The following is a 62,763-nucleotide window of genomic DNA, read 5'->3' as shown; positions in this document are numbered from 1 at the left end:
ATTCGTTCGAATAGGATTCCGAGAGTTGATTTTAGCGAACGGCCCATATTCCCTGGCGGTTATCTATTCATCCGGGCGCAGTGAAAGATGTATCACGACTTGTGCGACAATGGCAACATATGAAAGGTGGCGTTAGGAATCTGAATAAAGATATCATGTCTCCCGCATATGTTTTGCATCGATTGTTTGTGATTGAACTGTCCAGCAGGCGGGTTAAGTATAATGAGCATCAGAGGCCTGGAGGTTTGTCAGACGGAATTTGAGCTTTAAGTCCCCGAGTTGGAAGTGGAAGAGGAATTACCATATTGGATTTCTCACTTTTGGGACTTCCGTTGACCCGGAAGAAGTGATTTGCATTTGGGTGGAGTCCATTGTTGTTGCATCTAGCTGACCAAGTCAGCGGCATTTTTTATTCCTGTTGCAGCCACTAATTCATCGGAAGAGGTTAGCGTAGTGATCTACATTCGAGAGATGTTCGCTGTTACGCGCTTCATGGGGTATTCCTATGCCGACATTCTATTATTTCGGATCGGGTACGCAGTTTTTACCTCGCATGTCTGCATGAGAGCAGTAAGCAGGGCGTAGGAGTGGGCACCCGGTCAGTTGAGCCACCGTGTTCCATCCTAGACGGACGGCCAGTCCGAGGACGGACATATTCAGATATTTGGAGGAATGCTCCCGAGCCCAAGTCGCTTCATTGATTATGGAGGAGAAGGTCGTGACCAGTTCTTGCCTTCCATTAGCGGAGTTTGCCTACAACAACAAGCTACCAGTCCAGCAATTCAGGATGGCTCCTTTATAAGGCGTTGTATGGTAGGCGAATGATCAGGTCTCCGGTTGGGTGGTTTGAGCCGCGGAGAGGCTCGGTTATTGGTACAGGATTTTAGTATCAGGAGGCCTTAGATAACGGTCAAGATCATTCAGGAGGAGGCGTCGTCAGCTCAGTCTAGGCAGGAAGAGCTATTGCAGACAGTAAGGTTCCAGATGTAGTTTCCAGGATTGTGTGACGCGGTGGTTATGCTCCGAAGTGTCGCCTATAAAGGGATTCGATGAGATTTGGGAAGAAGGGCAAGCTTAGCCCCTAGTGTACAATCGGCCGTTTCAGATTTCTTGACTTCGAGTGGGTGAGGTTTCGGCTTATAGACTTGCGTTTGCCACCTTGCTTATAACAGCGTGACACCCAGTTTCCATGTATCTATGCTTCGTAGGTATCACTGGCGATCCTACCCAATGTGTTAGACTTCAGTACTGTCGCAGGACAAGGAACTATTCATACGAGGAGGACCGTGTAGCATTTAGACCGGCAGTGTTCTCAGTTGAGGTTCTAAGGAATTTTCTCTGTTCTCCTCGTGTGCGCGTGTTGCATGTGGAGAGGTCAGCCTCCTGAGCATGACCTGCGGAGTCGAGGTCTGATATGCGGAGCCGTTATCCCCAACATGTTTTCCCGACTCAGGCTACTTCTGCTTCTCTTTTCCGTTCGATGGACGAATCTTGTCTTAGGGTGCAGAGAATGTGACGATCCCAAAAGGGTCGAATCACCTGTATTCCTACTCACTCTGTATTTCTGAGGGCAGTGAAAACTCACTTGGGGGTTTGCCTCGAGTTTGTTGCACAGTCCGGGCGCGTAGCCGGAACGTTTAAATATGAATTTGTGAGAAAAAATAATAAAATTTTGATGTTTTAATTGATTAAGTTTGACTCTTCGGTCCAACGTTTTGGGCAAACGGACCCGGACTCGTGATTCAACGACAGTCCTAGGTCCAGTCCTAGGAAAATATGAGACTTGGGGGTGTGCCCGGAATCAAATTTCGAGGGTCGGTCCCGAGTCCGAGGAATGAATTTTACGTGAAATTGGTTTCTGAAAATAATAAAGAATTGAAAGTGTTATTTGTTAGAAGACTGTGCTGTGGGCTCGTATTTTGGTTCCGACACCCGGCACAAGTCTTTAAATATGAGATAAACAATTGTTGCTGTGAATTTTTGGTTAGATTTGGACGTCATTTGACGCTGTTTTTGAGCTAGAAGCAGTAAATTTGATGATGTGTCATGGAAATTTGAAGGGAAATCATTGGGGTCTTTGAGGCCTAATTCGATGTTGTTTTTGAGATTTGATCGCACGGGATGAGTGCGTAGGATGTTTTTTTGAGTTTATATTATGTATTCGTTTTGGGAGCCCCGGGGCTCGGGTGAGTTTTGAGTAGGTTCCGGGAGATCTTAGGCTTAGAAGTATCAGAAAGTTACAGGTTCAGGGGTTGCAGGCCCCCAGCGCGCCCAGCGGTCAAATCCGCGGCGGTCAGCGCTGGGAAGCCGCGCGGCCCGCGTGCATTTCTCGTGGTCCGCGTGGTAGATTCTGAGGCCAGTAGTCCTAGGTCGCCCAGTGCGGCCGCGTGCCATATCAGCGCGATCCGCGCTGGGGAGATTCAGAGAGTGGGTCTTGGTCCATCCACAACCAGCGCGGCCGCGCAACAAATCAGTGTGGTCCGCGCTGGGTAGGTTCAAAGAGTCATTTTTTCTTCCCTTACTCGGCGCGGCCGCGGGGCATTTTTGTGCGGTCCGCGCCGGGTCTCCAGTATAGTATATAAAGTCGGGATTTTCAGCCATTCTTCACTTTTCCAAAACCCAAAACATAAGAGGCGATTTTCCAAACGATTCTACTTCTTCAAAACGATTGGTAAGTGACTTCTAACTTATTTTCTTTACTCCTTAACATCTTTAAACATAATTTCAACTTCTAAACAAAAATTTTAATGGGGGAATTTAGGAATTTAGGGTAGGACTAGGGTTCCTAAATTTGGGGGTGGGTTTTGGACCTCAATTTGAGGTCCGATTCCAAATTAACTTATATATTTGAGTTCATGGGGGAATGGGTAGTCGGGTTTTAGTTCGAACCTCGGGTTTGACAACGTGGGCCCGGGGGCATTTTGGGGATTTTTGAACAAACTTTGGGAAATTTCATTTTCATGCATTCAAATTGATTCAAGTGGCATGTGTTAATACACTCAAGTAATTTGTGACTAGATTCGAGCGGTTTGGTGGTGAATTCGAAGGGTAAAGATATACTAGAGGCTTGAGTTGTGTTTGGAGCATTGGAGGTAAGTGTTTGATCTAACTTTGGCTTGAAGGAATAGGATTTGAGTGTTATTATTTGCTAATTGCTAATTGCTAAATGATCGAGTACGGTGTATAGGCATGGTGACGAGTATCTATACACCGGTGTCTAGCATGGCCGTGGGTCCTTGTATGCATTTATCCTGATATTGTTATGACTCTTCCATGTTAATTGATGTATTCTATGCAAATGTGAAGAGTATGAGGACTAATTACGAATTGTAAATTCTTTGGAGCGTTGGCTCGAATGATAATAAGACTATTGAGTAAGAAATAGAAAGAGATGTGATTAATCCCTTGCCGGGATGGTTTGAGTATATTGATTATATCCCTTACCGGGAGGTGAAAGTATTGTTGTTTCTCTCTTGCCGGGATTTAGTTGTTAATTGTGTAATTCCGTTGTCGGGACATTTATATTTAATTGTTTATCCCCTTGCCTCGTTTGGTTGTGAGTACTATTTGGGTGAGGAAGAGTGATAAGGCACGAAGGATCATTCCGTGCCATATTTGATTATATTTGCACGAAGGGTCATTCCGTGCCAGGTTTTGATTATTTATGCACGAAGGGACATTCCGTGCTCTGATTTGATTATAATTGCATGAAGGATCATTCCGTGCAATGATATGAGAGTTATGTGAGGGAAAGCACGAAGGGTGATGCCGTGCACTTTATTTGATTGCTTTTGGTGAGAATGAGCGTAAAAGCACGAAGGTTGATGCCGTGCAACTATTGGTTATTTTTCTGATCTCATTAGTTATTGTTATTGCCCTGTTTCTTACTTAAATTGTTGACTTTATATCCGGACTGTACTCCCCCATAGTATGCGTCCCTCCCTCTTATCTGTTAAATTTCTTTGTTCTTTCCTTTTATTGCATATATATATATTGAACTGCACAGGTTGGTTTGGTAGTCCTGTCTATCCTCGTCACTACTTCGCCGGGGTTAGGCCAGGCACTTACCAGCACATGGGGTCGGTTGTGCTGATGCTACACTTTTGTGCTCTTTTGCACAGATCGCGATACCGGAGCAGCTTTTGGACCACAGCAGTAGGATATTGATCGGGAGCTGACTTCAGTCCAGGGACTTACGAGGTAGCCTAGCTGGCGTTCGCAGGCCGGAGTCCCTTTCTATGTTTTCAGTTTTGTCTTCATTGTACCGAGACAGACATTTAGGCAATTTCTATTCAGACTTGTTTGTAGCACTCTTTAGTAGTTCGCGAGATAGTGACTCCAGTCTTGGGTAGAGGAATATTAAACTTCCGCATTTTGGATTTTCAGTTATTATGTTCTTTTTTTTAAAGACTTCCGCATTTATTTAAAGACTCGTTGCTTATTATTGTAGTGTTGTCATCCGAAAATGTTTAAAATGTTTGGCTTGCCTAGCTCGTTAGTAGGCGCCATCACGATTCCCGATGGTGGGAAATCCGGGTCGTGACATCTATATAGCCTATTGATGCACTTTTCGTGATTTCTTATCACTCGGTCTTTATTTATGATTATTACTCACTGAGTTGGAGTACTCACTTTACTCCCTGCACCCTGTGTGCAGATTCGGGCGTATCTGGTTCTGCTCCCGAGTGTTGATCCTTCCAGCTTCCGGCGGACATTCGGAGTCCACGAGGTAGCTGCCTGGCATCCGCAGTCCCGTGTTTCTCCTCCTTTATCACTTCTATTTATATTCAGACATTTGTACTAGCGTATAGACTTAGCAGACTTGTATTATCGCTTATAGATGCTCATGACTAGTGACATCCCGGTTAGGGCTGTGTTTGGGTTGTACTTCCGCATTATTATGATATTATCTGCTAGTTAGTACTATTAAATCATGTTTTAGCCTGTTTTCTTAATGTTTAGCTTTTTAACTTCGAATTGGGAATAGTTGGCTGGCCTTTTCTTCACAAGAGGCGCCATCACGACCGGGTCCGGGAATAGGGTCGTGATAGTTGGTATCAGAGCCTAGGTTACATAGGTCTCACGATTCATGAGCAGGTTTAGTAGAGTCTCGCGGATCGGTATGTAGACGTTTGTATTTATCCTCGAGAGGCTGCAGAACCTTTAGGAAAAACTTCACATTCTTGAATTCTTATCGTACGTCCTTGAATCAGCTTGAAAAGTAACTCTTGAAATTCCTTCCACGCGTTCGTATGCGCACATAAGCGCTCAGTATCAGATGTGCATTGGTGGCTTGTGATTCCCTGATCGAGGGGCGAGATGTGATCTCTGTGTGTTGATGTTGGGCTAGTCTGGAAGACTTGAGGCCGGATTGTTACCTATAGCTTGAGCCCTGAGCTGTTGATTGCGTGAGCACGTGTTTCTGGATCTATATGTGTTGTTGTGTCCCTATTAAGGGAAGTAATGACGGAATAGTGCGTGATAAGGGTGATGTGAATGCGAGATGTATTCGTACGATTTGGAAGCGACGAGAAGGGTCTACTGAAGGATAGAAGAACTATTAGGTGCTTGATTTCCGTCTTGATTCGAGTTATAGCCTCGAGTTATGGACGTGTGAAGAATCTTTTGATGTTTCCTAGTTAGGAGTGAAGTAAATTTCATGTTGCAGTATGAGTTCAGACTCAAGAAGACTAAGTGACTGCGCAATGTTTATGTCGATGGAAGGTATACAAAAATGTTAGTTGGAGGCAAAGCAGATGGGTTATCTCCTGCGGAGCGTTCTGAGGTTGTGTGATCCTTATGTTGTCGGTTAGAAGATCTCATTTACAAGTGAAATATATGTGTTGCAATTTGAATTTGAGTTGCTCAAGAGAGTAGGCTTGACTACTACGAGAGTGAATGCGAGATTTGCAGAAGATGTGAAGTACTAGATGGTCGGTGTTCCACGAGCTTATGAAGGATTGGGTTAATCTCAGTGTGGTATTATGGAAGCAATTAAGTATATGCGTTATGAGTTATTGTGTGTGTTTTGATCTATGGCTTCGAGCCAAGTGGGGGAGTTTGCTATTGATTAGCTGATTGCATGGTTATGTGCTATGTTGGTTCCAGTTTGAGGCGTGCTGGTGAATCAATTATGGTTTGCGGGGATTGAGCCCGAGGATGGCTCGAGTAAAGGGAAAAAAAATATTTCGACTAAGGCAAGGTTATATTATGCTTCATAGGTGTATGAGAATCACAAGATGTCTTGAGTGGTTATTGGTAAGGGTGTGCGGTGCATAGAATAGGAAGTGGTTTGGTTGCACTAAGGCAAGGTTACATTCTGTGGTGTCTGAAGTGCTAATGAGGCGCAGGTTAATCGGTTCTTTTGATCGGACTAATTGCAGTTTGGGTAGAATGGATGACTCTAATGAATGGCTCTAATGTGTTCTAAAATTTCCATGCAATAATTGGAGACTTCCAAGTTGTTCTTGTGGCTAGAAACTGAGGTTTTGCATTTGGAGGGTGACAAGACTTGTGTCATTTCTATATCGATTATGGGATTCTATACATCAGTATTAGGAAGGTAATGTCTACAGATTCGCAGTAAGTCTTTTCAGGGTATGTATTTTGAACGTGGTGCTTTTGGGAACATTTAAAAGAGTATTCAGCGGGTTGTGAGCCTTAGACTGTTTGGTATTATGCTTGGGTCCCTTGTGGTGAGTCTGGGTTGAGGAATTGTGATGCTTTAGCAAGAAGCAGTATCAGGTTAAAGGTAAATCAGAAGGAAACTCGGATAGATGAGATAGTTTTGTAGTATGCCGAACCAGTATGGCAAGGATATGATTAGTTCTTTGGATGTTTACGAGGTAATGAGCTTCTACAGGTGTTCCACGGCAATGCTCTTAGATTTTGGTGGCCTGCGTAGCTTGGTTGAGCTAGAAGGATTCAGTCATGTCAGCTTTGGTTTTGTCAAAAAGAGAGACGGAGAGTTCTTGATGATTCCTACTGCGGTTAGAGATACGTATTTTCTGCGAGTGTAAGAAGCAAGGAATGTGTAGTGATTTTCTTCTGAATGGGATCAGTGGGAAGTTCTTGGTTGGTTGACTACGTAGTTGCTTGTGGCTCGGAAGGGATATGAAATTCTCATGTTATTTTAGGATGGTTTGGTATATGCGGTATGTGTGGAGGATTGAGATTTGCGTGTGTTAGGTTACGGTTCAGTTCTGAAAGAAAGGTCATAAAATTCTTAGACAGCACGGGCAGTTTTAGATAATTAGAAAAATGGGCTTCAGATGATTAAGGAAATGGTATTGCTAATTAGGGTGATTTGACGAGGGTATATGTTTCAGAAAAAGGTAATGTGATTAAATTGATGGTACTTCATTAGTATGGCGGCACTTTCTTGTTGGATCGACTGCTGATATTCGGATTTGCTTTGTGGCACAGAAGGATCATAAGAGTATCTCTCGTGGGAATGATTGGGTATTAGAGGTGTGTTGTATACTCGGACGGTGGAATTGGAATCGGATATGGTGATTCGTGTTCCATATGGAGTTGGGGACTGGGAGTTCTCATATTAAGGTTATGTTGTGGTTGTGGGTTGGGTGTATCGGCACTGCTGAGTAACTATCGGGGTTTGGAGACCCGAGGTGATCTTTTGCTGCTTGGTATGTTAGATTTTGGATGTGATATTGGGTATGGACTGGTTGTCTCAGTGTTGTGTCATTCTGAGCTATTGCGCTAAGGCGGCGATGTCGGCTATGCCGGGAATGCCACGGATTGAGTGGCGAGGTTCGACGGATTATGTTCTTAGTAGGGTAGTTTTATATTTCGAAGACCCATCGGATGGCTGGGAGGGATTGTTTTTCTTATTTGGGCTTTCGTGATGGATGTCAGTGTAGAGACTCCTACCATCGATTCAGTTCCGGTGGTGAGGGACTTTTCGGATGTGTTCTGGTGGCCAGGCATGTTGCCGGGCAAGGTTGTTGATTTCGGTATTGATTTGATGCCGGGCACCGTATCGTATGGCATCGGTAGAGTAAAAGGAGTTGAGGGAGCAACTTCAGGGTTTCCTTGATAAGGGGGTCTGTCGGCAGGCCAATGTGGATGTGTGTTCTAACTTGAGTCGACTTGGTTGGCTCCGAGTTGTATTGCTGAGGGATATGTGATTTGATTGTTAGTGAGCCTATTAGTGTTCTGAGGAGATATATGAGTTACCTTTCCGTGTGGCGGGGCATTTGGATTTGTTGGTTATAGGCACATGTAGTGGAGTGTTATTGGGGTCTCTTAGTGGAGCTCGAGCGAGAGGAGTATTGGATATTGCTCGGCAGATGGCGCATCGGTTATGTCCTTTTGTGATGTGTGCTATTATGATTTGCTTTGGTTCTAGACATCAATTGCGCGTGGTCGTTAATTTCGAGCAGAATGACTCGAGGTGTTTTATGTGGACCAGTGTTTGGATAGGGTCGCGCATTGCAGCGAAGTTATGTGGAGGTATGCCTTGCGGGTTAGATTCGTTCTCGACCTTGTGTTGTAGTGGTACTGGTGAGCTCGCGTACAGCTCGTTCATTTGAGTCACTTTCATGATTTGAGTATGTTCGGATTGCTTCTTATGGGTGCACGGATAGCGCAAGTCGCGGCTTTAGTCTGCATTGAGGTGTCATGTCACCAGAGTGGTTGTGTTGGATTAGATGAGGTCGTTGGGATCATTAATGCATGTGAACAGACTCGATTTCAGCATGTTGGGAGGATACATATCAAGGTTCGGCTCAGAAATTTGCTATGGTCCTTGCCAAAGGAGAAGTGGCTTCATGAATGGTTGATCTGAGAAATGGTTATGGTTTATTGCGTGTTTCATTTATCATTGGCAGTGCATGAAAGTGTTGGAATGAGACCTTAGTTGATAAGAGGGTTTCTATCGGTATTCGGTTGTTGTGTGCAGCTGCGGTGATTAGAAGTTATCGCTGCAAGCGTTTGAGTTATGTGGTATTTTATATAATTGCACCTGAGGTTGCAGGTATGGATTATTACAGCTTGTTCGGGCTTATTCACAGTATAAATGTGAGATTCTGATCGCATTGAAGATTTCAGAAGTGGAAATGTGGTTTTATGGTTTATGGGGTAGATTGGATTATGAAATTTCAGTTTCTATGTGTTATCGGACCTATATGAGATAGGGTGACGTGGGATCACCCCCCGGGTATAAGCATGGTAAGGCTATTCAGCGAGTGGTTGGCTTTTGGAACCACTCTAGGCACGTTCGAGGACGAACGTATGTTTAAGTGGGGGAGGATGTAACGACCCGAACGGTCGTTTTGAGCTTTTGCACTTTGTTTGTCAGTTCCCGGGCATGACTTGCCCCGTGTGATGTATTACGACTCATGTAAATCGTCGGTTTTGGTTTTCGGGGTAATCGAAATGAATTTGGAAGAACAGTTCCCAGTTTGAAGCTTGAAATTTGAAAGGTTTGACCAATATTTTACTTGCTTGTATATGATCTCGGATCGGAATTTTTATGATTTGGTTAGCTCCGTTAGGTGATTTGGGACTTAGGTGCGTGATCGGAATGCATTTTGGATGTCCGTGAAAGGTTAAGGCTTGAATTGGCAAAATTGAGATTTGGGCGATTTCCGGTTGGTAGGCGAGATTTTGATATTGGGGTCGGAATGGAATTTCGAGAGTGGCAGTAGCTTCGTTGTGTCATTTGGGATGTGTTTGCAAAATTTCAGATTATTCGGACGTGCTTTGGTTGGGTTTTTTTATCAAAAGCGGAATTCGGAAGATTTTAGAAAGTTTGGCTTGAATCCGATGCGTTTTGGGTGATTTGATGTTGTCTGAGGTGTATTGATGATTGGAACAAGTTTGAATAAGGTATTAGAATGTGTTTGTGCTTTTGGTTGAGGTCCCGGGGGCCTCGGGGTGATTTCAGATGGTTAACGGAGAAGTTTAAATTTTGTTGCAGCTGCTAAATTTGCTGCTTTTGGTATTTTTGCACCTGCGGATTGGGGACCGTAGGTGAAAAGCGCTGCATAAGCGGAGTTTTAGTCGCAGAAGCGGTCAAGGAAGAGAAGTGCAGGAACCGCAGATGCGGTTGGCTGACCGCACCTACGATGGTGCAGGTGCGGCTACGTAGTCGCAGATGCGATTTTTGGATTTTAAGTGAAAGCCGTAGAAGCGGCAATTTGACCGCAAATACGGTACCAGGGGTGCAATGGATTGACCGCAGATGCGGGGCATAGTGTCATAAGTGAAATCCACAGAAGCGGATGTTTTTCCGCAGAAGCGGAAGCGCAGATGCGCTTATGGGATCGCAGGCGCGGAAGTGCTGGGCAGAATGTATAAAAATGCCCCTTCGCGATTTTCAGTCTTTTGGTCACCATTTTTGTGCGATTTTGGAGCTCCAAGCTGTGATTTCAAGAAGGGATCAAGTGTATCCACTGAGGTAAGCTACTTGGGCTTTATTCCATGTGTTTATGGTGATTATATCATTGTCTGAACATGAAAATTTGTGGGAAATTAGAGGAAGAGTTGGGAATTTAGGGCTTGAAATTGGAGAGTGAATTTTTAGAATTTGAGTGACCATATGAGGTCGGATTTTGGTAAATTTGATATGTATGAACTCGTGAGAGGATGAGGATTCCACTGATGTTAATTTTATCGAATTTCGAGACGTGGGCCCGGGGGTTGGGTTTGAGAAATTTCGGGATTTTTTATGTAAATTGGATATTTTCGAGTGGGCCTTGTCCCCTTAGCATATTTTAATGGTCATGTTCTGATTGTGGCTAGATTTGGAGCATTCGGAGGTCGATTCGTGCGGGCAAAGGCATCGTGGGCTAGAGTTTTGACCGGATCGAGGTGAGTAATGATTGTAAATGATGTTCTGAGGGTTTGAAACCCCGGATTGCACATCGTAGTGCTCTATTGAGGTGGGGCACACGCTCGATGACGAGCGTGGGTTCGTGCACTATTGGGGATTGTGACTTGGTCTGTCCCGATTGATGATTTTACTACGTATTTGGCTGAAATCTATTTGCTATCATCATTATTTGGGCTGAATGTCATATTTGGGCTTCGTGCCAACTATTTGAACCCTTCGGAGATTTTTATTGATACTTCCTCACTGTTTTGACTTTATACTTGAACTCAGTCATGTTATTTTCCACTGTTTTTATACTCAGCCTAGTTTACTCAGTTTTAATACTTGAATGATATTTTTAAATGATGTTTGGGCTGAGAAACACTGTTTTACTATTGCCCGAGTGGCTTGTGAGGATTTTTGACTGAGTAAGGCCGATGGCCTATGTTGTGAGGAAACACTGATATTGATTTGAGGCCGAGGTCCTGAGACATGTACGCCACGAGGTTGCTTGATTGATATGAGGCCGAGAGCCTAGTGATGACGCCACGAGATGGCTTGATATTGCGCTTGGACCGTAAGGGGCCCCTCCAGGAGTCTGCACACCCCCAGTGAGCGCGGGTACCCATTGTGATGTGAGATATAGCCCAAGGGGCTGGTATTGTTCTATGTGATTGCCCGAGGGGCTGGTATTGATCTGAGATATTGCCCGAGGGGCAGAGTTGTTAACATTGTGCCCGAGGAGCGAACCTTTATGTGTTTATCTGTCTTATTTACCTGTCATTTACCTGTTTAGTTGTGTAATTGTGTCCGAGGGGCGGATTCTCTATGCTTATCTGTTTTTTGCTTTGCATTCAATTGCTTAACTGTTGAAAAGCCATTCTTTTGAAGAAGTTTAAACTGGGCTAAGATGTTTCAGGAGATTTCACAGCTTCATTGCTTTCTTACTGGTTTTGTACTACTTCTATATAGCCCGTTGATGCACTTTTCGTGATTTCTTATCACTCAGTCTTTATTTATGATTATTACTCACTGAGTTGGAGTACTCACTTTACTCCCTGCACCCTATGTGCAGATTCAGGCGTATCTGGTTCCACTCCCGAGTGCTGATCCTTCCAGCTTCCGGCGGACATTCGGAGTCCACGAGGTAGCTGCCTGGCATCCGCAGTCCCGTGTTTCTCCTCCTTTATCACTTCTATTTATATTCAGACATTTGTACTAGCGTATAGACTTAGCAGACTTGTATTATGGCTTATAGATGCTCATGACTAGTGACACCCCGAGAAGGTTAACGCACCCGCGAGACTGCAAGTGCGTAAAGCGTGCCGCAGAAGCGGAAAATTTATTTAAGTGAGAAGTCGCAGGTGCGACCTTGGCTCCGCAGAAGCGGGACCGCAGGTGCGATCCCAGGACCGCAGATCGCGGTTTTACTGGGCAGAAAAGGGGCAGAATCGAGGGTTTTGTTCAAACTTGGAAAAATCAAATTTGGAGCTTGGGGTAGGGCGATTTTGTGAGGTTTTTTAAGAGAAGATCATTGGGTAACGATTCCTTGTTCCTTTCTAGTTATATTCCATTAATCTTATCTTAGTTTTGTCATTTAAATTCGGATTTGGAGATGAAAATTGAGAAAAATGGGAAGAAAGTTCTTAGACCTAGAATTCGAATTTTGATGGGGAATTTGACCTTGGATTTGGATAACTTTGGTATGCATGAACTCGTGAGAGTATGAGGATTCTGAAAATATAAATTTTACCCAATTCCGAGACGTGGGCCCGAGGGGCGTTTTTGGTCATTTCACCTAATTTCGCGCATTAGCTTAGAATTTATTTGTAGAATTAGTTACTTGAAGTATTATTTACATTATGCAATTGAATTGAATAGATTTGGGCCATTTGGAGTCGAATACTCATGGAAAGAACGTGGCTTCGGGTTGATTTTGAGCTGGTTCGAGGTAAGTGGCTTGCCTAACCTTGTGTGGGGGACCTTCCCCTTAGAAATTGGTATATTTGTTATTTGAAATGCCTTGTACGTAAGGTGACGAGTGCGTACTTGTGCTAATTGTTGAAAAATCTGGTTTCCATTAAGTACTTAGAATTGTGTTTTCCTTTCCTGTTTACACTACTTGCAAGTTAAGCCTGTTGTTAGCTTAGGGAAGCATGCCTAATTGATTTAACTGCTTATTTGTTGTACTGCCCTATTTGAATTATGTGCATCATGCTAGGTTAGAGATACCTGCTTTACCTTGGTGCGAAATTTGATGGAATTGAGTATTCTTCTTGTTGCTGTTGTGTATTTACTTTGGGACTACGGGACGGTATCCCGGGAGATCCCCTGTATGTTTACTTTAGGACTGCGGAATTGTATTCCAGGAGATCCCCCTGCACTTTTACATTGGAACTATGCGATTGCACCCAGTAGATTCCCCAGTATTGAGTATTTATATTTGGGACTACGGATGTGGTATTCCGGTAGATCCCCGCGCATTTATGAGTTGGACTACGGGACTGCACCCGGGAGATCCACTGGATATTTATATTTGGGAACTACAGGACGGTATCCTGGGAGATCCCCCGGCTGTTACCTCTGTGTTGAGCTGTATTTGTTTATCGTGATTACTTGTTTCTGTTTCTGTTTCAGTTATCGTCATCCTTTATATCCTGTGTTACTCTTACTGCTGTATTCATTTATACTGCTCTGTTCTACACTATCGGACTTTATATTTTATTCAATCTCAGTAGGGCCCTGACCTTCCTCGTTACTACCCGACCGAGGTTAGGTTTGGCACTTACTGAGTACCGTTGTGGTGTACTCATGCCCTTCCTGCGCATGTTTTTCATGTGCAGATCCAGGTACCTCTACTCAGACTTACCATCCTTGAGGCGAGACGATATTTCAGAGACTTCGAGGTACATCTGTCGTGTCCGCAGACCGAGGAGTCTCTCTCCATTCTCTCTTGTAGTTACAGCCCTTCTGTATTTACTTTGTTTTAGACATTCTGGAGTTAGAGCACTATGTAGTATCCTTAGCTTGTGATCATGAGATTCCGGGTTTTGGGAAGAGTATTTGTTTTCGAGAGTTGAGATTGTGTATGCCGAGCGGCACTATTAAATACTGTTTTATTCACTATTTCGGGTTTTATCTGTTTTTCTTCCCCAATTTGGTTTATTTTTTCGCATTATTAGGCTTATCTAGTCGTAGGGACTAGGTGCCATCACGATGGTTCACGGAGGGCGAACCGGGGTCGTGACATACCTGAAAATAATAAGAATGAAGAGATATCAATAAGTTATGTCTTTACGGGAAAAAGGTGGAACCGAAATAATATTATTGTCAACTACATTTTTGCTTATAATATTGCTGTTGAGGTAATGCAGCAAGATGAGGATCTTCAACCAAGATCTGTCCATGAATGTAGACAAATAAATGATTGGCCAAAATGGAAAGACGCTATCCAGGCAGAATTAGCGTCATATGAAAAACGTGAAGTATTCGGACGTATAGTCCGAACACCTGAAGGAATAAAGCCAGTGGGATAAAAATGAGTTTTTGTGTGAAAACAAAATGTTAAAAATAAAGTCGTTAGATATAAAGCACGACTTGTGGCACGAGGATTTTCGCAAAGACCTGGCATTGATTATATGGAGACATATTCTCCTGTGGTACATGCAATCACTTTCAGGTATCTTATAAATTTGGCAGTCCATGAAAAACTTGATATGCGTATGATGGATGTTGTCACAGCATACTTGTATGGCATATTAGACAATAAAATTTATATGACAATCCCTAAAGGACTTAAAGTTCCTGAAACTAAAAAACGTTTTTGGGAAACTTGTTCAATAAGGCTTCAAAAATCCTTATATGGATTGAAACAATCAGGGCGAATGTGGTATAATCACCTGAGCGAGTATTTGCTGAAAGAAGGGTATAAGAATGATCCAATTTATCCTTGTGTATTTAAAAGATTGTTTGGATCTAAATTGTTATAACAACTGTGTATGTTGATGATCTAAATATCATTGGAACTCTTGGGGAACTTCCAAAAGTAGTAGACTGTTTGAAGAAAGAGTTTGAAATGAAAGATCTTGGAAAGACACAATTTTCTCTTGGTCTACAAATTGAGCATATGAAAGATGGAATTTTTGTCCAGCAATCAACTTATATCTAAAAGATCCTAAAGCGTTTTTATATGGATAAAGCACGTCCATTCCGATGATTGTGAGATCACTTGATATAAATAAAGATATATTTCGACCTCATGAAAATGATGGAGAGCTTCTTGGTGATGAAACTCCATATCTTAGTGCAATTGGGGCACTATTAATGTATCTTGCATATAATACTCGACCAGATATAATTTTTGCAGTAAGTTTATTAGCAAGATTTAGTTCCTTTTCAACAACAAGACACTGGAATGGTGTTAAGCATATTTTTAGATACCTCCGAGGGACTATTGATATGAGATAATTTTATTCTTATGAATCCGATTCATAGTTGATTGGTTATGCAGGTGCAGGTTATTTGTCTGACCCACAAAAAGTCCAATCTCAAACAGGATATCTATTTACTTGTGGGGGTACAGCTATTTCGTGGCATTCAACAAAACAAACTTTAGCTGCAACATCTTCCAATCATGCAGAGATAATATCTATTCATGAAGCTAGTCAAGAATGTGTATGGTTGAGATCAGTGACTCAACATATTCAACAACTGTGTGGTCTTTCTTTAAAAATGAAGATTCCAACGATATTGTATGAAGACAATGGTGCTTGCATAGCTCAACTTAAAGAAGGATATATCAAAGGAGACAGAACAAAGCAACATTTCACCAAAGTTCTTTTACACACACGATCTTCAGCAAAATGGTGAGATAGATGTTCAACAAATCCGTTCAAGTGACAATCTAGCAGATTTATTCACTAAGACATTGCCAACATCAATATTTGAGAAGCTGAGACATAAGATTGGAATGCCTCGTCTCCGAGATATCAAATAAAGCTTTCATCAGGGGGAGTATAATACGCGCTGTACTCTTTTTCCCTTAACCAAGGTTTTGTCCCAATTGGGTTTTTCTGGTAAGGTTTTAGTGAGGCTGCATTCAACGAGTATTACAAGATATGTGTACTCTTTTTTCTTCACTAGGCTTTTTCCCACTAGGTTTTCCTAGTAAGATTTTAACGAGACACATTATCTTTTAAATGGACATCCAAGAGGGAGTGTTATAAATGAGATGAATGCATGTGAGTGAGAGGATTGCATGTGTCTGTCCATTTAACGTACTTTGTATTCATGTACTCAATTAAGAAGTACATTAACGTATAACCTTTGAATGTATTTATACCTTTATAAATAGGGAACTTTTGACCCTATGAAAAAGATACCAAGAAAGAAAATAACAAAATCATTCTCCCTCATATTTATTTTGTCTCAATTAGTATATTGTTCTATTTACTTAATATATTAAAGTTTGTCTTCAGATTTACAGAATTTAATTGGAAAAAATTTAAAAATTTATTATGATGCATGTATCTATAACATTGTTTCCATCTTCCAATGACTCTTGACATGCCTACATGTACGTAATCAATAAATTAATTCTCTCAAGGATTCTTATTTAATGAATTAATATCAAACCTTCTTTTCAGAAGCACAAACCTCCAAAAGTCCCTTCCCATATTTCTACATTTATTGAGTTTGTTAAATATAATTAATTTCCTTTAGTTTTTAGTTTATAACTCCAACAAATTCTACACTTGAATCTATATATTTTAAAATTGCGCACAACACGCCTGTTCAGATACTAATTATTATTAGATAATTGTTAGTTCAAAACTAAGCATTCTAGCCAACTTCTTACTTCTCCGTCAATTAAGGGCAAATACTTCTCCCTCCTATTACGCTGCAGTCAGAGTAATTAGATGCTCAGCGAAATGCCTTACAATCCTATAAATCATAAAGAACGCCCTAGCAAGTATGTACTAATCTGTTAATGTACACTTGTCTTTCACAATTAGAAGTTCCTAACTTATGTTTTTTTGAAAATCTCCAAATGACTCCGAACAAATATCTCGTAGTTAGCTTTAGGCACGTATTTAATCTATTATCGTGATTATGTACACATTCGCATAACATAATTGTGATCTCCAAAATAAATCAACGTGCGCGTTCGTGCGACTTTGGCTAAACAATCTCAATAATTAAGTGATTAATTGTGTACACGTACGCGTGACATGATTTTAGCGTCCTAAATAATACGGATTTACGCACATGTGATCCGTTTTAAAGATAAATCCATAACGCATAATTAAAAGATGTAAAAGGTAAAGCGCACATAGGTTCTAAAAATATGTAATTAGACAATTAATTAAGCCAGGTATGATTAAAGCGACCACGCTAAAATCACGGAATCCGGGAATGCCTTATACCTTCTCCCGGACCGATCTTCTGTGCTTCAAGGACTTTAAGACTGAGTCAATTTCCTCGATTTGTAATTTTAAAACAAATCGGTGACTTGAGACACGGTAATAGTTATCCCAAGTGGCAACTCTAATTAAATAAATAATCTCATTTCGAATAATGTCAATTTAATTGAAAAAACTTCCTATTCTTAGAAAAAAGGAGGTGTGACAACAACCAGTATACCTCAAATAATAATCATGTTTCCCCATTTAATTCGATAAGATATGTTAGTTTATATGATATAAATTTCTTTTTAGTTTGTCCAAAAATAATATAACATTTTCATGTTTAAAATTATTTTATCTTTAAAAATTTTATTTTATCTTTAACAAGATGATTTATTACCGCACAAATATCTATAACTTATTTACACCACAAGTTTCAAAAGTTTTTCTTTCTTTTATAAACTGGAACTAGAGAGTATTTTTTGAATAAGCTCAACATACTACTGTTGTTGACTCGTTTGAACGATCCGGTTAAGAAGAAAGGCAAAAGAAAACCCTTAAAATGAAACAAGATTACAATGAGTAAAGACTCTTAATCAAGTCTCAGATGTATAATCGTTCTTAACACATGACGTTTGTTGAAGTTTTAGTGAGGAGCTGAACCCTATCTTCTTTCTTGGAAGATCAAGTCTCTTCCATTTGATGCCTTACAATCACAATGGATGGTTCCCAAGTTTGGTCTTTTCCAACAAACGCTAAATACATAACATCCTTTGTAACTTGTTGTTGGATTTTGTTATTAATAACAAAACAGGTGTGAATGGAAAATGGTGGAAAAAGAAATGGAGGGAAGTGGAATTTTAAATTAGTTCACTTTACTAATGCACTTTGTCTCTCATTGGTAGAAGGAAAGAAAATCTTTGTGTATATATAGAGAAGCTCATCTTTTAGCTCTTAAAGAGTTAAGAAGAAGGCAAGTCGCGCGCCGTCATCGTCGTCGCTCGCTCGGCTCGGCTTCGGCTTCGGCTCCGTTTTCTTTCCCGAATTATTTTAAATCCGTTTGTTTTTCCCGCAATTTTTCCCCACCTGTTCCAACAGCTATGGTTGTTCTGATTATCTTCTTCTTCTTCTGCACAATATTTTCCAGTGTGTTTTACGACCATTGAGTGGTTCGCCAATCACTAGAGTTTTTGGTACCAATACGCTGGTTCTAGTTCTACTAACTTTCTGTTTCTGTTTTTTCAGAAAGTTTATTGTTTTATTGATTTTACAGCAATACAGATTGAATAACAATCTTAAGGAAATTAATTTATTATATTCTGTATTGTGTTTGTGGAGATTAAAACCCGTGTGGTTTTCTACTCCTTCTAAATTTTACTATTCTGATTTGAAGATATAAAAACTTCATCAGAGTATTGTAATTTAGAAAACGATTTGAAGAACATAAAAACTTCATCGTTTTCTTTGGAATAGTATATAAAAACTTCGATTTTTATTTATCATACGTATTATTTCTTGATTACAGTATTGTTTACTGTTCTAGTTTTGCCATTAATTGAACTCTTATGTTGTTGACAGTGAAAAATGACAATTGATAACGGAAATCCTTCTGCGACTGTTGCTGCAACGACGATAGCCTTATCAAGCCACACTACTGTTCCTCCGGCCGAGAAACCGGGGAAATTTTTTGGAGCCAACTTCAAAGGATGGCAGCAAAGGGTGTTCTTCTGGCTTACCATACTTGGTATGCAGAAATTCACTAGTGAAGAGCCTCCAGTGCCTGCTGCGGACATGCCGGACAATGAGAAGTTCATGATTGTTGAGGCGTGGAAGCAGACAGATTTTCTTTGCAAAGACTATATCTTAAGCGCTTTAGAGGATGACTTGTACAATGTGTATAGTGCGATGAATACTTCGGAAGAATTATGGGACGCACTTCAGAAGAAGTACAAAACGGAAGATGTATGCTTGAAGAAGTTCGTGGTTGCCAAGTTTCTAGACTATAAACTGATAGACAGCAAAACTGTGGGAACCCAAGTTCAGGAGCTTCAACTTATTTTTCACGACCTTATTGCTGAAGGTATGGTCGTGAATGAAGCATTTCAAGTGGCTGCAATGATTGAAAAATTGCCTCCTTCGTGGAGAGATTTCAAGAACTATCTTAAGCAAGCGCAAAGAAATGAAGTTAGAATATCTTGTGATATACCTAAAGATTGAGGAAGACAACAAAACAGCCGAGAAGAAGTCTCGTGGAAATTCAAATATCATGGGAGATAATATCGTTGAGGAGACTGCTCCAAAAAGTAAGAAGAGGAAGAGGTCTTCAAGACAGACTAAGGAGCATAACAAAAAGAAATTCAAGGGCAACTGCTACAATTATGGAAGAGTTGGTCACAAAGCCCCTGATTGTCGTCTCCCGAAAAAGGATAAGAAGAAGGGACAAGCCAACATAGTGGAGAAGAATGATGGCATTGATGATCTTTGTGCAATGCTTTCGGAATGCAACCTAGTTGAAAATCCGAAGGAGTGGTGGATTGACTCTAGAGCCACTCGAGATGTTTGTGCTGTCAAAGAAGAATTTGAGACTTACTCTACAGCTGGTCCCGAAGAAGAGATTTTCATGGGAAATAATGCAACAACCAAGATTGAAGGTTATGGGAAGATATTCCTGAAGATGACTTCCGGCAAGGTGTTAACGCTCAAGAACGTTCTTCATGTTCCTACTATTAGGAAGAATTTAGTTTCTACTTCTTTACTTGTAAAGAATGGATTCAAATGTCTATTTATTTCTGATAAAGTTGTTGTAAGCAAGAATGAAATGTATGTTGGAAAAGGCTACCTCACAGAGGGTCTTTTCAAACTCAATGTAATGGTTGTTGACAGTATGAATAAAATTTCAGCTTCTTCTTATTTATTGGAGTCAAATGATTTATGGCATATACGTTTAGGACATGTCAATTATAAAACCTTGCGGAAGTTAATTAATTTAGAAGTATTGCTTAAATTCGAGTGTAATAAATCGAAATGTCAAATATGTGTCGAATCTAAGTTTGTAAAACATCCTTATAAGTCTGTTGAAAGGAATTCAAATCCTTAAGACTTAATTCATATTGACATTTGCGATATGAAGTCGACACCATCTCGAGGTGGGAAAAAGTATTTTATTACTTTTATTGACGATTGCACTTGATATTGTTATGTTTATTTGCTTAATAGTAAGGATGAAGCAATTGAAGCATTTAAGAAATACAAGAATGAAGTGGAGAATCAACTGAATAAAAAGATCAAAATGATTAGAAGCGATAGAGGTGGAGAATATGAATCTCTGTTTGCAGAAATATGTTCAGAATATGGAATTATCCATCAAACTACTACACCTTACACACCTCAATCCAATGGAATTGCGGAAAGAAAAAATCGGACATTAAAGGAAATGATGAATTCTTTATTAATAAGTTCCGGATTACCGCAGAGTTTGTGGGGGGGGGGAGGGGGGGAAGTTATCCTTACAGCTAACCAAATACTCAACAGAGTACCCCACAGCAAAATACAATCTATTCCATATGAAAAGTGGAAAGGAAGAAAACCCAACTTGAAATATTTCAAAGTGTGGGGTGTCTAGCAAAGGTACAAGTTTCTTCACCTAAAAGGGTTAAAATCGAACCAAAAATAGTAGATTGCGTTTTCATTGGATATGCTACAAACAATAAAGCATGTCGATTTTTGGTTCATAAATCTGATAATCCCGAGATTCATGTTAATACGGTAATGGAATCAGATAATGCTGAATTCTTTGAAAGCATCTATCCGTATAAAACTGAATGCGAGTCGTTAAGTGAAAGACCTAAACGACCTCGGGAAGAACCAAAGGAAAATACTCCAAGTATAGAAGATCCAAGGCGTAGTAAACGTCAAAGAACATCTACTTCCTTTGGATCAAATTTTGTGACATTTTTGCTTGAAAATGAGCCTCAAACTTTTAAAGCAACTATGTCGTCTTCTGATTCAGCGTTTTGGAAAGAGGCAGTCAATAGTGAGATTCAATCAATTTTGGATAATCATACATAGGAATTGGTTGATCTTCCTTTGGGAAATAAGGTTCGAAATGGATCTTTAAACGAAAAATTAAAGCTAATGGCACTATTGACAAATATAAAGGCAAGACTTGTTGTCAAAGGTTATAGACAAAAGGAAGGCCTTGATTACTTTGACACATATTCTCCAGTAACAAGGATAACATCTATTAGGGTGTTAGTTGCACTAGCGCTCGTATATGGTCTTGAAATCCATCAAATGAACGTTAAAACAACTTTCTTAAATGGAGAATTGGAGGAAGAGATTTACATGGAACAACCTAAGGGTTTTGTGGTTCCTGATAAAGAAAAGAAAGTGTGAAAACTTGATAAGTTGCTTTATGCACTTAAAAAAGTCACCCAAACAATGGCATGCGAAATTTGACCAAACAATGTTGGTAAGTGGATTTAAAATCAACGAGTGTGACAAATGTGTTTACATTAAAAACACTCCAGGTCATGAAGTCATTGTTTGATTATATGTTGATGACATATTAATAATGAGCAAAAGTATGGCAGATATAACTGCTACTAAGCGCATGTTGGCTAGTAATTCGGCATGAAAGACATAGGAGTTGCTGATGTGATCTTAGGAATCAGAATTCACAAGACTCCACAAGGTCTAGCATTATCACAGTCTCACAACATTGAAAAGGTACTTGACAAGTTCAAGTATTTGGATTTCAAAATTGCCAAGACTCTAATTGACGTGAGTTATGCACTTCAAAAGAATAAAGGTAAAAGTGACTCACAACTGGACTATGCAAGAGTATTGGGAAGTTTGATGCATATCATGAATTGTACGCGACCAGATATAGCATGTGTTATTAGCAAACTGAGTCGGTTTACAAGTAATCCCAATCAAATACATTGGCTGGCAATGAAACGAGTTTTGGGGTATCGAAACATACCCAAAATTATTCTTTGCATTATAAAAAAATATCCCTCTGTGATCGAGGGATATAGTGATGCAAATTGGATCACCGGATCATCTGAAGTTAAATCCACGAGTGGATATATTTTCACAATTGGGGGTAGAGCAGTGTCTTGGAAATCATCCAAACAAACGTGCATCGCCCGCTCTACAATAAAATTTGAATTCATAGCTTTGGATAAGGTCGTTGAAGAAGCTGAATGGCTCCGGAATTTCTTGGAAGATATTCCATTTTGGCCCAAACCTTTGGCACCTATTTGTATACATTGTGATAGTCAAGCGGCAATAGGTAGGGTAGGGAGCGTTATGTATAACGGAAAATCTCGTCATATACGACGGAGACACAATATCGTTAGACAACTACTCTCTAGTGGTGTTATCACAATTTACTACGTAAACTCGAGAGATAATGTGTCGGATCCACTTACAAAAGGCCTATCTAGAGAGGCAGTTGAAAGATCATCAAATGGAATGGGGTTAAGGCCCAGGACAAGTGAACATGGCGGTAACTCTACCTAGCAGACTGGAGATCCCAAGAGCTAGGTTCAAAGAGATCAAACAAAGTTATGAATGACGGTTCAACATGGTCAAATAACTCAACCCATTCTCGTGATGAAGACAATGTTCAAAAAACGAGGTAAAGCATTAAGATTTTTTAATGAGTCAATAAAGCTTAAAGCTTTTTAATGATTTGCTAAGTCTGGCAGGATAAGACCAAATAGTGTGTCTTTAGGATTACACGTTTAGGAATCACCTATGTGAGTGTGAAGTGTAAGTCCCGCTTCAAGGGGAATGAAAGTAAAGGCCCATTCTCTAAGCACTCATGAAACCAGGCGGTGTTCATGGCTGAAACGAACACAACCGTGAGAACCATAGAGGATTGATTGTGTGACTTATGTTGTCTAGGTGTACAACAAAGCTCGGCAGTTCAAAGATATCAAATCTACCGATTGACCGAGTATATCCGATATAAGTTGACTACGGAAAGTTTAAAGGGAAACCTACTTATCCAGATGCAATTAATTCTTGCATGTAAAACACACACATGCCCGTGCATTCCTTTAAGTTTATAGCCATTCCCCATTCATGTGGGGAATTGTTGGGTTTCGTTATTAATAACAAAAGAGGTGGGAATGAAAAATAGTGGGAAAAGAAATGGAGGGAAGTAAAATTTTGAATTAGTTCACTTTACTAATGCACTTTGTCCCTCATTGGTAGAAGGAAAGAAAATCTTTTTGTATATATAGAGAAGCTCATCTTTTAGCTCTTAAAGAGTTAAGAAGAAGGCAAGCCTCGCCCCGGCAGCGTCGGCATCGGTGTCGCTCGCTCGGCTCGGCTTCGACTTCGGATTTGGATTTGGATTTGGATTTGGTCAAAGATTGATTGATTAATCTTTTTGGACAAAATTCTTTTTAATTATTTAATTAATTAGCAAAAATTCAATCCGGGATAACCCATGATCCGCGACCCGGTACGGTCCGGTCCGTTTTCTTTCCTGAATTATTTTGAATCCGTTTGTTTTCCCCGCAATTTTTTCCCACCTGTTCCAACAGCTATGGCTGTTATGAAAGGTTGCAAACCTTTTCAGAAACAGTTCCAAACCTGTTCCAACAGCTATGGCTATTCTGAAAGGTTGCAAACCTTTTCAGAAACAGTGCCAAATGGGCTATAAATATTCCTTCAATCCCATAATTTTTACTTACTAAATTTTCTGATTATCTTCTTCTTCTTCTGCACAATATTTTCCGGTGTGTTTTACGACCATTGAGTGGTTCGCCAATTATTAGAGTTTTTGGTACCAATACGCTGGTGAGTTAAATCGTTCTATCCTGGGAGGATATATTCCATAACCTCGAGTACTTGAGGGGAATAATTTTCTTAAGGACACACTGTGTATTTAGTGGGTTCGATTTATTCCTTACTGTTTTTAGAATTTATTTTGACGTTCTAGTTCTACTAACTTTCTGTTTTTTTTTTTCCAGAAAGTTTATTGCTTTATTGATTTTACAGCAATACAGATAGAATAACACTTGTACCATTGAATTTGCCCCAAAAATCCTCCAATATGCACTCCTCTTGTGCAATACAAATTCTATCACAGGAACATCTGGTCCAACGTTTGTACTTCTAATATTTTTTGAACTAAAGCAAGCTCCAAATTGTTTCATCGGAGGCTCTACAATAGTCACATTCTTAGGGAGCGCCTTGATAAAAGCAGTTTTAACAGCATTGTAAATGCTATTGTCCAATATTGTGAAAGGTGTTGTTGTGCTGATTCTCGTCCCACCTAATCCATTCTTTTTGTTAATATATGTGGCACGTCTTTTCCCGCGATACGAATGGATGAAACTTGGAGAAAGTACTCTGAAGATTGCAAATATGCCCTGGAATTTGTGATTAGCTTAGTATAGACAAGATTGTTGGAGATGTCAACCTTGTTAGGATTGTAAACATTATATGGGCCAGAATCAATGAAGTTAACTCCACTAGATCTTGTAGATGAGCTCAAGCAAACACCAAACTTGCTAGAAAATCTAGGGTCTAAATTAGCGAGTTGATTAGGAATGGAAATTGGAATTTGATGTGAAAAACCTGCAGTTCCTGTTATTGAGACATAATATAATTGAGTAAAACAGTATGATAGCTCGAACGGTTTAAAATTTTTTAGATGAGATAGTCAGACAGTATATATATAACGTAATTAATACCTGTAACTCCTTCCGCATGGTCTTTCAAAAAGGAGGACTCAACGCAACTGAAAATAAACTGTGGCCGAGTGACACGAGTGCCAGGCATTGAACCAATGGACGATACATCCTCAGCGACTTCTCCAAACGCATATGCATTAATCATGGGATTTTCAGCTAGAGTATGGCAAGTATTGTTGTTGCATCCGGGCAGCGGTCCTGGTTTGAATACGCAATAGTCTCCACAAGAATCAGGCTCGGCAAAAGAGCAAGCTTTAGAGTTGCAGAGACCTGGTTTGTAAGTTGAGCTATTGTAACCTCTTTCACAATCCCTATTACTGTGATTGGGATTAAAGGATTTCTTTGCCCTACTACTGTAATGTATTGTAGGGTTGATGAGTCTTTGGTTGCGGCCGTGGGTACTACTTTAGCATAGAATAGAGAAATGAGTGAAAGAAATAAAATGAGCAAGAAAGTGTAGTAGGAAGACAAGAAAAGTTTGAATGTCACAATTATGCTAGAGAAAGAAGGCAAACGCTATACTTAGTATGCTAGGTGTTCTACAAAGTTGCTAACTTTATAATGCCCAGTTTGCAAATTCCCACCCCCCCCCCACCCCACACACACACACACCCCACCCCCCAAACACACCTTCTATATTTTATAATAATTCAACTTTAAATTTTCTATTTTGTAATAATTTATAGCCACAAAAATTTGTATACATAATTTGTTTTAGACTATAAATTTCGAAGTATTTTCTTTATTTTTAAGCTCCGTGTTCGGTCATAAACCGGGACAAAGGGAGTGATCTTGGGAGTGAAACTCTATAATGGCTGGCTCCTCATTTCGTATATCACAACTTTGACTTTTTAAATTTAATCACGTGAGTGGCCAACTTGCCTAATTTGAATACAGAAAATATATTATATTTATGCGTTGTCCGGGGAGAGCAGCAAATTAATACTTCCTCCGGTCCAAAATAAGTAATTTTTTGGCTTTTTTCTTGTGGTCCAAAATAAGTGATTTTTCCAGATTTCAAGAATGAATTAATTATTTTTTTCCTACATTATCCTTGGAGTAAATTGTGTTGGAATATGTGTTAGGAGTGTTTATGTGAGATAGTAAAGGTTAATATGGTCAATTTCATTGCTAATTAATGCTAAAAGGTGGATTTATTAATCTGTGTGAAAACATCCAAAAAATCACTTATTTTGGACCGGAGGGAGTAAGTATTAAGCACACATGTTAATTTGAGATTGGCAGGTCATTGATACAAATCGTTGCAGGCTTGCAGAGAGAAGAGCAGCAAACACTGGCTTTGCTGATGAGCTCCCTACAAGAGTTTAAACTAAATAGCCACTTGAACACAAGTCTCACGACCCAAATCCTAATCTGTTGCGATGGCGTCTATCGTGATACTAGACAAGCCAACATTTCCATAATACTACCAATATCAAACAGAAAATGAATCAAGAAATTTTAAATAACTAGAGTTTTCATAAAACGGGGTAAAAACCCAAACATAAGTGCGGAAAATAGCTCCCAGGGTGTCACTGAGCCCATGAGCATCTATACATCACCAGTCTAGAAATAAAATGTCTATAAAAGTCTGGATCTAAAGACAACAAAAGAAAAGATAAGGGAGGAGAGACAAGGACTGTGAACGCCAGGCAGCTACATCGTAATATCCAAAGATCGACCGTGCACGATATCAACGTCCACCGTGTCCGGAAATACTTGGATCTGCACACGAAGTGCAGGGTGTAGCGTGAGTACAACCAACTCAGTAAGTAACAATAATAAATAAGGAACTGAAAGATAGTGACGAGCTACACAGTTATAGTTCATTTTCAGTAATCTCAACAAGAAAGTACACATGCTTTCAAATCCGACAATTAAAGTCAAATCAATTTATACAAGCCAAGTTCAAGCAAAAAACGGATATAATATCTCCCAGAAGTTTCAAAACAGTGACATATAGTAGCTATGTGCAACAACAATGAAACCAAATACAACCTCTGCAACAGTCACACAATCTTTCTCAATAGCTCATCACTCGACTCTTAGCCCTCAACACTCACACTCAATAGGTACATGCACTCACTGGGGGTGTTCAGACTCCGGAGGGGCTCCTTCAGCCCAAGCGTTATATCGCTGCGGCATGTAGCCCGATCCCATAATATATAAATAGCCATAAGGCTCGTTGCGGCGTGCAACCCGATTTATATATTTATACAACCTTAACGCTCGTTGCAGCGTGCAACTCGATCCATATATATACATATAGCTGACAGCTCGACACTCATGCCCTAACTCAACCACCAACCTCTCCAGTCTCTTGGGCTCTCAGAAATCATAAATATCAGCCCAAACGGAGATAATACAATGTATCAACAAGAAACAAGAAGAGACTGTGATATGATACGCAGGTAAAATCGTGACTGAGTAAAAGACAACAATTAGCAAATTAATTCAACAAGTACACGACATCTGCGTGTCCTACAGTGTCAACACATAGCCTAAACATTATTTCTAACATGATTAGCAGTCAAATTTCTATAATACAGGGAGAGCATATGGCTAACAACAAGTTATTCAACTTTACAGTTTCCACGGAATGGACCAAGTCACAATTCCTACGGTGCACGCCCACATGACCGTCACCTAGCATGTGCGTCACCTCCAAACCAATCACATAATACAATGACCCGGGGTTTCATACCCTTAGAACCAGATTTAGAACTGTTACTTACCTCAATTCGAGCAAAACTTTACTCCAATATGCCTTTGCCTCGCGAATCGGCCTCCAAATGTCCTGAATGTAGCCACAAGTAGTACAATACAATCAGTACTGGCTAAAGGAATAAATTCTACAAGAAATTATGAAATTATAGCTCGAAATCCGAAATTGGCTCATACCCGGCTCCCGGGCCCACGTCTCGAAATCTGACAGAAGTTACAAAATCAGGAAGCCCATTCAACCACGAGTCTAACCATACAAATTTTACTCAAATCGGATAACAAAATCTCATTCAAAACCTCAAAATCTAGCCTAAGAACTCTTCCTCTTTTTCCCAATTTTCCGCCACAAATCACAAATTTAATGGTAGAATCAAAGGCATAATCATGGAAATTAATAAAAACTAGGTAGAAATCACTTACCCCAAACACCCACGTGAAAATTCCTCCAAAAATCGCCTTCTACAGAGCTCCCTGTTACACCCCATGTTTTCGTACGTGAAAGTATGCCATAAGTAAATTGATGAAAGCTCGAAAATGAAATGTTACATCCCGCATTTTCGTACGTTAAAGTTTCGTCGTAAGTTAATCGACGTATGCTCGGAAATGAGATTATTTTGAGGTTATAAGTATTATGCTATTTCAAACAAGTGATAAGTAAATTTGTGAAGGTAAGAGGGTAAGCGAATCGAAGAAAATGAGTTTCGTCGAAGGTTGTCATTTTGAGATAAAATACGGTCCAAGATATATAGTATCCCGTATTTATGGACTAGTGCAATACAAGGTACCACATGACCATGATAGCAAGATATATAAAGTGTACTAAAAGTGAGTAGTACTTTAATTAATTTGAAATAATTCTTAATTATGTGGGTAATTAGTTAATTATTGGACTAGTGGGGGATTAATTTTATATATATGTATTAAGAAAATAATGGATAATTAGTGAGGTGGATAAGCATTAACCAAGTGTCAACAAATAGGGACTCAAATAATGACTAGGCAAGTCATGGGATTAGATGGCACATTTAGAGGAATTTGTTGGCCAAATCATACATAAGTGGAGCCACACCCAAAGACTTAAGACTTCTCTAATTCACTTGTCTCTACAAGATAATGAAGAAAGTTTCAAGAGACTTTGGTCCTCTACTTTGGTTTTCTAACGGCTTCAAAATGGTGAAAGGCTAGTTTCTTAAATTGAGTCCAATTCTTGGATAAAAACTGGAGATGTTTTACATCTACCAAGTAACGGATTTTCAGCAAATAATTCGTACGAAGTTATACTACGTAGTAACAATGGGATTAGTAATTCTAAGGGAACTCGATACAATCTTTCTCAAGAATATCATACGGATTTTTTCCTACTTCGATTCGCCGTTACATGTTTTGTCACGTTTGACGTGTGTTGGAAGGATAGTCAAGAGAATCGGCTCAGGTATCTTAAGGCTATCCCTTCTTTCCTTTTGGAATGATCTATACGACACAAACGAAACGAGCAAATACACAACTTCTATAAATGACTATATTCATAGAAGTGTTAGAGGTGCCTATGTTCTTGAATTCCCATGTATCTTATTATTACATCTTTTGTTCATGGGTCTCAGAAAAATACGTAAGTTGAAAAAATTTACTTCATGATATCACTCAAAGGCATAATGGTCTTATGACATTCTGAGAGATTTTAGTGACGTACTTCTCATGCATTGCATTCATTTATACATGTACATTGATCCATGACCAGATGGTGTTATATATGCGTATATATGTATATTATATGTATATGGGATATGGAAAAAAGTTACGGCGTTATATACGCACCACCACCTGATCAGCTGGTATACGTTGATGATTTTGCCCACAGTGACCGACTATGATGGGATGCCCTCAGAGGCTTGATGATGTTATGAACACATGTACCTATGCACGACACGACATTCATACGCATATGCATGATACTATAAGTATTTCATGATTTACAGAGTTATCCAGACTTACAGGTTGAGTCATTTACTTCATGTTTCTTTCATGTCTTGTATATACTTATTTATGTGCCTTACATACTCGGTACATTATTCGTACTAAAGTCCTTTTGTTGGGGACGCTGCATTCACGCCTGCAGGTATAGACAATCAGTTTGATGAGCCCTCATAGTAGACGAGGTTAGGTAAGACTCCACCTCATTCGGAGTGCGGCCGAGTTATGAGTCATCATGTTAGAATTTTGCTATAGACTTATGGGTATGCCGGTACCCTGTCCCATTTGATGTCAAATACACTTAGAGGCATTGTAGATAGAGGTTCATTTTGTACAGTATGTCAGAGGCCTTGACGGCCCTTATGTATTCATGTTTTAAGAATGATGGTTCATTAATATAGTGCTTTCCCACTTATAGTTATACATTACGAGTTGCGGCCATGTTGGCCCTGTTACCAATGATAGTACAATAAGAAAGATATGTTACGTTGGTACTCGGTTGAGTAAGGCACCGGGTGCCCGTCGTGACCCTTCGATTTGGGCCGTGACACTCCCAATTAAATTTTATGATATGAACTCGAAATCCTCGTTTTGAATCTTTTAAATCTGCCCAGCGATGCTTTCATCGCAAACGCGGAAGAATCCTCGCGTTCGCATAGAACAACTTAGACTACCCCTCAAATTTACTCTACGCGAACGTGGTTGCCCTCCCTCAACCGCAGACCTCTGCCTCCTTCAATATATGCGATCACGTCTCACCTCATGCGATCGCGAAGCACAAACATTAGAAACCCAACTGCCCTCCTCATCTCTTCGCGAACGCGACATAGCCCACGCGTTCGCGACTCACAGTCTAGCCACACCTACGCGATCGTGTACCCTCTCTCGCGAACGCATAGGCCAAAATCATCTCTGCTTAAACCAAGCCTGCGCGATTGCGGACTTGCCCACGCGATCGCGTAAGAGGAAACCAGAAATTTACACCAGCAAACCTTAGCCATCAAGCTAAGTCCAAAAATGATCCGTTAACCACCCGAAACTCACCCGAGCCCCCCCTCCCCCTCCCCGGGACCTCAACCTAATATACCATCAAGTCCTAAATTATCATACGAACTTAGTCGAACCCTCAGATCACCTCAAACAATATCAAAAATACGAATTTGCACATGGATTCAAGCCTAATGAACTTTGAAATTTCCAAATTCTACAAACGACGTCAAAACCTTTCAAATCACGCCCGATTGACCTCAAATCTTGGACACAAGTCCCAAATGACACCACGAACATACTCCAACTTTCGGAAATCTAATCTGACCCCGATATCAAAAAGTCCATTCTCGCTCAAACTTTCAAAAATTCCAACTTTTGCTATTTCAAGCCTAATACTACGGACCTCCAAATCACCATTCGGACACACTCTTGAGTCCAGAATCGCCCAACAGAGCTAACGGACCCATCAAAATTAAATTCTAGTGTCGTTTACACATAAGTCAACATCCGGTCAACTTTTCTAACTTAAGCTTTCAATTATGAGACTAAGTGTCTCAATTTAGTTTGAAATCTCTCTGGACCCGAACCACCCAATCCGGTAAGTCATATATCAACTGTAGAGTACAAAAGGAGCAGAAAATTGAGGAACAGGGCTACAACTCTCCAAACAATATAAAGTCTTAGTGAAAAACAACAAAGGCCAAATCAGTATCATAGTCAAGATATCTCGTAAAACTCCAGTTTCAATACAAAATTATATAAAAACATTTTTGTTCAACAATTTTCAATAGAGGCTCAATATAAAAGAAGATGAGTGAAAACGGTAATTTCATAAACAAGCCCCTCGGACGAAGTATCACTCACATATAGACCATCGGGCGAAGTATCACTCGTATATAGCCCCTCGAGCGAAGTATCACTCATATATAGCCCCTCGGGCAAGCCTCTCAGTCACTCGTAACTCAACACTCATCAATCAGCACTCACACTCAACACTCACGCTCAATAGGTACCATATAATAACAGCTGCGGCGTGCAGCCCGATCCATAAATATATAGTCGACTGTGCTCGCTGTAGACTCCGGAGGGGCTCCGATAGCCCAAGCCCTATATCGTTGCGGCGTGCAGCCCGATCCATATATTGCTGCGGCGTGCAACTCGATCCATATATATATATATATATATATATATATATATGCGGCATGCAGCCCCATCCATAATTATATAATCCACACTATCAAGCTCTCAGCCTCTCTCAGTCATCTACCTCACAAGCCACTCGGGCATTTCAGTGAAAATCAAGGAACTCAGCCCAAACAACTTCCATATATTTAAAAATAGAGTAATGAAACTAAATCAAATAAGAAATAAGTAAAAATCATGACTGAGGATATGCTTTCGAATCAAAACGGTGCGAGGATAGTAGTAAAATACCCCTGAGGGTCCAAATAGTACGGCACAAGACCCCAAACATGGCATTCAACCCAAGTTAACAGAAACATTTCTGAAGCACAAAGATATCATATATAGTTTATCAAAATATGCAACTTTATAGTTGCCACGGGACGGACCAAGTCACGATCCCTACTGGTGCATGCCCACACACCCGTCACCTAGCATATGTGTCACCTCATTTATCAAAATAGTACGAAATTTCGGGGTTTTATACCCTCAGGTCTAGATTTACAATAGTTACTTACCTCAAACCGGACGAAAATCTACTCCGCAATGCCCTTGCCGCTCGACTCGGCCTCAAATCGCCCGAATCTATCAAAAATCAGAATCATATTATCAATACATGCTAAAGGGACAAAGCCCATGCGAAAACTATCAAACTAAATAAAAAATCCCAAAATCGGCCAAACCCGACCCCCGGGCCCACATCTCGGAATCCGATAAAAATAACAACACTAGAATCCTTATCCTCTCACGAGTCCATACATACCAAATTTACCAAAATCTAACTTCGTTTGACCTCTCAATCACCCAATTTTTTGAACTCTCAAGTTCTACGCCCTAATTCCCCAATTTTCACCCTTAGATCCTACAAATTCCAAGCTTAATCTACTGAAAATTACCATAGAATTAAGTATTAAGTTCAAAAATCTTACCTCAACGAGTTTCCCCTTGATTCCCTCTTCAAAACCCTCCAAAAGCTCCAAAAATCGAGTTGAAATTGTGAGAATAACCAAAATTCGCGAAGGGTCCTTTATATACTTTCTGCCCAGGCTTTTCGCACCTGCAACCTATTTCTCGCGCCTGCGGACCGCACCTACGGTCAAGGCGCCACACCTGCGAACATCATTAACTCACCGGCTTCCGCACCTGCGCCCCAAGCCTCGCACCTGCGGGCTCGCAGGTGCGGACACATTAGAACAGCAGCTTCAGCTGCAAAATCCCACTTCCAACTTCTCCGATAGCCATCCGAAATCATCCCGAGCCCCTCGGAACCTCAACCAAATATACCAACACATCACATATCATAACAAGAACTTAATCAAACCTTCGGAATTCATAACAACATCAAAACACCAAATTACCCTCGGATTCAAGCCTAAAAACTTCTAAACTTCCAAATTCCGCTAGCGATGCCGAAACATACCAAACCTCATCCGAATGATCTGAAATTTTGCGCGCACATCCCAAACGACACTACGAACCTATTACAACTTCTGAAATTCAATTCCGACCCCGATATCTAATTTCCACTGCCGACCGGAGATCGCCAAATATCTAATTCAAGCCTAATTCTACCACGGACCTCCGAATAACATTCCGAACCCACTCCTAAGTCCCACATAACATAACGAAGCTATTCGAACCATACAAATTCAAATCCGAAAACGAATACTAAAAAGTCAAAAACTTGGTCAAACCTTTCATATTTAAACTTCAAGCTGAGAATCATCCTTCCATATCTGCTCCGATTAACCTAAAAACCAAAACCGATGATTTGCTTAAGTCATAAAACATCATACGGGGCTAATCATGCCCGAGAACTGGTGAGCGAAGTGCAAATGTTTAAAACGACCGGTTGGATCGTTACACCATGTCTTTCAGGCTAGTTTGTAAAGAAGTATTTGTAGTTTCACTTGTTATTGCGTCTGAAAGAGTTGCACATGTTTTATCACGGTGTTCTTCTTTTTTCCATTAACCAAGATATGCAAAGGTCTATTTTTGAATTTCAAAAAACCTAAATAAATTACCGAAAAATGATAACGGAAAGGAACAGGAACAACAGAATCAAACACCTTTTACTATAGAAATAATTCACAACAAATAGAAGTCTATGCATCAAGTACATGTAAATACTTTATAATCAAATGAGTTACATACATACAAGCATCATGAACACATCCAAACATGTAAGATTTGTCGATTCCTTACTACTGTTATTTGGTATTGGAACACACATGAATATTATATATGCACTTAAGCAGACTTAAGACCTCTGATAGGACTCCCAAAACCAATTAACAAAGAAAATATACTTCTTTAAAATATTTAAGAACTGATATGTATCCAGCATGCTCTTAAGAAAGAACTGAGGGTAACTCCTAGCCTTAACAAAGAATCTTACGAGCATGGATCTTAAGCTTATGTGGTTTTCATTATTAAAACAATACTACTTCTTCTATAAAGAAAACCACTACTACTTCATGCAATTTCTTAGGAAGTAAATATAAGGTAACAGATTCCCACAAACATTATTCCTATTCACAGAATCTTATCCAAAGCCGAAGCACGCACTTTACAAAATTCATGTAAATTTTGTTCACACTTAATTGATCATATTGATTCCAAGACTATGCGCCTACGGAAAATTTTACTCATACTCAAGGACCACAAAAGGAATTTCCTAAATATTCACGCTCAACATGCTAAAATACAAACATAATTCATTCTCTTTGGCTGATTTCTGATTTGGTAAAACTATAAATCCTATAGGCACCTAAATTTCCACCAAACCTAAAGTCATTTTTTGAGTCCTGCTCCAGAAGCAGAGCTATGGATCTATAATATATGCCTAACTCGCCAAAAATATTTGAATAATAAATATTATATACTAATATATTAACAAAACAAACGGGTACAATTTCAAGTTTTCTGAGATACCAGAGAAGTCATTGCATTCATAACTGTGCATATCCTAAATGCCAAGGCACAAATAGAAGCATTGCTAAAGATTTCTTCTTTCACCTGCCGCCAACATATATTTTTTGGGCTAATGTCATGAGTTGTAAAAATAAGAACTTACAAATATAAGGGTGTGTAGAGAGTCAATCTAACATGACTAATTTTGTTTTACAAGCACAAGGGCACAAACACACAGCACAGTAAACCTACAACTTAATACAAACGGTAAAAATTACCACTTGCAGGTCAAAACAATATTTTTTTTCTCCCCCACTTGAGAAACTTCCATTTTCGAATCAAATTTCTGTTACAATTTATTCATTTCCTTGAGTAAATATTTAGATCTTCCCCACAAACTTCTGATTTTTTACTTGTTTCACCAATAATTTACTCTCCACGTATTTGAATTTCAAGAAAAAGGGATGAAGACTATTAGTTTCGCAATTCAAAGACGAATCAAGGAAAGAAGAAAACCTAATAAGGGAGACATCTACTACACTGATGCCTAAATTTTTATCCACAAAATTAAACAAAAGAACAAGCAATAAAGTGGTATCTGCAACTTAACCCAGCCACAAAAATTAGAGACAGGGTCACAAATGAAGATACCAAAAAATAAAAAATAAAAAAGTTTCATACTTCCAGAATCATATACCACCAAGCTAACACATTAAGCACAGACTCTAAAATCAAATAAAGTCATACCTTATAATTTAATTTTTAAAGCAGGATTGAAACACATGCAAAACAAAAGCATCCCAATTACATAAAATACAAATTCCCTCAGGCTCACGTCACCAATAGAATGAGGAATTGCTACGCATGTTTTTTTTTTAAGGAAAAAGGAAGATGTAAGGAAACATACAGAAAACCATTTTACAAAACATGTTTTTAGTATATGTCAGTAGTGAAGAACAAATAAGTTACAAAAAATTTCAAACAGACCAAAACAAAAAGATTAAGCAGAGAACCAGAAGATAGAAAACAAAAATTTGAGAGAAAATGAAAGTGGAGAGAAGAGAAAAACTCAACGGTAATCAAAGAGAAGAGGAAGAACAATACAGAGAGAGAAATTAGAAAAATCGAAAAGTCACCAAAAAATTCCGGAAAAATACCGAAATCTGTAGCAAGTATAGATAAAAAATAAAAACTAACCACAAGATTAAAATAAAAAATTTAGTAAAAGAAGACGGGGAGGAGAAGAACATCAACTAACCGGAAAGAGAGAGAAAATGGAAAAAGAACGAAAGAGGATGACCACAGTATTGAAAAGCTGTTGAAGCTCGCAGATTGGGAGGAAGAAGCCAAAGAAAAGAGCAAAAACTAAAGCCACGCGTTGCTCACAATCGGACACGTACTGATCTGGAAGCCTACAAGGCATACAATTAAGAATGGAATAGTGGGGAACAAAGAAGAATGGACTCAGGTAAATACCGAAAATATCCTTTGTCGTCCTTAAAAGTTTCTCTTATTATATAGTTAAAGATCAATGTGTATACAGTCGAAACCGGGTTCGTCTATTATGTGGCCAATCGAGACTAAAACGTGATAAGTTAAAGCTCGATCTCGGGTTATATCGAACAGAGGTACGAAGTTACATCGTTGAGCTCGTGATCCCGGGACCGAATAAGATCGAGACCAAACAAGATCGAGGGAAATATGCTGAGCCGAATAACAGAAGGCCGAAATATCCGCGATCAGTTGAAGATCACGGCGGGAATCTCGGCACGTATCAAGGAGATGCCAGTTAATTAGAAAATCATAAGATTTTTTACCTTGTATAGAATTGTATCAAGAGTAGGACTCCCCTACTATAGAAAGGGGTGGTCTGATCATTTGTAACACACATCATAACATGCAACACAAAGAAATATACTGTCATTTTTAGCTCTTATCATCTCATTATTCTGTCCTAACATCAGTTGAGGCATTTCTTGGTTCAAGGGTGATCGAACTCGAAGGCCAAGGCTTTTCAATTTGTGTGGTTTGCATTTATTCTCTTATCGTCAATTTCAATATTAGTATGTCTTCTTAATTTGCACCAAGTTATATCACGTATCCTTAAAACCGCGTATAAATTCAGTTGTTATCCATTTATTAGGGTAAATAGTTTGGCGCCTACCGTGGGGCTAAGGATAATAGTGGTTACTCAGTACAAACTTTCATAACAGACACTATTTTTCACTTGTTCTTTGAAGTATCTTTGATTGCAGGACCTAAATGTCGAACTCTCAGTCAACACTTCTTCATGTTGACAATGATTTCGGCCACCACGGCGAGAATGATAACATAGCACCGGGGAACGATTTACCCCGATCGATCTCAATGGAGTTCCGGCTATAGATCCAATCAACGTCAGCTCACATGTAGCCATCAATGCAAATTTGGTTTGTCGATCTCGAAGGCAGCGTTCGTAGGGTTGTTCGATCAGCCTCTCAAAGCACATATGGCAACGAAGATGGCGGGAGCAACATGCGGATGATCTTCAAAATGTTGCAGGCTCAATAGGCAGCGACAGCCCGGCTCCAAAACTAGAATCACCCACCGAGCAGGATCGAGCCCGAGCCATCACAGGAAGTTGTCCACAGGGTCAAATCGACTTCAAGGAAAATCGAACGAGAAAGAATCGGGGACCGATCCTGCAACCATGAAGATGCTCAAAGAACTGACAAAATGAATTGATAAAGAAGATCGAGGCAAACGACAAGAAGGTGAAAACTTAAAACTCCATGGTCGATCAAATCTAGGGAGCACCATCGATATCGAAGGGCCTGGACTCCAAAGTTTGTGCAAAAGCCTTTCCCCGCTAGCGCGGGTCCCAAGCCGATCCCCAAGAAGTTCCGCATACCAGAGATTCCTAAATACAATGGAACGATCGATCCGAACGAGCATGTCACCTCTTACACATATACTATCAAAGGGAATGATCTAGAGGATGATGAGATCGAATATGTCTTGCTAAAGAAATTCGGAGAGACCCTACTAAAGGGGGCTATGATATGGTACCACAATTTACCACCTAATTCTATGGACTTATTTGTAATGCTTGCAGATTCTTTCGTAAAGGCACACGCCGAAGCCATCAAGGTTGAAACCAGGAAATCGGACCTTGTCAAGGTAAGGCAGAAGTACAACGAAATGCTCAGAGAATTCGTGTCTCGATTTCAAATAGAACGGATGGACCTGCCACCAGTCGCCGATGATTGGGCTGTCCAAGCTTTCACTCAAGGACTCAATGTTCGAAGCTCAGTTGCTTCACAGTAGTTGAAGCAGAATTTGATAGAGTACCGGGCTGTTACTTGGGCCAATGTGCATAATCGATATCAATTGAAGATCAGGGTCGAAGATGACCAACTTGGGGGTCCTTCCGGGTCCATTTATCCTAAGAAACCCTTCGACAGAATCAAGAGGGATATTGACCAAGAATCGAGGTCGCGCAAAGATCGATATCAGCCATATAATGGAGATCGTAGGAGCAGCAGATTTGGGAGAAATCTTGTACAAACAAAAGGAGGAATGATCGAAGCTAGAGTTCTCGAGGGCTCATGAGAAAGAACGACTTCAACAGGCCTATCGGACCTAAAGAAGCGCCACTATTATCAGAATACAACTTTAATGTTGATGCAGCCGCCATCGTATCGGCTATCGGAGCATCAAGATACCAAATGGCCTCGACCTTTACAAACCGATATAGCCCAAAGAGATCCCAATCAAATATTCAAATATCACGGCACTGATAGCCTGGTTATTCAACAACGGGCATCTTCGGGAGTTTCTGAGCGACCGAGTCAAGAATCATTTCAAATACAGGGATTCCAATAAACAAAACGAGCAAGAGGAACCTCAACACATCATTTATAGGATCATCGAAGGGGTTGATGATCCTCAAGGTCCGATGTTAAAGCGCACCAAGGTATCGATCACGAGGGAGAAACGGACTCGAGATTACATACCAAAAGGAACTTTATCTTTCAACGATGAGGATGCGTAAGGAATCATGCAGCCCCATAATGATGCACTGGTAATATCTGTACTCACAAATAAAGCTCGAGTTAAACTTGTATTAATCGATCCAGATAACCAACATCATTCGATCGAGGGTCGTAGATCAACTCGGCCTATAGGACCAAATCATGCCTGCAGCCCGAGTGCTAAATGGGTTCAACATGGCTTGTGAAACTACTAAGGGAGAAATAACATTGCTGGTAAATGCAGCCGGAACCATCCAGGAGACCAAGTTTTATGTGATCGAAGGCGACATGAGGTATAACGCCCTATTCGGGAGACCTTGGATTAACAACATGAGAGTTGTGCCCTCGACCCTTTACCAGGTTTTAAAATTCCCGACACCAGAGGGGATTAAAACGATCTATGGGTAGCAGCCCGCCGCAGAGGAAATGCTTGTTGTCGACGAAGTAATTCCAATATCAACACTCTCATCGACAAAGGATCCAGATTCCAAAGCAAAATAGGAAGCCAAATAGCAATCACAGATGTCGGACTCGACCCAACCGAACAAGCAGGGGACTGACAAAGAGGATGATTATGGGGTTCCTCGATCCTTCATAGTCCCCGATGATTCCGGTGCTGCCAAATCAATGGTGGAAGAGGTGGAGCAAGTCATACTAACCGAACATCTACTTGATCGAAAGGTATACCTGGGCATGGGGTTAACTCCCGAGCGCAGGAAAAAACTCATTCAATTTCATATTGCTAACATGGATTGTTTTGGTGGTCCTATCTCGACATGACAGGGATCCCACTGGAGATCACCACTCACAAACTAAGCCTGGACCCGAAATCCGGCCAAGCAGAAAAGGAGACTACAGTCTGAAATCAAGCAAGCTTTCATCAAGGACGAGGTAACTAAACTCCTTAAAATAAGGTCTATACGGGAAGTCAAATACCCGAAATGGCTAGCAAACGTAGTAGTAGTCCCTAAAAAAGGGAACAAACTAAGAATATGTGTGGATTACAAGGATTTTAATAAGGCACGCCCCAAAGACTCTTTCCCTTTGCCTAACATCGATCTCATGATCGATGCCACGGCCGACCACGAGATCCTTAGTTTTCTTGATGCCTACTCCGGGTAAAACCAAATACGGATGAACCCGGATGATCAAGAAAAGACCTCCTTCATCACTAAGTATGGCACATATTGTTATAACATAATGTCGTTTGGATTAAAAAAATACTGGTGCCACATACCAACTCCTAGTAAACCGAATGTTCGAAGAACAAATAGGGAAATCTATGGAAGTTTACATTGATGATATGTTAGTCAAGTCCCTGCGAGTAGAGGACCATTTAAAGAATTTGCAGGAAACCTTCAGTATATTGAAGAAGTAAAACATAAAGCTGAATCCGGAAAAATGCGCGTTTGGAGTCTGATCGGGTAAATTTCTTGGGTTTATGGTATCCAACCGAGGAATCGAGATCAACCCCGACAAGATTAAAGCTATTGAGGATATCACGGTAGTGGACAACGTGAAGGTCGTGCAAAGGCTAACCGAGCGCATAGTCACCCTGGGGCCATTCATTTCAAGGTCCTCAGATAAGAGTCATCCATTTCTCTCGTTGCTAAGAAGAAAAACATCTTCACATGGACCCCGGAATGCCAACAGGCACTGGAAGAACTTAAGATTTATCGAGCCCGTCGCTGCTTCACACACTGAGGGCAGACGAACAACTATACTTGTATTTGGCAGTATCGGAGATAGCGGTAAGTGGAGTCCTAGTTCGGGAAGAACAAAGTACTCAATTTCCAATCTATTATGTTAGCCGGACCTTAGGTGAGGCCGAAACTAGATATCCTCACCTAGAAAAACTGGCGCTCGCTTTGCTAAGCGCCTCTAGGAAATTGAAATCATACTTTTAGTGACTCCCTATATGTGTTGTGACAACTTACCCATTGCACAATATAATGCATAAACCCGAACTCTCAGGTGGCCAAATGGGCCGTAGAAATCAGCGTGTCTGATATTGAATATTGCCCCCAAACTGCCATAAATCACAAATTTTGGCAGATTTCATGCTGACTTCACACCGGCCCTAATACCCGAGGTTAAAAGAGAGTTGTTGGTAAATTTGGGGATGTTTTCGGGAATCTAGACCCGTTTTACAGACGGTGCATCGAACGCAAAGGGGTCCAAACTTGGCATCGTATTGAAGCCACCAACAGGTAATATAGTTAGACAATCCATTTGAACTGTGAAATTGACTAACAACAAGGCTGAATATGAGTCCATGATTGCAAGTCCCAAACAGGCCAAAAGATTGGGGGCTGAGGTGATCGAAGCTAAATGTGACTCCCTCCTTGTGGTGAATAAGGTTAACGGAATGTTCGAAGTCAAAAAAGAATGGATGCAAAGGTACTCGGATAAGCTACAGGTAATATTACATCGATTGAAAGAATGGAATTTGCAGCACGTATATCGAGATCCAAATAGTGAGGCCGAGGCACTTGCGAACTTAGGCTCTTCGGTCGAGGACAACGAGCTCAACTCGGGGGCAGTCGTACAACTCATGAGATCGGTAGTAGAAGAAGGTCTCGCTAAAATTAACTCCACAAGCTTTACTTAGGATTGGAGAAATAGATACGTAGAGTATTTGAAGACCGGGAAATTACCCTCAGATCCAAAAAAATCGAGGGCCCTACGCACACAGGTAGCCCGATTCAGCTTGTCTGAGGTGGAGCCTTGTTTAGAAAAATGTTCGATGGCCCGCTAGCAATATGTCTGGGATCAGGAGATACTGAGTATGTTTTGAGGGAAGTCCACGATGGCATATGCGGAAATCACTCAGGCGCCGAATCATTAGTTTGAAAGGTAATCAGAGCCGGCTATTATTGGTTTGATATGGAAAAAGATGCGAAGGAGTTTGTACGAAAATCTGACAAATGCCAAAGATATGCTCCGACGATTCACCAACCTGGGGAACTGCTGCATTCGGTCTTGTCACTATCGCCATTCTTGAAGTGGGGGATGAACATTGTTGGCCATCTTTCATGGGCACCATGTAACTCTCAATTTATCTTGTTTATGACTGATTATTTTTCTAAGTGGGTTGAAGCCTAGGCATACGAGAAAGTCAGGGAGAAGGAAGTCATCGACTTCATTTGGGTCCAAACTGGGAAGGAGCGTACCAGATTCTCGAAGTCACGGGAAAGGATCCTATAAGCTCGAAATGATGAACGGAGAACAACTACCGAGCAATTGGAATGTAACTCACCTAAAATGATATTACCGCTAAGGTACGACCCCATTCATTTCCTTTTATTTTGGACTAACACTTGCAGGTGATCGACAAGAAGCAGCACAAAGTTTTAGGTCTTTTTTGTTAAAAGCAAATCCACTAGGCGAGGTGCTTAGGGCTATTTTTATTAATAATAAAAGAAAAAACCACATAGGAAGAGTACAAGTAAGGGGGCAAAAGCTACAGTAGTGTTGCCTCTATGCCTCGGCTATATAAACATTCTTCTGCGCCTTCATTGCCTTATGATGGCAGCCTCATGTAGAGGATCATGGTGTAGCTGCCGGCAAAAGTCTCACGAGGATATATAATCTCATAGCCGCTTGGATACGTTCCCAAAGGCATAGGAATATAGCACACACATACTGGGCTAGACCTTACCTTACAAATCTTATTGAGGCATAAAAAACCTCATCTACTAGCAAGCATGAAGAAAATACGAACTAGAAAGAACTAAGTACTCTATGATCATCATAGAGTTTATAACATACTATGTGATGATATTACAAATGATGATACTTAAAAGGTGATAAAATAAAACAAGGTAAAAAATTGAGTCTTGCCCCTCTTTCTTCAACCTTGTGCACTCTTCAATTTGTATCTTCTTTGCTTCTTCTTCAAACCTCTTCAATATGTATTCAAAATTCATCATTTCTTTTTGGAACGGTTGGACCTCGTTGACGTGGTAGGGGCAGCCCCCTTTTTCTTTGCAACTCGCATTTGGAGTTGCCTAATGACAACTCCTTCATTGGTATTAGGTTTAACAATGGAGGTTTGAGATAATATTTGTTTTGATGTTCTTACCCGAAGATTGTAGCACTTGTACACCTGCTGAGAGTGCACATTTTGTGTGGTGTTGGACTGTCCAATACATATAAGAGTGCCCTATCATGGGCTGTAATCATAGCCTTACTTGAAGGCACAAAAACAGGCTCAAGCGGGCTCAATTGTTTCTTATGAGAAGTTTGAGTTGCTTTTTTACCTTGTGCCGTTGGTGAACCCACTGAAAGTGGGCTGACACCTTCACTTTCTTTGTCATCACTATCTTCAAAATCAACTTCATCATCATCCTCTTCATCCTCAGGTTGATCAGCTGACATTTTCTTTGGAACATCACCCTATGTAAGAGTTCTCTTTGATCTTGTGCATTGTCTTCCTCTTTTACCACATCATAATCATTCCCTTTTGATAGTAGGAGCTGCCCGGATTCATTACCATGCTCACCAAACGATTCCAAAGATTGAGAAGGAACCTCATGTACTGTTGTATTCAAAGCGACCAAAGGTTGCTTGGTCATAGGATTAGCATTCAACATCATGGTAAACTGAGTATCCTTGATGTTTTTTTCCACATGTGGACTGTAAAAATACAATTTAGGAGTGCTGGACTGATCCCCCGTTAATGTATCAATCAAATTACCCTTTGGGGCACTTCGTCGAACAACAATTTTCCTTGCAAAAATATCACTGTCTCGCTCATCATTAGCACTGCTATTACATGGTGCCAATTTTTTCTTCATCTTATCATGTTCTAATGATGATGAATTGATACCAGCATCCTCTTCATGTGCTAGAACCTCAACGCCGTTTGGACTGGTGATAGTCTTCGTGACATTTTGTCGAGAACTCAATTTCAGCTGCTGTCTCCTCAGGTTTGGAGATATATTTTGCCTGGTAAGTGAACTTTTCACTAGGATCACCATGAAGTTGAGACGTGATCATGGTCCTCAACATTATCAGTTGCAGCTTCCAAACAAGCTACATCAACATTTCTATTGTGTCATTTACTTACTACAGTGTGTGCGTATGTGTTCTGTGGGAACTAATAGAGAACCTGGTTCTCTATATAGTTTGGTGGACCCTTAATTTCTATCAATTGGTATCAGAGCGGGTTCTCTCTATCAAGCACACACCTAGAAAGGATCCACATGGATGCTCTGCCAAACTTCGAAGAAGATCAGTCTACTTACCGACCACCAAGATTCAACGGCCAATACTATGGATGGTGGAAGACAAGGATGCACAACTTCATCATGGCTGAAGACTCAGAGTTATGGGATATCATCTAAGATGGACCCTTCGTCCCCAAGAAGACCATTGAAGACCCCGTAGTGACAGTTCCTAAAACTAGAAAGGAATATAATGATGCTGACCGGAAGACTATTGAAAAGAACTTTCGAGCTGAGAAAATCCTCGTCTGTAGTATTGGACCAGATGAGTACAATAGGATTTTAGCATGTCAATCTGCTAAGGAGATCTGGGAATCTCTCCAAATAGCTCATAAAGGTACAACACAGGTAAAGCAGTCTAAGATTGACATGCTAACCACGGAGTATGGGCTTTTCAGAATGAAGGACGATGAGTCCATTCAAGATACGCACACTCACTTCATATCTATCATCAATAAGCTCCACTCTCTAGGAAGATCATCCCAGGAACAAACTCGTCAGGAAGATACTTAGTGTATTACCTGGTTCCTGAGAAAGCAAAGTAAACGCTATCACGGAGGCAAAGGATCTGCTGGAGCTGACTATTGATGAATTTGTTGGCAATCTGAAGACTTATGAGATGAAGAATAAGGGCAATGAGAGAAGAGAGCCCAAAACAGAGAAGAACCTAGTCCTCAATACGGACATCAATGACTCAGGTGGTGAGGATGCTGATATGGCCTACCTGACAAAAAGGTTTCTGAAAATGGTTCGCCGAAATGGAGGCATTCCAAAAAGGGGCAGCTCCAGCAAGCCAAAAAGTTATGGCCTATGTCATAAGTGCGGTAAGCCAGGACACTTCATCAAGGATTTTCCTCTCCTCAAGAAAGATCAGTACAAACACAACACTAACAGAGCAACTAAGAGGAACCTGGTTCCCGACAAACGATTCAAGAGAAAAGATATCGCTGACAATGTTTTGAAACAAGCTCTTGCTGCATGGGGAGACTCTTCCAGCGAATCAGAAGAAGATGATGATCAACGTGATAGCTCCATGATGGCAGTGGAAAGTGAAGCAGCTGAGTATGACTCAATCTTTGCCCTGATGGCAAAATCTGAAGATGATGAAGATGACGATGATAATGATGAGGTAAACTTTTAGATGTTCAAAGAAATCTAAAGTCTTATTCTCTAAAAAACTTATGTCTTTTGCAAATATTTCAATTGATGCTTATCATAGTCTTATAAATGATAAAGATGCATTAACTATGGAACTAGGAGAAGCAAAACAGTCGAGAGATGATCTAGTAGTCGTTGTGGTAGACTTAAGAAACCGTTGAGAGTCTAAAGAAAGAAAAAGATGCCTTACCAAAAAAATTGCAAACATAGAATATGAGAGAGATGATCTAGTGGTTGTTGTGGTTGATCTAAAAGAGACCATTGAGTTGTTGAAAAGGAGAAAGAAGTTTTAACTGAAAGAGTTGCTAACATTGAGCATGAGAGAGATGACTTATTAGTAGTGGTTGTAGACCTAAAGGAAACAATTGAGGAACTAATAAGGGAGAATAGGCCTGGGAACACTCAAAAAGAAAAGGAAGTTGCAAGTAAGGCTCACCTTAAGCTTGAAAATGAGTTAAAACCGGTGAAATCTAGTTAGTGTGCCGAGATTGAGAAAAACAGACAACTTCAGGAAGATCTAGATAAAGTGAAGAGTGACCTAGAAAAATCTCTTAAGTAGACCTGGTCTTCTGATGCAATCACTACTATGTATACAAACAGTGGGGAAACAGGCAGGGAATTGAGTTCCAAAGGGAAAAGATTCCCTACAACCCTCATAGCAACTACGTTACTATACCTGATAACTGGCTCTGCACTCACTGTGGTAATACTGGGCACTTTAAGGAAAACTATAAGACCAAATTTCAGTCTCAACTGAAAATAAAGTTTTTGCTGAAAAAGTAACTATTACTAGAGAACCTGGTCCTTCATATAAAAAACATGTGATGCTTGCTTGGACCAAAAGAGACCTCATTCACCCCTTTCCTCATTACAAGGGACTCAAACTCGTTTGGGTTCCTAAGTCTAACTCTTGATTTTCTTGTGTAGGGAATAGTGAAAGGGAGCAGCCAATAATTGTACATGGACAGCGGCTGCTCAAAGCACATGACTGGAAGTACAAATGATTTCCTTTCACAGAAGGTGCTGCACGGAGGGAGTGTATCCTTTGGAAATGGCAAGAAGGGATACATTCTGGGAGTTGGAAGGATTGGGAAGTCTCTCTCTCTCACTCAATTGAAAATATGTACTACGTGAACAGGTTGAAGTACAGCCTGCCGAGTGCTTCCCAAATCTGTGACACGGGAAACAAAGTGGAATTTGTATCAAAGATATGGCACAATCACTAACCTTGTGACAGTTGAAGTGTTGTTAGTGGCCAAAAGTTACAAAAATATCTACGTTGCTGACTTTGAGTCCTTGAAAAATAGGGATCTTAGTTGTTTGAGTTTTGTTGATGATGATGCTAAACTATGGCACATAAGGCCGGGTCATGCAAGCTTCACGTTGCTGAACACATTAGTCATGAAGGACCTGGTTCGTGGTCTGCCCAAGTCAAGCTTCAAGGATCACAAGGTGTGTGATGCATGTGTAAAAGGAAAGCAAGTCAGACCTCTTTCAAGCCCAAAAAGGAAGTCAGTACCTCAAGGCCACTTGATCTCCTCCATATGGATCTGTGTGGACCTATGAGGCTGCCAAGTAGAGGAGGAAAGAAGTAGATCTTTGTTATAGTGGACGATAATTCCAGATACACCTGGACTGTGTTTCTCAAAACCAAGGATGAAACCTTTCAAGTGTTTGTGGCATTTGTAAAGAAGATCCAGGTGAAGATAAGCCATAATTTAGTATATATCAGGTCTAACCATGGAATAGAATTTTATAATGCCATATTCGACGAATTCTGTGCTGAAAATGGCATCACTCACAATTATTCAGCTCCAAGAACATCTCAACAAAATTGTGTTGTGGAGAGGAAGGATAGGACTCTTGAAGACATGGCAAGAACAATATTGATTGACAGTGGCATTGTAAAAGGTTTCTGGGCAGAAGCAATCAACACTGCATGCTACTTGGTGAACAGGTGCATGATCAGGTCCCTTTTGAACAAAACACCATATGAACTGCTGAACGGAAGGAAGCCCAAGCTGACACATTTAAGAACATTTAGTTGTAAATGTTTTGTTCACAACAATGACAAGGAAGCAGTTGGAAAATTTGATGCCAAAAGCGATGAAGGAATCTTTCTAGGCTATTCATCACAAAGCAAAGCCTACAAAGTATACAACAAAAGAACTCAATGTGTTGAGGAAAGCATACATGTGATCATTGATGAATCTCACCATTTATATGGAAAGGATTTACATGATAAGAGTGATCAAGATGGAGAATAGTCAACTGTCCCCGGTGAAGTTATTGACATGACAAATGGAAAGGCTAATATGATGAGCCATGTCAAAGATTCAAATGAGAATGGTGCAACAATATCTCCAACTAATGGAGAGGAACCTGGTCCCCCAATCACACCAACTGAAGTTGAGAACATAGTTTTCGATGCTGTCCAAGGCACCCGACATACTGAGATGAGAAGCAATCAAGGTTCACACTCAGAAATCTCTTGACCTTCTCACAATGAGGTTCAGGTGTCTAACTAGAAGCACAAAAGTTCACACCCCCTTGAAAACTTAATCACTCCTCTTAATTCAGGCATTCAAACCAGATCAAAGATAAGAAGCTCACTGCCTTATCAGCCTTACTCTCTCAAATAGAGCCAAAAAATATCAAGGAAGCATTAAAAGATGCAGACTGGATTACAGCTATGCAAGAAGAGCTTCATCAATTTGCGAGAAACAGTGTGTGGTACCTGGTTCTACGACCTGCTGACCGAACTGTTATAGGAACCAGGTGGGTATTCAGAAACAAACTTGATGAGTTTGAAAACACAACAAGGAACAAGGCAAGGCTAGTAGTTCAAGGCTACAATCAAGAAGAAGGGATTGAATATGATGAAAAATTTTCTCCAGTTGCTCGAATAGAGGCTATCAAAATTCTCATTGCCTTTGCATCTCATATGGAATTCAAATTGTTCTAAATGGATGTCAAGAGTGCATTTCTGAATGGCTTTCTAAAGGAAGAGGTCTTCGTCAAGCAACCACCTGGATTTGAGAATCTTGAGCATCCTAAACATGTCTTTAAACCAGACAAGGCTATGCATGGGCTAAAGCAGTCTCCCCGCGCTTGGTATGAAAGGTTGTCAAAATTTCTTCTAGAAAATGGTTTTACAAGAGGAAAAATTGACAACACCAATTTTCTGAAGAAACAAGGAAGGAACCTGCTCATTGTGCAAGTCTATGTTGATGACATCATTTTTGGAGCAACAAACGATTCTCTGTGTGAGGAGTTTGCAAAACTCACGGGGAGTGAGTTTGAAATAAGCATGATGGAGGAACTAAAATTTTTTTTTGGGTTTACAAGTGAAGAAAACTCCCAAGGGGACAATGATAAGTCAGCAGAAGTACATCAAGGAGCTGCTGAAGAGATTTGACATGGAAGGATCAAAAACCATTGATACCCCCATTACTACAGCCACTCGTCTAGACATGGATGAACCTGGTTCTCCTGTAAACGAGACCATGTATAGAGGCATTATTGGGTCACTTCTGTATCTCACAGCAAGTAGACCAGACATTGTCTTTAGTGTGGGACTTTGTGCCAGGTTCCAGTCCAATCCAAAGGAGTCTCATCTCAAGGCTGCAAGAGAATTCTGAGATATCTCAAGGGAACATAGGACCTGGTTCTCTACTATCCTTCAGGAGATAACTTTGACTTAATAGGGTATGTTGATGCTGACTATGCTGGTTATCTGGTGGATTAGGAAAAGCAATTCTACATGGCACACTTTTGTGGGGTCGTGTCAAATCTCATGGGGCACAAGAAAACAAAACTCAGTGGCTCTTTCAACTGCTGAAGCTAAGTATGTGGCAACTGTCTCTTGCTGTGCTCAACTGCCGTGGATCAAGCAGCAACTAGAAGATTTTGGTGTGTTCTCTGAATGTGTGCCCTTACTGTGTGATAACACTAGTGCTCTCAACATGGCAAAATATCCAGTTCGACATAAGAGAACAAAGCATATTGATTTGCGACATAACTTCCTCAGAGACAATATTGAGAAAGGGCACATATGCATAAAATTCTGCAGCATAGAAGATCAAATTGCAGATATCTTCACCAAAGAACTGAGTAGGGAGCATTTTGAAAAGAATCGCTTGTCACTAGGTTTGATAAAATCAAGCTAAGGACCTGGTCCCTCGATGATTCGCTATGAAAGAGATGTACAGGTAAAATATATAAAAAGTGTTATCTGGCACGGTCTAACTCATCTCTATACCATTACAGGTAGACGCGCATAACAATTATAGAGCAAAGAAGCAGCTAATGCATGGCATGTTAGTCAAAGGATGAGGCTTACATTTGCAAAAACTGTCCGGGAACCTGGTTCCCTCGACACAGGTTAGTAGTTCCTCTGTACTCTCATGCACAACTTTTAAATGGCTTAAATGGTGCCACGTCATCAATTGTTAGTTTCTTTCTTTCTGCTGTTTGAATCCAAATGTATTGCCTCTTTATGAGCCGAGCTGACTACCCAAATTGCCACCCACTCCTAACCGGTCCCTTACCCCTATTAAATAACCTCTATCAGTCACTTTCACAACTATCCACATCAAGAATCCAAAATTCTTCTTTTCCCTTATTCAAACCAAACACCTTCTTCTTCAACTCACTAAACTCCATCATGACTGAAAGTCAGGAAGCCCAAAGTTCTCCAATCATCATCCCCAATGTGTCTTCACCCGTTGAAATACCAGTGTTAGAGCCAACACTCCCCACTCCTACCAGTCCAAACCCTAAATCAGAGTCACAACCATTCATTTCTCTGACCCAGTCGAGTACTGGTTCTCATCGGAGTGGCTCTGACCTCTCTTTCTGCCTCCCCTAAAGCAATGGTCGAACAGCATATTGTAGAGAGAGAAGAAAATCCAAAAGTCACTAGTATGCCTGTGCAAGAAAGCTCTGCTCTTGAGGTGGATCAAGTTGAGGGGGAACAAGATGTTGGTCATATCCCTGCCGAATCGACAATGATGGCCCCTGGCCTTGATTCTACAAGTAATACTCTTTCCTACTTCTGAGTTTACCATAGGGGTACAAGAACAAGAAGCCATAGAAAACATGTTGTCTATAGCTGCTGAGGGAAGTATCATTGGGGGTGGTGAAGGTGTGTCTGAGTCTCAGGGGGATGAAAATAGTACACTAGTGGAGAGTATGGAACTGGTGCCTATCGAAACATCAACACCGGACAGTACTACTGGGGCACCTACTGAGGACCTGATCCCTCCACCCAAGAGGAGCCAACCGCTGGTTCCTCTCAATCACTACAAGTCAGTATTGATCCTGCTCCCTTTCCTCACTTTTATGCTGAGCCTTTGTCCATAGTTGTCCTTGAGATGCGATCCTTGTCTGAGGAGGAAAAGGAGGATAGTGAAGAAGAAGATTATGATAATGTGGCTCTAACGAGATTTATCAGTGCTTGGAGTAGAAAGGCACCTCCCCAGGGGTCAACTTCTAAAAGACCCATCACGAGGTTTCAAAAGAATGAATAATTTGAGTTTGTTTTAAGAAAAAGTAAAATGGAAAAGAAAAAGAGGATACTGGTGAAAGATGCTAAGGTTGTCAATGAAAAGGTAGTGCCTCCTGCACAAGTTGTGAATGTTGATGATGATGTCAAAGAGGAACCTGGTTCCTTGGTTCGTAAGTCCTCAAAGAACATTACTATTCCAAAGACCAAAAGGGAGTCCTCTGTGGTTAGAAAGGAGTTGAGAAGGGTTGATGGTGAAAAATCAGTTGAGAAAGAGAGTGAGATGGGTGTGAGCAATGCCGAGGGTGGAAAATCTAGTTAAAGAGTCTGTTGAAAAAGAGTCTGTTGAAAAGGTGTCTGGGAAATCTACTGAGAAAGGAAAGACTGCTAGAAAATCAGTGAAAAGGAAGGGTAATGCCAGTGAGGAACCTGGTTCATCCAAAAGGGCCAAGGTTGATGATGCCCAGGATGCTGGGAAGGCAAAACTGAAAAATCAAAAAGTGTTGTGGGACCGTGCATTTTCCCCTAATATTCTGGATATGGATGGCCTGCGTCAATTGGTGGAGATCTGTGAATTTCAACAGTGGACACACCTGTTCACAGGTGACAGTCCCAAAGTATATAAGGAAGAAGTGTGCAGCTTTTATGCCAACTTCTTTAAGGTTGAGGAAGATCACATTTGTATGATGGTGAATGGTGTTGATTTTGTGATGACTCTATTGTGCTAGGAAGTATTTTGGGAGTGCCCGCTGAGGGTTTGTCTTCTGTTCAGGGAACCTGCTCTTCGAACTTTAGAAATTCTATCTTGAAGGATACAACAGTTCAGTAAGGGGAACGGCTACAGAAGAAGGCCCTCATTGTTGTTTGAAATGGTGAACAAGGTCTTTCTCCCTCATGCAGAGAGAAGATCCATTGCATCTCGTGCAGACCTGGTTCTCATGGAAGCACTGGATAGTTGCACAACTATCAACCTACCTGGCATCATGAAAGAACACATGCAGAAAGTGGCAGAGTTCAAGGATGGTAGTCATGGGCTGCCTTACGGGTTCCTTCTTACTAAGGTGTTTGAGTTCTTCAAAGTTCCTTTAGGACAAGCTAAGGTGGGTACCAGTAAGCAAACCTTCTCCAAGACCACCCTAGAGTAATGTGAATGCATTGAAAAGGTCGGAGGGGTGGGCAGTACTTCTAATATCTCCCAGTTGATCAACGCCCAAAATAGTGCTACTACTGAGATAAGGAAGCTGAAGGCAAGGAATGCCATTATTGAGGGTCAGCTAAGTCAGCTTCAGGAGGCACCTGGTTCCAACAGCCCTCAAAGCACAGAGGTTGCCCGTCTGACCAAAGAAAATGCCGACCTCAGGAAACAGGTTGAGAACCTGAAAGAGAAACTGCTCAATAAGCAGATGTCAGCTAATGCTCGAATGGATCTCCTTCTCAAAACATTTGCCACTTCCTCTAAGCTTTCCCCTTCCAACGTCCCCTAGAAAATGTCCCCTTTCCAGTGTCAAGTTCTTAGTGTCTGTTTTCTATTTTAGTCCTGATGATGTTTATGACTGGTACTTCTGTTTTTGTTGTTTTTATTTTGTGGATGTGTTTGGAAACAATGGAATTGATCCATTCTTAATTATCCAAAATTAATGAAGGTTTCATCCTTTTGCTATGTATGCCTTGATCTTTTGCTCTGTTTTAGTCATGATTGTGTGCACACATGTGGCATGAGTTAACTAAAGCTAGACCTCTTTTTGCTTATGGCATGCTACTGATCTTTTTATGATGCCAAAAGGGGGAAAAATAATTGAGGGGGAAGGATGGGAACAGATTCAGGGGGAATACAAGAATTACGAATGTCATTCTGGTTCTTAAGAGGAACTTAAATTATAAGTTTGTCATCATCAAAAAGGGGGAAATTGATAGGTTATATGTGTATCCATGTTATGTTTTGATGATCTAACAAACTTACTTTTAAGAACCAGATAAGGAAAATGTTACACATCCTCTAGAACTTAAGACAACAAATCTTCAGTTAGGGACACGATTCAACTCTTCAGAGTCAAAGGAACAGTAGAGGAAACAGATAGCTACCAGTTCCCATGGTGACTGTACAAGTCAACTATCCCAACTGTAAAGTTGCTGCCCACACATGCAACAGTGCAGAAATAGTGCATCAGTCAACTTTATGGGGACACGATTCAACTCTTCAGAGTTGCTGCACACATATCCTCAAGAACCTAAGACAACAAATCTTCAGTTAGGGACACGATTCAACTCTTCAGAGTCAAAGGAACAGCAGAGGGAACAGATAGCTACCAGTTCCCATGGTTACTGTACAAGTCAACCGTTCCAACTGTAAAGTTGCTGCCCATACATGCAACAGTGCAGAAATAGTGCAGCAGTCAACTTTATGGGGAATGCCCTTTACCTAACTTGCTTAAATCATTCAAGTGATGTCACAAATGAATTATTAACATCAACCAAAGGTAAAAAAATACTTACACATTCAAGATCTGATCATTCATTCTCTCAAGTCATCTATCAATCTTGCAAGTGACTCTCAAGGACATCAAGAACAAAGAACAAAATAACAATGGATCAGTTCCCTGTATCGAGTTATTACATGTCCTTAGTTGTGTTGTACCTTTGTTAAAGCACTCTACTTGTAATTCCTACTTAGCTTAGTTAGAAGCATTGTGTAGAGAATCTTTGCAAATCATAAACCCTTGTGTTTGTGTCTTGGCTAGAGTTAGTCGAGATGTAAGTCTTTGTAATAGAGTTATTACAAAGTGGCTTGTGATAGAGTTGTTACAAGTTAGTGAGGGATTAAGAGGTTAATTCCTAGGTTACAATAGATTGTAATCTAAAGTTTTCCCAGTAGTAAAGTTAAAATCCTACAAGGGTAGGTCGTGGTTTTTGATCCCGTGAGCTGGGAGTTTTCTACGTAAAACCCCATTGTGTCATTTACTTACTGCAGTGTGTGTGTGTGTGTGTTCCGTGGGAACTAATAGAGAACCTGATTCTCTATATAGTTTGGTAGACCCTTAATTTCTATCAATTAGAATAAGCGTCAAGCATATGAAGTTGTATTTGTTGGGTTTATGTTGCTCTCCTTAGGGTTTAGGCATGGCTCACCCACAGCCAAAGGCTGGGGAGAGATAGGCGCAACCATGGCCGCCCTAAAGTTCCATAGAAATCACCTAGGAGAGAGAAGAGAGGAATGAGCGTTTGGGTTCAGTTCTGAAAGCACGCGTTGCACTCTTTTTTCCTTAGGCCGATTTTGTCCCAAATGGGTTTTCCGGCAAGGTTTTTAACGAGGCAACAACGGATCGTGCTAACTTAGAATCAAAGGCCGATCACAAATCGGTATCGAAGATTGCGTTTACCGTATCTGAGGTTCCCCTACAATCAACCTCGAATACTGGGGGCATTAGCCTCAGATATCGACTTTAGCGAGGAAATTACTTCGTAACGGAAAGGTCTCGATATGTAGGATTTGTTGTAAGGTCCAAACGGTCAAACGAACCGTGCCCAAATAGATTGCTCGAGCCCTAGTATAAAACGTGTACGCATGTATAGCTGTTTAGCACAAGAATAAAGAGAAGTACTTTCCTCGCAATCGTCTTATGTTTTAAAAAATTTCTCTTTACATCACTCCCTCACTCGGGGACTGCCGTCCGAAAACAAACTCGAACAGACCGAGCTATTAAACGCCGGGGGCATAATACCTATTAGGCAACCCCCAAATTTTAGAGGCCACAACCATACCCACTTGGGGAATGTTATCTTAGGCAAGCCTGGATAACTCGGGAAAGCAAGCCCACTGAACGACGCCCGAACTAAAAGGCTACGGCCATATTAACACGGCTCAGAGACGTCCGAGAATCACAACAAAAGATAGGCCTTCACAAAAGAAAGATTTTTTCATAATAGGTTCTAAAGGCTACCCTCGACAAACTATAATCTGAATTACTTACTTTGGGAGAAAGTTCTTGGTAACACCAAACCTCCAAGACGTCTCAAAACAGAATAATGTAAAGGCAAGATTTGTTCGAACTTTTACAACCTAAGTTATTTTATGCTAAGGCATTCCGGCCTTTGTGAATAAAAGTAATGAAGCAAAGGAAAAATTTAAAAGCCGAAAGGGAAAGAAAGCCTTATATATATTTACCCAATAATCTTTTTACAAAGGCCAGAATGGCCTAATACAACAATCTACAACGAACGAAACGACCTCAAAAAGATGCAAAAAAGCAAAAAATAAAAACATATAAAGGCCTAAGTGGCCTGGTCCTCATTTGAGGCAGCATCTTCATCCTCGGGATCTTCCCCGCATTCAGACTTGCTTAAGCTCTCGGACTCTTCCTCAGGAAAGGCCAGCTTCCGGGCCCTGGCTTTGGCATTCTCTAGTTCAGCCAGTATATCGAAGTTCTAAGCATGGACTCCCTCGAGGGCTTCCTTTCGAGCTGCCACCTTGCATGCTCCACCATACTTTTAGCCTGCTCCTGAATCGCCTCGACATCAACCTTGTACCGGGCCACTTTAGCATCAGCCTCGGTCCTGGCCACAACCACCTTTGATTTAGCCGCCTCGAGCTCCTTGGCCAAATTCTCTTTGCCAGAAATAGCCGAGTCCAATTGAGATTGGAGCTCCTCGATTTTCTTGGCCTGCAACAAGGTCTTCTCTTTTGTAGCCCAGAGCTTAGTCTCGGCCGACTCCAGTTGTGGTTTGACAGCTTCCTTTTTCTAGGCTAATAGTTCCGCATTTTTCTTGAACTAGCCTCAGCTTGTACCGTATCTACCTGTGCCTGGAGCTGCCCAATCTGTTCAAGCCTCTACCGAACCTGAAGGATCGAATCGTTAGCCACTATGTCCGATTCGTCTTCACTATCGTGAAGAACTCGAATTACCTGCTCGGCCATCTCGGCATGCTTCCTCTGAGCCGCTTCTAACTCGGCCTTAAGTTTATCACTGAGAAGCTTGTAGGTGTCCCTCTTTTTCAGTGAGATTCCAAACCGCGGCCTCGTGATGGTTTAACTCCTCCCGGTATTGGAGGAAAGTCTCATGGTGCAGCACCAAAGACTGCAAGCATAAAGGAAGGTGTTATGATTATTAACAACTTCATGTTTAAAATGCATAAGAAAAAAGACACTCAAAGTTACCCGATTTAATGCTTGTTGAGCTTCATTAAATAGGCAGGGCGTTTCCACCTTGTCTATCACTACCTGATCTTCTTCGGTCACCAAACATCGACGGTAGCTAGCGACCCCCACGGGGGCAGAAAAAACTCGGGCACCCTCCGGGATAGAGAAAAGTATTGACCGCTTTCGGTCAGGGTCAACACTCGGGTCCAGGAACCGATCCACTAACTTCGGGTTCGAGGAAGACCCACTGGCTCCCGACGATGGTACCTTCTTTGTCACCAGCAAGTCTCCGAGCCCAGTGACATCCTCTGAGGCAGTAGACTCTAACCCATCTAAGAAGGTGTGGATATCTGTCGCCCCCTGAGGCCCCTCGTAAGAACAGCCTTCTAACATACCGGCCTCATGGATCATGGCATCTGAGAACTGAGCAGACCCGGTAATCTTAATCGCCCCGAGCGCATATTTTAGGGTAATTTCCTCTGCTCGAGGAATGTCAGCCTCGGTCTCCTTCTCGACCCCCTAGCTTGGGGTGGAGTGGACTCACCCCCTTCTGGCTCGGGAGCTTCGGCCAGAGCTCTCTCTTTGACCTCCTCATGTCGAGACTATTCAATTTCAGTACCCGCCGGTTTGGAAGCCTCTTGTATTGTGACACATGCCCGTACGCGGGCCACCAGCTTGGATTTTCTTCTTCTTCTTCTTCTTCCTCTTCTTCTTCGGAATCATCCCTTAGCCGATTGACTGAGTCCGAGGGCAGAGCGCCGGAGCTTCCCTTGGGCTTGCGCGACCTCCTCTTTGGTTTTTTCTTTTCCGAGTTCGGGGAACTCGAGACCCTTTTTCTCTTCTTTTCATCACCCTGCCTCGGAGCAGGGGAATCAAGAGGCACATCCACATCACCGGATGGAGGCCTCATAGCAACGTCTTTGGGGAGACCTAAAAAAGAAAAGCAGAGCCAATAAGGATTCGACAGTGCAAGGAGAACATCAAACACTACTGAATCAGAAAAGAAAACTTACCATGATTACAGACCTCCCATCGACCCTTCGATAATTCGCGCCATGCACGCTCGGAATATGGTCTCTATGACACGAGACACTCGACCCATTCCTTGAGTTGAGGAGCTGCATCCGGCATCCGAGCCACAGCTGCACCACAAAAATACCGATAAGAAGGGAGGAAAGGGGAGAAACAATAAATAAAATCTTTAAGGCGAAGTTATACTTACGCTTCATGTTCCAATTCTCGGAAAATGGCATTTCAGGCAGGGATCAAGTCCGAGGTCCTCACTCGAACGAATCGGCCCATCCAGCCTCGGTCCTCATCTATACTCGAGAACAAGGCCCTGCTGGCCCAGAGAGCAAGTTTGATTAATCCCCCTCGATAGAGTCGGGACTGTACACGCGCATAAGATGATCGAGGGTGAAGAGAAACCCCTCGATTTTGTTTACAAAGAAACGGAGTAGAATCACTATCCTCCAGAAGGTGGGGTGGATTCAAGGGTCACCTCGTACCTCTTGAAGAAGGAGATAATGACCGATTCTAAGGGGCCCAACGTGAAGGGGTAAGTGTAAACACTTAAAACACCCTCCACGTGGGTAGTGATTCCTTCCTCAAGCGAAGGAACCACCACGTGTTTATCGGTCCAGTTGCAATCCTCTTTGACCTTGGAGAGGAGATCATCGGTGATAAAACATATGTACCTCGAGACCGGCTCGCAGCGACCCAGTACCGAAGAAATTTTACTGACCTTGAAATCAGCACCATTCGGGCACCTTCCGGGAACGAACTCTTCAGAGAGTGGTTCTGCCGCAGTCCCGTCGCCGGCGGATCGTGATGAAGAAGCGGCCTCCTTTTGTGGGACAGTGTTAGAAGTTTTCACCATTTTAGAGCAGGGATGAAGAAGAAGAAATTAACGCTTAGTGGTTTGCAAAAGGTTCAAGAAAATTTGGGTACTAAAGTTGGAGAGTGAAGAGATTTTTTAAAGAACAAGAATAGATTTTGAACATAAAGTTTGAATGAATGAATGTTGGGATATTTATAATCTGCTAACAACGGTTCAAAACTCGTAGTGGCCAACCAACGACTGCCAGGCATTTAATGCCTTGGTAACTGGACCGACATGACGTTTCAGTAACCGTTTGTCGCTTACGTCATGATCCATCGAAGCAGGGTTTGAAAGTTCATATCGTTTCTCGTCATCTTTTCTTGGAAAAACAATGGGACTATCTGTATACGGTCGAAACCGAGTTCGTCTCTTCTGTGGCCAATCGAGACTGAAATGTGACAGGTTAAAGCTCGATCTCGGGTTATATCGAACTGAGGTACGAAGTTACACCGTTGAGCTCGTGATCCCGGGATCGAACAAGATCGAGACAAACAAGATCGAGGGAAATCTACCTAGCCGAATAACATAAGGCCGAAATATCAGCGATCAATTGAAGATCACGGCGAAAATCTTGGCACGTATCAAGGAGAGGCCGGTTAATTAGCAAATCATGAGATTTTTTACCTTGTATAAAATTATATCAAGAGCAGGACACCCCTACTATATAAAGGGGGGTCTGATCATTTGTAACACATATCATAACACGCAGCACAAAGCACTATACTGTCATTTTTAGCTCTTATCATCTCATTATTCCATCCTTACATCAGTTGAGGCATTTCTTGGTTCGAGGGTGATCGAACTCAAAGGCCAAGGCTGTTAAATTTGTGTGGTTTGCATTTATTCTCTTATCATCAATTTGAATATTAATCTGTCTTCTTAATTTGCGCCAAGTTATATCACGTATCCTTAAAATCGCGTATAAATTCAATTATTTATCCATTTTTTAGGGTAAACACAATGACCTGGCGAATGGTTTATAGGATAACGTTGTCCCACACTCAAATTAATTAGAAGTGTACAAACTAGTCTTTTTCATACACAGGAAGGCAGGATCAATCTTCACTTAGGATTCATTTAAATGAAAAACAAAGTTCTTTGAAATGAGAAGCGGATAATGAGTTGCTTTTGGTATAAGGTACTACAGAAAACTATGATTCCCTCAAAGTTATGAAATAAGACATCGAATTTATCAAAAAGATGAAACATAGTTAGTAATAATAATATAGTGATTAGTCACGAGTACCAGGATTGTCGAATATCAAAACCACAATGCCAGTAGTTGATCGTCGAAGATTTGAAAATGCAACTAATTAAGGAATTGAGTGCTAATATATTGATTAGAATTCTCATATTCTTGTAGTGAAGGAGAAGGACGTTTCAACTAGATAATTGTGAAGGATAGAGTAGAACTATATCCGAATTAAAGAGAGCTTTGTCATTTTGAATTCATTGAGTTGTATTCTAATATAGTAATCACAGGAAGGAACCTGGAAACATGGTCCTACTAGTCAGAGACTCAGAGAATTATTTCCCATTAGATTGAAATGTAACTCAAAAAAATTGCAAGACAATGCAGAAGCATTTATTATTTGTATGCGATGAAGATTAAAACATATTTTAATCATGGATAGACTTTTCCCACTTCTTTTGAGAATTAAAATTTCTACAGCAAAATTAAACAGGGGATCTAGAGTGAAAGTGGGATGCGCAAAATCTGTTATGAACATGCCCGTTACTGGTTACACTATTGGGCAGGAAGCTAAGTTTTTTGGGGGCTTTTGTATCTATACCCGGTTTTGGGGTCACAATTGAATCTATACCCACTTTGCAAAAAAGTTTGCAAGCGTACCAACTTTACGATCAACTTCAGACTTATGGATCTGAAGTTGTTAAAAAAACTGCCTGAAATGAAAAAATTGCACTTCAAATGCACTTACACTATGTCTGGATCATTGTTCCCCATCGTTTTATAATGTATTGTATTGTATTATATCATATTGTATCGTCTCATTTTATGAATACAATGTTTGGATAGATTGTATTGTTTGTTATTGTTATATAATATTTTGTTGTTTGGTTTGACTGTATCGTACTTTACTGTAACTGATAAGTTTACTAAAATACCCTCAATTGTTTAAATATTAATTTTATAAAAAATTATGCATAAAAATAATTTAAAAAAATAAAAGAGAAGAAGACAAAACACCTTAAGAAAGCAGAACAAAGGAGTGAGACAGAAGAAGGCAATACAAAGGAGCACAGCTAATTAAAATTGTGTTAAAAGCAAATTAGGAGATAAAATAAAACAGAAGGCGCCGAAACACATTTAACGTTAGGGGCAAGTTTTGGAAAAAAAATAAAGCAGGTTATAGGTTGGAGATTTGAAGTTAAAATAAATAAAAACGTAAAGGGTAAAATAGAATTGTGAAGTAATAAGTAAGAGCATAATTGGAAAGAAAAATACGAATCAATCCCACCACACCATCTGTTGTTTCAAAAATGTGTACTTTTTATTGTTCCGGAATAATGGATTTAACAATACAATACTGCCAATTTTAATGAAACAATCAAAACAAACATTGGGATAACAATACAATACGATACAACGGGGAACAACCATCCAAATAAGCTCTTAAGCCAAATAGGTCTGAAGTGCAACCAATGGTTTCATGCACTTAAGGCTAATAAGTTTGAAGTGAAAAATTGCACTTCAGATGCACTTAAGGCCAATAAGTTTGAAGTGAAAAATTGCACTTCAGATGCACTTAAGGCCAAAAAGTCTGAAGTGCAACAAACGTTTTCATTCACTTACGCGAATAAGTCTGAAGTAAAAGTTTGCACTTAAGGACAAATTGGACTGAAGTATAATCAATAGTTTCATGCACTTAATGCCAATAAGTCTAAGGTGAAATATTGCACTTAGATGCACTTAAGGCCAAAAGGTCTGAAGTGCAACAAACGTTTTGCTACACTTAAGGCAAATAAGTTTGAAGTGAAAAATTGCATGCAGATGCACTTAAGGAGTAAAAGTCTGAAGTGCAACAAATATTTTCATTCACTTAAGGCCAATAAGTCTGAAGTGAAAATTGCCCAGAAATAAAAATTTGTTCTTCGAATTATAACAGTACAATGCATAATTTACTACCTAAATCTACTCCAAATGAGCTCAAATTTGAAATATATCCTCCAAATATCATCAGGATCAAACCCCAATCATCAATTTGTCAAAACAACAATAAACTAATGAACCCATTTTGCAATTAAGAAAAATAAGAAGAAGAAACCCTAAGCAATAGTAAGAAATAAAACGTCATAACAGTTTACCATTGTAAAACATCATAAACTATATTAAAATATATTCACAACTACCATATAAAATCATTGTCACCCGAAGAAGAAGAAGAAGAAGAAGAAGAAGAAGAAGAAGAAAATGAAGGAGGAGGAGGAAGAGAAAGAGGTCTGAAGTTGTTTAGAAAGTAGGTACAAGTTAAAAAAAATTTAAAAGTGGGTATAGGTTAAATGGGGGCGACCAAATGGGGCGCCCCGTGCAATTTTTACGTATTTGGGCAGTTGCTAAAATGAAGAAGCTAGGTTGGCCATTTTTTATGTCGTCTATTAGAGTTTAGCCAGCTTTCAAATTATATTGGCAAAGTAGCCACTTTTTATGCGAAAACACATGTTTGGACAAAAATAACGTACCTAAAAAACTGAAAAACTCCATGAACAATTCCTGAAATTTAAAAATTTATAGGTCAAAACTCCAGGAGTTGTTCTTGGATTTGAAATATGCAATAGAACTCCAGGAAAAATTCATTGATTTTGAATCTTTATTTACTTTGAACTCTAGGTGTATTTCGTGGAATTTGAGTTCACTTTACTGTATACATCTATTTCTATCAAGAAAAAATTCATGAATATTTGCCTATATTACTTTGAACTCCAGGACTTTTTTGGAGTTTGAGTGTAACTGTTCAGCTTTTCTCGTGTGAGCACGTGATTTTTGCTTGACTAAAATAATCCTACAAAATTCACAAATAGATTTTTTTTTTAATTTTCAGAGAATTTGGAGGAATTTTTGTTAATTAATTATTTGCATTTAGTTGCATTTTTAACATTTTAAAATCATAGAAAAATTCCAAAAAATGTCCAAATCTTTATTACATTGCACTTTTAGGTCTTAATTGCATTTAGAGTTTAAGTACAGAAGTTAATTGCATTTTTTAACAAACATCACAATAATGATGTTCATTTTTATATTTTTTAGGTTTTAGTATTAAATTAGTAACTTTCTTTCGTTAATCTAAGTTAATTAATTACGTAAAATGTTAGAAATATATGTTAGGTTTAATCCCACAAATTAGATTTAATTTAGGAATTAATTTAGGTGCTTAATTAATTTGATTAGGATTTTTATTTAAAAAGGGAAAGAAAAACAAAGAAAAAAAATAAATAACTTGTTCGGTCTTAGTTAAAATTGGGCCAAAAGTCTAATCTAATTGGCCCAATTGCCAATTCTCACCCCAAACCTGTCCAAGCACACACCCGCCTGGCCCAACTAGACCCCCCATTAAAACACTCACTTTCCAAAATCCTAATATAATATATCATAAGCCCTCTAAGAGAACGGCGCACCCCTCTCTATCTTCAACAGAATAATCAGATCCCTTCCCCCATTTTTGAAAAACCGAGACTAGCAGCAGCGCCTCGTCTCTCCATCGACTCTTCCAAGACCCCTAAATCTTTGCCGTCGGCAACCACCTCCTCCACTGTTGCTATCACAGTGACGAAAACAGACCAAGTTTATAAAAATGGTCGGTTGATAGCTGGAGATCGAAGGGAACACTTCAGCTTCCAGAGTACCTAAGTAAAGATGATCTTGAATCAATTATTAAGACCACTGAAGATTTTGTTTATCTGATTTTTAAACGAAATACAGCTCAAATTAGCTGAAAATCGTTTTAGCATTCTGGGTATGTTTGAACGTTGTAGATGGAATTGCTGTGGCGTAATGCTTGTTAAGCTTTCATTTGGCCAAGATTTCAGTTTACTTTGGCAAAATTAGGTAAGTGATGAAACCTTTGCACCTCATTTTGATTGGGTAGTGAA

General features: G+C 40.4%; 1 long non-coding RNA gene and 1 pseudogene across 1 annotated transcript; both read right to left on the bottom strand.

The window, feature by feature from the left end:
- Positions 17,835 to 26,375, bottom strand: LOC109232680 (annotated as a pseudogene).
- On the bottom strand, positions 26,396 to 32,360 carry LOC109232316. The gene is made up of 5 exons (XR_002068942.1): positions 32,339 to 32,360; positions 28,098 to 28,148; positions 27,855 to 27,924; positions 27,689 to 27,750; positions 26,396 to 26,678 (listed from the first exon to the last, which is right to left on the bottom strand). It is a non-coding gene; the product is annotated as an uncharacterized LOC109232316 (long non-coding RNA).

This window comes from Nicotiana attenuata, chromosome 9 (genome assembly GCF_001879085.1).
Source record: "Nicotiana attenuata strain UT chromosome 9, NIATTr2, whole genome shotgun sequence".
In the NCBI taxonomy this organism is placed as follows: Eukaryota; Viridiplantae; Streptophyta; class Magnoliopsida; order Solanales; family Solanaceae; genus Nicotiana; species Nicotiana attenuata.
This window is presented reverse-complemented; position numbering and strand designations above follow the sequence as displayed.